This window comes from Aotus nancymaae, unplaced genomic scaffold (assembly GCF_030222135.1).
Source record: "Aotus nancymaae isolate 86718 unplaced genomic scaffold, 86718_ANA_hifiasm-v0.15.2.pri h1tg000003l, whole genome shotgun sequence".
Taxonomy (NCBI): Eukaryota; Metazoa; Chordata; class Mammalia; order Primates; family Aotidae; genus Aotus; species Aotus nancymaae.
The window spans coordinates 46,082,810-46,154,898 of record NW_026988414.1 but is presented as its reverse complement, the minus strand read 5'-3'; positions in this window follow the sequence as shown (position 1 = coordinate 46,154,898).

The window sequence follows — 72,089 nt, the reverse complement described above, 5'->3', positions numbered from 1 at the left end:
AGGCTACATTCAAACTGAACTATCAGTGGGAGTTCTGAAATTTCTGTATAGTTAGAACTTAACAATAACCATCTGTTTTGAGGAGGTGGATCACTGGAAGACAGTGTTGATAATTATATTCTACAAATTTCTACATTAATACTAAACAGCAGAACCTTATCAGTTTTCCATATCAAAAAAACAAGGAAAGAATTGGTTGAGATTGGAGAAAGCTCTTGTTATGGCTTGAATATGGTTGGTCCTCACCAAAACTCATGTTGAAGCTTGGTCCCCAATGTAATGGTGCTGAAAGGTGGTGTAAGTTTCAAGAAGCAATTGGGTCATGAGGAATCTACCTTCATTAAAGGATTAATGGAGTCTCTCAAGTTTTAACATTTGCTGGACTGGATTAGTTGCTATGACAGCAGCTTGTTATAAAGCGCGGTCACCTCTCATGTTCTGTTTCTTTCACACCTAGCCTGCTTTCCCTTCTGCTTCTCCATCATGTTATGGAACACCATGAGGCTCTCACAAGAAGCCAGTCAGATACAGTAGTGTAATCCTGGACTTCCCAGCCTTCAGAATTGTGATCCAAAATAAACCTCTTTTATTTATAAATTACCCAGTCTCAAGCATTCTCTTATAGCATGAGGAGATGGACTAAGGCAGCTTTCACATGACCCCAAACTCAATTTGATGCCATCACTGTGAAATACAATATTAAATATAAAAATATATTTCCAGGTAGTGTTTAAAGTAGCTAGCATGAGTCTTTTGGTTTTTATTAATCAACACCTGCAAGGTCTTATATCAGGAAAAAGCTAGTTAGTCTATTTTAGACTGGTCTTGAGTCAGGTAAGAGAGAGTTGCCAGATCAGTGGAAGTTTATAGAAAACTAAGTGTGTTTTTCTATATGTGTGTGTATAGACAACAGTTAACTTGTTGTGGTACAAAATTATATATATGATCATAATATAGTGTCCTCTGTGTATAAGATTTCCATAATTATAATGAGGCAAATACTGAATATTGATTGAGCTATAAATTGTGATACATTTGTTTTGGTATGATTGGCAAAAGGGATGCATGTAAATGTGTATAGGTGGCATGAAAAATCTAAATTCTGATCCTCTATAGTAAAAAGCTGAAAAACAATGGCTAAAATTGAAAATCAAGAAATAGTACTATTTAGCAACATGAATGGAACTGAAGGCTATTATCTTAAGTGAAATAACCAAGAAACAGAAAATCAAATACCATATGTTCTCATTTATAAGTGGGAGTTAAACAGTGAGTACACATGGACATACAGAGTGGAATAATAGACATTTGAGATTCTAAAAGGTGGAAGAGTGAGAAATAAAATAATCACCTATTTGGTACGATGTACACTGTTTGCCTGATGGGTACACCAAACACCCAGACTTCACCATTATGCAATATTTCATTTAACAAACCTGCACTGGTACTTCCTAAATTTACTATAGAAATTAAAAAATAAATTTAAAGAAATAGCCCTATCATGTTATTTAGTAATATGGGGGAATTTTTTTAAGTTGAAGGTAGATGCCATTGAAAATGGTATTCATTTTAATTATTTTTACTATAAACCTTGTAATATTATCTGATTTAAAAATACAGGTGGGCCGGACACGGTGGCTCATGCCTATAATTCAGGCACTTTGGGAGGCCAAGGTGGGTGGATTGCTTGAGCTCAGGAGTCTGAGACCAACCTGGGCAACATGGCAAAACCCCATCTCTACAGAAAACACAAAAATTAGCCAGGCATGGTGGCACACACCTGTAGTCCCAGCTTCTCAAGAAGCTGATGTGGGAGGATTGCTTGAGCCTGAGAGGCTGAGGTCACAGTGGGCCAAGATTATGTCACTGAGACCCTGTATACCCCCACCCCCCAAAAAAACAGAAAGAAAATAAAGTGTATGTGTATATTTCTTTGATAAAATGAAAATTTAATTCACATAAATATCATCCATTTTAGAGCTTTTTTCAGAATGTTTGAAATGATGAGGCCTGTAAGGTATATTGCCGAGTTAAAATGAGGAAACTGAGGCCAGTGAGAAAAAATGAGAATCCAATTTATTCAGCTCCCGGGCGAGGTTCTGTGGTCCAGGAAGGGGCCAGAGAAGTCGCAATGGGCTTCTCAGGGCGTGGGGTTTTATAAGAAGTGGAGGTAGTTGATTGGTCATTGGGAAACAAAGAGCAGACAATTTCATTGGTAAGGAGATTTGATTGATTGTTAGGGAAACAAAGAGCAGACAGTTTCATTGGTAGGCTGACTGGCTGGGGAGGTTAATGTTAAACTGCCATTGGACAAATCTTCCGTGGGCTTTTTAAATTTTGAAAGGGTTGAGTGAGGAATGCAGGAGTGGGCGTGTGGAGCCTGCATGGAGAAACCAGATAGGAGCAGGTGTGGGGAGCCAGCACAGAGAGATAAGTGTGTCCATTTGGCTCTTCAGCGAGGCAGCCGGCCTTACATTCCGACCTTTTTGATGATATAGGACGTCGCTTCTTTCTGGCTACTTCCTGCTGAACAGGGGCAGAGTTGGGGGGGTCAGTTGGCCGGTGCCTCAGTTGGGAGTTGGACGTAGGGGTGAAGTAGCATTTGATTTATCGCCGCCCTGGAAATTTCTTTCATGCGAGCTTGTAAAAACCTAAGAAAGAATGGGACCAGCATTAGTAGAAGACAAACCACGATTAGGGGAATGACAACAGGAGCTAGCCAGGTGAATATGGGAGATTGCCACCAGTTAAGAGGAAAGTTTGGCGCACTTGGCGTTCCTCGGAGGTCTTCCTTGAGGCGATAGAGAGTATTGACATTTTCTTCTACTTGGTCTGTTTCATTGATGTAATAGCAACACTGTTCCTGGAGAAACAGACAGGTACCTCCTTTCTCTGCCATTAGTAGGTCTAGAGCCCGTCGGTTTTGGAGAGTTACCTGGGCTAGTGATGTAATTTGTCGCTGAAGAGAGGCTAGAGAGGCAGCTGATGTTTCAATGGCCACATGGAGTTTGTTTTCTAGTTGAGCAGCTGAAGAGATACTGTAGCCTAAGGCGTCGCCTCCAATTCCAGCAGCTGCTAAAGAGGAGGCTAGGGAGAGGCCAACTACTATGGGGAGGAAGACAGCTCGTTTGTTTCAGCCCTGAAGGGAAGATGGAAGGAGGGATAGAAATTCAGCTTGCCCATACACCTCTAGTTGTGGGACTAGGGTGACGGGCACACGGGGGAATGGGGAGGAGGTTTTGATAATTTTGGTTAGGGTTCTATTACACCAAAAGTACCCCCCTTGAGGCGCATGAAAGGAAGAGTTTATATTTACTGTGGTGTTGCACTTAAGGCTGTGGTTGCCAGGTGTCCCATAACATAGAGAAAGAGAGTGGGAGTGTATTTTGAACAAGGGGATTCCCATTAAAGTGGTCTCAGGTCCTGTGGACTTTAGTGACAGGTTGAATTCAGTTTGGAGGGGAACTGCGGCTAAGGGGGGTTTGTTAAGAGAGGCACATAAAAAACAGTTGGTGAAATTTGTGGCTTTGGCTAAGTTTAACATATTAGCTTCGTGCTGCACTAACGTTAGCCAGGAGAAAGGTTGGGAAGTGTTACCTGAGGGTTTGAGCTGTTTAGTTAGGGTGGCTTTATTTTGCAGGATGGTGTTGCCTACTGAGTTGAGTCGGTCTATTTTTACTGGCACAACGCGGATGTAGGACCGAAGTATTAGCCACGTACCACTGGGGCGGCTGTCTGTAACCCAGGTGTAAACTTTACCTGCAGTTCCCTTTTCTCATCGCCCATCCTAAGGATCGTGGATAGTAAGGGATACCACACCCTGGCGATTGTTACCGGAGAGTAATACACTTTTTGGGGTATTAACGGGTTTGTAGGTTGTGTGTGTAACACATGAAGCATATGGGCATCCGCCATAGGTGGTGCTCCACCGGTGACAATAATCCTTGGTTTGATCATATAGAAAGCAGAGGGCAAAATTATTCCAGGAGTTTTTTATGATATGGGACTTGGATAAAGGGAAATTAAATCGTATAGCTGACTGGCAGCCTGAGGGCTGGCAGTCTGCTTGGGCAAGGTATTGAGTTTTAGTAGTGGGGCCATCTGTCCAGGACTCTTGGAGATAGAACCGCCAGACATAATGGGGACTGGAATTAAGGGGAAGGACTAGAAGGGCCACAATGAGAAAGGTTTGGAGAGTTAGAGGGCGGTAGGCAGGGGCCACGCATAAGGTGGAGCCGAGTGGGACCCAAGGATTTGGACCTCCACTGGCAACTTTCAGGGGCCAGCTTGAGGCGGGACACATGGTACCAAGAGGTGTGGCCTAAAAGTTTGGCAGCAGTTGGGGTGGTTAGGATAACAATGTGGGGTCTTGACCACCTGGGCTGCAGAGACCTTGGTTTGAGTTCCTGAAGGAGGACACTGTCCCCTTGCTGAAGAGGTACTGTTGGATGTAAGTCCTTTAATTCCGGGACTACAGGGAGAGTGCGATCCACGTGTTCCCTGAGTAAGTGGCGGAGGAGGGAGAGATATGGGAGATATGAGGCCAGAGGGGGTGGTTGTACTGGGAGGTTATGAGAAACCAGGAAAGGCCTGCCATACAGCAACTTAAAGGAGCTGAGACCCGTTGGCTCCCTTGGGGTGACTCGGACCCAGGCCAGGGCAAGAGGTAGAAGTGTGGGCCAGGAAAGTTTTACTTCTATGGCGAGTTTGGTTAGGTGGTCCTTGAGTATGCCGTGAGCCCGTTTAACCTTACCCGAAGACTGAGGGTGGTATGAGACGTGTAATTTCCATGAAATGTTGAGAGACTCAGCGACCAGCTGGACCACCTGAGCAGTGAAGGCCGGGCCGTTGTTGGACTGGATGGTCACTGGCAGGCCGAAGCGAGGGATGATTTCTTGCCCTGTGGGAGCGTGAGAGCTCGGGTTAAAGCAATGAGCTCCGCTTTTTGTGAGGTGGTTCTATTGGGAAGTTGGCAAGCCTCAAGGGTGGCTGAATCCATGACTACTGCATAAGCTGCCTTTCGCTGTTGCTCAGCCATTATTATAGAACTCCCATCTACATATAGAGTGAGGTCTGGATTAGGTAGAGGAAGGTCAGTTAGGCCTTCACGTGGTTTGGTTAATGTATCTATTAGTTTAGGACAGGAGTGGGCTGGAGAGGGAGAGTGAGACGGAAGAGGAAGCAAGGTAGCCGGGTTGAGTAGAGAGGTAGGATGGAGGCTGATTGAGGGATTTTTAATGAAGAGTAGGTGAAACTCCTGTAAACGGGAGGGTCCTAGGTGCACGAGAGACTTGTGAGAGAGTAGGTCAGTTAGCCGATGGGGAGAGAACACTGAGATGGGTTGGCCTAGGGTAAGTTTTAGGGATTCTTTGGTTAGTTCCATTGCCGCTCCTAGGGACTGCAGACAAGGCTGCCATCCTCTAACAGTAGGGTTAAGCTGTTTTGACAAATAGGCTATAGGCTGATAGGTGGGGCCCAGAGGTTGGGTTAAAACCCTTACTGCTATTCCTTGTTTTTTATCTGTGAATAAGTGGAATGGATGAGTGAGATCCGGTAATTGAAGAGGAGGTGCCTTGGACAGGGCAGCCTGCAGGGTTTTAAAGGCTTGTTTGACAACTCTTGGCTGGGAGAAGGGTCCCAGGGGGGTGTCTTTAGCTGCTGCATATAAGGGTTTGGCCAGAACAGCAAAGTTAGGAATTTAGTGATGGAAAAATTTTACAAATTTTAAAAGGGAGAGGATTTTATTGGCTGTTTCTGGGGGCTGCAGTGTAAGTAGTGCCTTTTTGTGGTTTACTGTTAAGCCCTTAGTTTTGGGAATAAGGTGGACACCTAAATAGATCACCGAGGTGGCTGACAGCTGTGCTTTGGAAGGGGAAACCCGGTAACCCCTAGACCTCAGGAAATTAAGGAGAGCGGCAGTATGCTGTTGTGACATGGAGAGGGAAGGGCTGCAAAGCAGCAGGTTGTCCACGTACTGTAAGAGGAGACTAGGCTGAGGGGGGGCAAGAGGTTAGGTTAGCTACTAATGCTTGTTTAAATATGTGAGGGCTGTCTCTAAAGCCCTGGGGCAGGACCGTTTAGGTTAACTGCTGTGAGAGGTTAGTGTCGGGTTGGTCTAAGTAAAGGCAAAGAGGAAATAGGACTTAGGGTGAAGAGGAATGGGAAAGAAGGCATTCTTGAGGTTAAGGACTGTAAAATGAGAAGTAGTGGAGGGAATGTTTGATAATAGTGTGTATGGATTGGGAACTACAGGGTGGAGGGGAATTACTGCCTCATTGATAAGGCACAGGTCCTGAACCAGGTGAAAGCCGCACGGCTTTTGGACTGGCAATATAGGAGTGTTGCAAGGGGAACTGGTAGGAATGAGTCCCTGTGCTAGGAGTTAAGTGATAATAGGCTTTAGGCCTTGGCAGTGGGTTTTTGAGATGGGAAACTGAGGACAGGAGGGAAAATGGGTAGGGTCCTTGAGGAATATTTTGACTGGCATGTGATGAGTGGCAATTATGGGCTTGGAAGTATCCCATACTGAGGGATTAACCATTTCAGGAGGAATAGGGGGTTGAAGCGAGGAATTGTGACTGGGTGCATTGTTATTTAAAGTTAATACCAGGAGATGGGTAGAAGATGGGGAGGACTGTGGAGAGCCAATGAGTTGGAGGGTAGCCCCTAAAGTCTGGAGGATATCTCGTCCCAGTAAGGGGACTGGGCACGAGGGTATGATTAAGAAGGAGTGGGTGAATGGATGTCCCTCCAGGTAACAAGTTAGAGGATGGGTCCGGTTGGGACAGGAGGGCTTCCCGTTAATTCCCACAACCAAGACCTGGGAAGGTGTACTAGGCTCTGAGTAGGAAGGCAATACAGAATAGGAAACCCCCATGTCCATTAAGAAGGAAATGGACTTACCCGCTCTTCGTAGCGCCCTGGGCTCAGCAAGGGTGATGGGGGTCTTCGAGTCCGGGTTGCGTTAATTATTCATGAGGCCAAGGAGTTCAAGTGAAGGGACTGCATCCTTTGGACTGGCCTGCCCCTCACATGGAGATGCAGGGGGTGAGCCTGTAGTCCAGAATGGGCAGTCTACCTTCTAGCGTCCAGTTTATTTGCAGATTGGACAGGGTCCGGGAGGTGGACGTGGACAGGGGCACTGCCGGGCCTAGTGTCCCTTTTGGCCACATTTGAAGCAGGGCCCGGGAGGGACCTTTGAAGTAGTCTGGGTGGGTTCTAGGGGACCTTTTTGGAGGAACTTTAAGGAGTTTTTCCCCACCAGATGCTGGGCGTGCTGCCGGCCTTAGGGCTGCTACGATAGCTTGGGTTTGGAGGCTTACCTGTTGCTGTAAATGGACCTGGCAGACAGCCTTAGCCTTTTCCTCCTGGCCATTAAAAAGTTTAAATGCCAAGTTTACCAGGTCTCGTATGGGAGTTTTTCATATTTTATACCAGAATGCTTGGATGTAGGGAACTTCGGCCTACTTGCCTTTCCTTTGGCAAAAATTGTTTAAATTAGTGAGGACATTAAAGTTAAGTGTGCCCTCTGGAGGCCACTTGGACTGGTTGTTTAGCGAATACTGTGGCCAGGCTACGGTGGAGAGGAAGAGTAGCCTTTTGTTTTTTATAGAGAGGCCCAGCTTGGGTAGGTTTAGAACTAGGCATTCCAGTGGTGACTTAGGGTTTGGGTGGGATTTTTGGTTACCCATGATTTTTTCTTTTCTTTTCTTTTCTTTTTTTTTTTCTTCTTTTTGTGAAACAGGAGGATTTTATTAAGGTGGCTACCGGCTTAGCAGATTAGCATTTTAATATTAAGCACTTAACAAAGACAGGGCTTGACTTTTTATACATGAAGTACACAGTGGCACTAAAACAAGTTTGCAGGCATAGAACAAAGGCAATTTATTAAGCAGTAATAGGTACTTAACTTAGGTTTACATGTGATAGTTGCTATGTGACCCAGATGTTTGCTATCTGTAGAGCTCAAGGATTTTAGCACAGGCCTTATCTATTTCTTTTTGATACAGTGTTTAGAAAGCTAGAGTCCTGCCTGCTTGGGCATTTTTATGACCTTCACTGTAGAAACTTACAGTTATTAGCAATAGAGAACAAGAATACAAGAATTTGTAAACTTATAAAACTTGTAAAGCAGGATACAATTTTACTGGAAGGGAAAAAAAACTCACTCACACACTCACTCGGGAACAGAAGGAGAAACAGAAAGAGAAATTGAGAATATAATTAAATGGGAGCTGATTTGCCAAAGGGCAGGTTTTGGGGTTAGGAGCCAAGGTTTAATTTAGGCCTTAAGGGCCTGGAGGAGTAAACAGGGCTTCTAGTCACTCAAGTCTCGCCCGCTGCCGCAGAGATGACCAGTAGGTGTCCCGGACGACACTACCGGACACCAGAGAGGGTTCAGGAAGAAGGGGACGTCTCCCTCAGGTTCCTGACCCTCCGCAGACCCCTTACGGGGGGAAGACAAGAGCGTAGGGATGTCTCCTCTACACTCAGGTCCTCGAGGCGGAGCTGGAGCCCTGGGCCCTCAGCTGAACAGAGCCGGGGCCCTGGGCCCACGGCAGAGAGGAGTCCCTGACGCGGCCGCGGTTACAGACAGGGAGTCCAGAGTCAAGCAGCGGGAGAGGCTATGGGTAACAGAAGTCTTACCTTGCGGCTCAGTGGCTCCCTGGTCTAGCTTCAGGTGGAGGAGTCGGTTTCCCCTTTAGGAGGGGGTCTCACAACCCCTCCTGGGTTTCGGCACCAGCTGTAAGGTATATTGCCGAGTTAAAATGAGGAAACTGAGGCCAGTGAGAAAAAATGAGAATCCAATTTATTCAGCTCCCGGGCGAGGTTCTGTGGTCCAGGAAGGGGCCAGAGAAGTCGCAATGGGCTTCTCAGGGCATGGGGTTTTATAAGAAGTGGAGGTAGTTGATTGGTCATTGGGAAACAAAGAGCAGACAATTTCATTGGTAAGGAGATTTGATTGATTGTTAGGGAAACAAAGAGCAGACAGTTTCATTGGTAGGCTGACTGGCTGGGGAGGTTAATGTTAAACTGCCATTGGACAAATCTTCCGTGGGCTTTTTAAATTTTGAAAGGGTTGAGTGAGGAATGCAGGAGTGGGCGTGTGGAGCCTGCATGGAGAAACCAGATAGGAGCAGGTGTGGGGAGCCAGCACAGAGAGATAAGTGTGTCCATTTAGCTCTTCAGCGAGGCAGCCAGCCTTACAAGGCCTATGTGTAAACCTTTGCTCATGTTGACTTTTCTTTCCAAATTGGCTTAGTAGCATAATTTTTGTTCACGCTCTTTCCTGTCTAAGCTCAGGAACCATAGATGTCAAACATTGGAATCCATACTGATGATGAAAACTAGATTTCAGAAGAGCATAGTCTAGAAGTAGAAAAAAAATTAGTTTTTTTTCTTACTTTTTCCTGAGTATTTTCCTAATATGTAACACTGTGTTTATTCAGTCATGTGATTCCTAAACATTGATTGTTCAACAATGTGACTTCCAAATCCATGATCTTTTATTGAATCCAGTGATTGTTTCAATAAGAATAAAGAACTTAATTATATTCCTTGAAAGTTAGAGGCTTAATTAGCAACAATAGGAAGTGTTATAATCCTTCTCTCTTCTGTCAGTTTCACTAAAACAATAAATAGGCAGGTAGAAGGACTAGGGGATAGGAAGGGGAAGGGAAGGGCTATTAATATGTATTCAGAGAGAAAGAGCCAAAGACAGAGAGAGAGGATTTAAAAAAACAAAACAACCTTACAATATCCTAGGATGCTGCAATTTTCTAAGCTGTGCCCGAGGTTGCTTACTGGAAATTAAGGGACCTGAGATTCTCATTGAAATATCTTTCTCTGAAGTCTAGATTTTCATCAGCTAGCCAAAACTAAGACCGGACAATTAGAAATCCATCCCATGTCTGGAATCTTGCATTTGGTCCCTGCTTCTATAGTTCTTAACTATAGCATAAATCTTTATGAAATCATTATACACAAGATTTAGACTCTGACACTCATCTTAATATACAATCTATATCTGTACATTTTTAGAGTACCTGAAGTAGAAATCTAAATACTTTTTGGATGCTTAAGCATCTCTGTTTCATTTTCTATATTATAGGATTAGCTCGCAGCTCTCTTCGAGAACATGGCATAATCGAAGTCCTATAGTAAAGAAAACTTGGAAATCATCAGGGTTGGGGGAGACACAGAAGTGGGGTGAACAATTTCTGCCAACATCATAAGAACTCTTTGAAAATCCTTGGCTATTAGCTAAAGAACAAGATTAGACTCATGTCAAACTTCAAAGTTCCTTTCTAACCACCTATTTTAAAAAGCTTTTCTCTAGAAATAAAATAGTTTCTCTTTTCTTCACAAAACAGTGAGAAATATATTTCTGTCCATTTATATATTTTTTCTGTAGGATAAAATTCTTTGAGTTTATATAAGAGGGTGAATTCTTGTCCTGCCCTTCCTTGTCAAGGATTTTTCAAGGTAATAAACAAAAAATGCATGTAAACATTTTCCCAATTTGTGAGGAGCAGTCAATAAACAGAAAATGTTAATCAGACTAATTTCTTCTCAAAAAGTGTTACATACATAATCTATTAACATACATGGACCATCAGGCTTAAGCTGTCCAAACATTGTTATTGATTTCTTCCATTTCCCCTATGCTCACTTCTTATTCAGCCAGTACTATATAACTCCTCTTTTCCATTATATTTTAAAACTTTTCTCCCTCGAGCATCTCAGTGAAGCTCTGCTCTTAAAACATTAATTAAAGGGAGGTGAAGTGTTTGACTAATCAGCATAGGAGTCTGTAAGGCTCCAGTGCTGAATGACAAATGTCAATATCTGCTTTAGGTTTGTTGGATCAACCAGCCAATATGGAGAAACTGATCCATCATCTTGTCACCAATTCCCATAGCATCCCAGAAGCCTGCCAATTACAAAAAAAGTTGTAATCACAATATATCACTCAGCTACTATTGCAGGAACATGATAAATAGGGACCTTTTTCTTCCTCTCTGTTGAGTAATTGATGTCTTTTTCAAAATTTATTCCATTTTTTAGGTTGATGTGATCTCAAATCCAACATGAAAAAGAGCACCTTAAGATATATATTCCTCTGTTCTTTTTCCTGAAGCATAAATTAACATTTTGTTGAATAGGTATAAATTCTTATGGACTTTTGAAAAGTGACAGAAATGGTTAAGTCAGTATCTTGTGTTACTGAGAACTGGCCAATTAAATACTTTTTCTCTGCAAAGGCAAAGTTTAGAATTTTCTTTGGTGAATATTCACTAAAAAGTAGAAGGTAATATAAACCCTTTAATATTCCTCAATCCTTAAATGGACAAAGGTACTCTACATGAATCTTGCCGGCTACATTTTCTGCCGCTTATGCTTAGACCCTTTTCTCTAGCTATTCTAATCTGCAGGCAATCCTCCCAATGTGACAACTATGTCTCTGGGCATGCTTTTTGGTTTACATCTGAAAGTTTATCCTGAACATTGGACTATTTAGTCAGCTTCTGCAAGCTGTTCCAGACTTCATTTAAATTCTACTTCCCCTTGCGTATACCCTTGAAACCCACTCAAAAACTGAGTTAAAGACCCTTTTCTGGGCTGCTTCTCTTAATTTTCACAACAGTTGGTCCATGCCTCTATTAAAACCTAGATGCTTTCATCCTTTTACAGTAAATGCAAGATTTTTTTATGTGTTTCCCTTTTAAGGGAGTGACCTTTGAAGGACAGAAAGCATTTTACCTTAGCCTTGTGTTACAACCACAAGCGTAGTGGCTGGTACCTAGTATGTACTCAGTTTTGATAATGCATGAAATTATTTTTAAAACTTACATGCTTAAACCTCTGAGCAGCTACCTTAGAATCAAACCTAGCTTCTTATCATGTTTGCTCCCTTGTCCTTCCAGAGGTAAGGAGCCCAGGTCCTCATCTCTAGCTTCCTGTTCATCCAACCTCACTATCCTTTATTCTGACTTATTTCTAATTTACCTTCATTTACTCCTATGTGACAAGTTTCTGCTTCTCTGGGGTCATTTGTACATGCTATTGCCTGGGCCTTAATATCCTTTATCAATAATACCAATATCAATAATATCAATATCCTGGCCAAACCTTTAAAAAAAAAAAAAGGTTCTTGCCATACTGCTTAGGCTTACCTTGAACTCCTTGACTCAAGCACTCCTCCTGCCTCGATCTGTCAAGTAGCTGGGACTACAGGTGCATACCATCTCACTCAGTTTTAATTTTCTCTGTGTGTGTTTTTTTTTTAATAGAGACCTTGTTAATGTTATCCAGGCTGGTCTCAGCCTCCTGGACTCAAGCTATCCTCTTGCCTCTGCTTTCTTTCCAAAGCACTAAGATTATAGATACGAACCAGCATACCTGGCCCTATCTTCATTTTTAAAAGCCATTAGTTTAGGAGATATTTTCCTGATACTTTTCTCTAAAACCAAAATTATATCTGAAATTACCAGATCCAATGACATCTTCATGGCTGTTATCTCACATATATCATTGGGGTATAGATTCAGTGCTTTCCAGACTATAAGCTCCATGAGAGGAGTCATGTTGCTTTTATTTACAGTTGAATCTGTGACATCTTACTTAGCAGAGGCATTCAGTAAATATTTCTAAACTGAGTAAATAAATCTTGAATGGATGAACAAAATTTTGACAGCACAAACTAGACTAAAGGCTGTACATGTGAATAGTATCCTTGTAAAATTAAACTTTTATAGTAAAATTTATGAAATATGCCTCTAAGGAAGCCATATTCTTTACTGTGCATTCTTTTTGCATTGAGCAACTCAACAAGCTTGAAACAAGAGTGTCGTTATTCTTTTATATATATAAATATTTTTTGTACTTTAGGTTCTTGGGTACTTGTGCAGATCATACAGGATTATTGCGTAGGTACATACATGGCAATGTGGTTTGCTGCCTCCATCCCCCTGTCACCTATATCTGGCATTTCTCCCCATATTATCCCTCCCCAACCTCCCTACCCCCCTGCTGTCCCTCCCCTATTCCCCCCAACAGACCCCAGTGTGTGATGCTCCCCTCCCTGTGTCCATGTGTTTTCATTGTTAACACCCTCCTATAAGTGAGAACATGTGATGTTTGATTTTCTGTTCTTGTGTCTGTTTGCTGAGAATGATGGTTTCCAGATTCATCCATGTCCCTACAAAGGACATGAACTCATCATTTTTTGTGGCTGCATAGTATTCCATGGTGTATATGTGCCCCATTTTCTTTGTCCAGTCTATCGTCGATGGGCATTTGGGCTGGTTCCAGGTCTTTGCTATTGTAAACAGTGCCGCAATGAACATATGTGTGCATGTGTCTTTATAATAGAATGATTTATAATCCTTTGGATGTATACCCAGTAATGGGATTGCTAGATCAAATGGAATTTATATGTCGTTACTCTTAAACCTCAGGTGCCTCAGCTTTTCTAACTCAGGCAATTGGCCAGGCAAGGATCCAGAAACCTGGGGATATTATTAAATTAGAATAAAAATGTGCATAGTTGTTTCTCCTTAATGCCCCTTCACCCCAATCACTGCTTGCACTTGTGATTTTCTGGACACATATTAGTGCCACACTCTTTTCCTCCACATTCAGCTGAGGAGTAACTGCAGTCACTTCACAAATTTTTTCACACTTTAGAGGCAAAACTTTCAGCACTTGTTGATCAAAGATTACATAAGTTTCCACATTCTGTGACCTACATTTTAATCTTAATATCCATTGTTTTGTTCCCCAAAGTAGAAAACAAAATAGAAGAGGAAAAGATAGAAATCAGCAGTACTGAATAAAATGTCTGAAAGGCCCAAGACAGTATCTTGCCATGGCAGTTTCTATAGAGGCTGCTCAATGACTTTCCCATTTGCTTCACTTATTACGTCCAAAGCCTTTGTTCAGTAAATAGGTGGTGCTTGTCTTGGACAAGGAAGAACGGGGGCTGGAGTCTTTAATACAATCATGTAAAACACTGATATTTCGGCTTAAAAATAAAGAATCCCCAGTGACATAGCCTGCTGAAATCAGTAGAGTTTACGAACTTGTTTATTTATTTGCCTTCTCTCTGAACAAGAATCTTACCATGGAATTAAAATTCAGCAGACAGAAACCCAAGTTGAGAACTACGCTCCAGGTATTGTTTTTAATCTTTTATCTGATTCACACTGATGAACAAGACAGCATTAAAGCTCCTCTAGTCATTTTCTCAAACATTGCAAAGCAACAACAGGGACAGCGATTGCTTTTAAAGTACATCCTCACTAAAATATTCACAGACCAAACAAAGAAAAATAAGCAAACAGAAGGCCAGGAAAATTAAATACTTCACCTTCTGAACTGTCAGGGTTGCTCTGTGTGCTAAAGTGGAAACCAGATTCAGAACAAGTTATTTAATGTCTAAATGACTCCTCAATGCTCTTTTTAGAACTTCTTACAGCTCATCTAAATTTGTTAAGAGGAAACGATAAAATTCCACCATCACTATAATTTCATGAACTGTATTTGTAGGATTTATGTAAATATCAAGCTTTTTTAAAAAATTTTTCATATTATGTCACATGGAAGTAGTCTTTATAGAAAGCTGCAAATGTAATAAAGATAGTCTCCACAATTAAAAAAAAAACTAATATATAGCATAGTGGTTTTAAGAGGATACTAAATGCATTTTTGAAATTAAGTGCATTTATGGAACTCCTTTTTCTGTTTACTCACCCAACCATACTCTACTTATTTCTATATATTCCCACCTGTATGTGATCCTTCCCTCATAATTGGGAAAGGATTGATCTGATTCATAGAATCCTTAAAAGTGTTTCTAGTTCACTTTTCTGATTTCTGCAGGATTTACACCATTTGTCTGTGGCTATAACTATAGGGTAACAACATTACTACTTGAATCATCAATCATTATCACTTGCTTAGAAGTATATAGGCAAAACACCCAATTCATTGATGTTGTTACTCTTTTTAGGGGCTCATATTAGTATCTTCTTGACTACATAGAATTAGGGCAGTCCCCATTACATTCTCATTCTTCTCCCTACTCAATACAAAATTCCATCTAATTAAAAGAGAAGGATTACTAATATCCATGAGGTTTTTATACTTCAATCTTTTAATTTAAAATAGACAAACTGAGGCAAAAAAAAAAAGGTATTGACTTTATATTCCATTAACTCATTCCAGTTTTTCACTTTGCTTTGTACGATGACAGGCACAATCATAGAAAATAATATTTTTTTATGGTGGGCTCTATTTGAGGCGTGAAAATGGGGTCAATTCTGGTTATTTCTGCATTGATAAATGAAGATAAGTAAAATTCCTGATTTTCCATTAAAAAAATCAATAGATTTGCTTTCTGCCAAGATGGGACTGAATTTAGGCTGCGGCAGCCAATTTTTATAGGGTCATATTTTCCTCACTTTTCTTCTGCTGAGAGGCCCCAGAAAAATAATGTATTATTCTTTCATTTTTTATACTTTTCAGAATGTATTTATTTATTTTTGTTTACTGTTTCCTTTTCATTTATGTATTTATTTTTAATTCCAATAGCTTTGGTGGTACAAGTGGTTTTTGGTTAAATGGATGAATTGTAAAATGGTGAAATCTGGGCTTTTACTGTACTCTTTCCCCATTAGGGTACATTATGCTCAAGAGGTAATAGTTCACTAACCTCCAACCTTCCTCCTTTCTGAGTCTCCACTGTTCATTATACCACTCTGTATGACTTTGTATTAGTCTGTTCTTATACTGCTATAAAAATATACCTGAGACTGGTTGTTCTGTGAAGAAAAGAGGTTTAATTGGCTCACAGGCTATACAGGAAGCATGGCTAGGAAGGCCTTCGGAAACTTACAATTATGGCAGAAGGTGAAGGGGATGCAAGCATAGATTCACATGGTTGGCAGGAGAGAGGGAAGGAGGAAGTACTACACACTTCAAATAACCAGATTTCATGAGAACTCTATCACAAGAGCAACGAGGAGGAAATCCACCCCTATAATTTAACCACCTCTCACAAGGCACTCCTCCCTCACTGGGTATTACAGTTTGACATGAGATTTCGGTGTGGATACAGAACAAAACCATGTCATTCTGCACTTGGCCCCTCCAAAATCTCATGTCCTAATATTTCAGAACACAATCATGCCTTCCCCATAGTCTCCCAAAGTCTTAACTCATTCCAGTATTAAATGTTCAAGTGTAAAGTGTCATCTAAGATAAGGCAAGTTTCTTCTGCCTATGATCATGTAAAATCAAAAACTAGTTAGTTACTTCCAAGATACAATAGACTTACAGGCATTGGGTAAACAGACCCACTCCAAGAGGGACAGATCAGCCAAAACAAAAGGGCTACTGGCCCCATGCAAGTCTGAATCCTAGGAGGACAGTCATTATATCTTAAAGCTCCAGAATAACCACCTTTGTTTCCATGTCTCATATCCATGCCAAACGGATACAAGAGATGGGCTCTGAAGGACTTGGACATCTCTGTACCTGTGGCTCTGCAGAGTACAGTGCCTGTGGCTGCTGTCACAGGCTGGCATTGAGTGTCTGTGGCTTTTTCAGGCACATGGTGCAAGTTTTTGGTGGATCTACCCTTCTGGGGTCTGGAGAACAGTGACTCTCATCTCACAGCTCCAGTAGGCAGTTCTCCAGTGGAAACTTTGTGTGGGAGCTCCAACCCCACATTTCCCCTTCACACTGCCCTAGTAGAGGTTCTCCATGAGGTCTCTAGCCCTGTAACAGATTTCTCTCTGGACATTCAGGCATTTCCATACATCCTCTGAAACCTAGGCAGAGGCTCCCAAACCTGTACTCTTGCCCTATGTCCATCCACAGGCTTAAAACCATACGGAAGCCACCAAGGCTTGGGCTTACGCCCTCTGAAGCAACAGCCAGAGCTGTACCTTGGCCTCCTTTAGCCATGGCTGGAGCTGGAGTGGCTGCAATGTAGGACACCATGTCCTGAGGCAGCACAGAGCAGCAGGGCCCTGAGCCTGGCTCAGAAAGCCATTTTCTCCTCCTCAACCTCTACACCTGTGATGGGAGAGGCTGCGTTAAAGGTCGCTGAAATGCCTTGGGGCATTTTCCCCATTGTCTTGACTATTAACATTTGGTTCCTCTTTTGCAAATTTCTGCAACTAGCTTAAATTCCAGCCCAGAAAATTTGTAATTTTCTTTTCTACCACATGGCCAAGCTGCAAGTTTTTGTTTCTATCTCATGGTCAAGCTGCAAATTTTTCAAACTTTTATGCTCTGTTTCCTATTTAAATATAAGTTCCAATTTCAGATAATCTCCTTGCTCATGAATATATTGTATTATGCTGTTAGAAGCAGCCAGGCCACTTGAACACTCTGATGTTTAGAAATTTCTTCCACCACATACCATAAATCATCTCTGTTAAGTTCAAAGTTCTACAGATCCCTAGAGCAGGAACACAATGCTGCCAGACTCTGCTAAAGCAAAGCAAGAATGACATTTACTCTAGTTCCCAATAAGTTCCTCATCTCTGTCTGAGACTGCCTCAGGCTGAACTTCATTTTCCATATCACTATCCACATTTTGGTCAAAACCGTTTAAGAATTATCTGTGGAATTCCAAGCTTTCCTACATCTTCCTGTCTTCTTCTGAGCCCTCCAAACTGTTCTAACCTTTGTCCATTATCCGATTCCAAAGTTGCTTCCACTTTTTCAGCTATCTTTATAGCAATGCCTACTTCTCTAATACCAATTTTCTGTATTAGTTTGTTCTCCCACTGCCTTAAAGACATACCTGAGACTGAGTAATTCATGAAGAAAATAGATTTAATTAACTCACAGTTCTGCAGGCTATACAGAAAGTATGGCTGGAGATGCTTTAGGAAACTTATAACCTAAGTTGAAAGAAAAAGGGAAACAGGTACATCTTCACATGGCCAGCAACAGAGAAAGAGTGAAGAGGGAAGTGCTACACACTTTCAATGAATCAGACAGCATAAGAACTCTGACATGAGAACAGCAAAAGGAAGTCTTCTTCCTTGAATCAATCATCTCCCACCAGTCTTCTCATCCAACACTGGGAATTACAATTTAACATAAAACGTGAGTGGAAACACAGAGTCAAACCATGTCATGTACCCATAACTTAGCTTCCACTTATAAATAAAAATGTGGTATTTGTGGTTTTGGTCCTGAGTTACATAGAATAATGGCCTTCAGTTCCATCCAAGTGGCTGCAAAAAAAACAAAAAAACAAAAACAAAAACAAAAACATTATTTTGTCCTATTTTATGGCTGTGTAATATTCCATTGGGTGTGTGTGTGTGTTTACATAAACATATACCATATTTTCTTTATCCATTTATTGGTTGACAGACATGTAGGTTGATTCCATAAATTTGCAATTAGAAATTGTGCTGTAATAGACATACACCTGCATGTATCTTTTTATACAATTTCTTTTCTTTTGGGTAAATAGCCAGTATTGGGATTGCTGGATCAAATGGCATATCTGCTTTTAGTTCCTTGAGAAACTGCCACACTGTTTTTCATAAAAGTTGGACTAATTTACATTTCCATCAGCAGTATATAAGCATTCTCTTTTCACTGCACCTGAACCAACACCTATTATTTTGTTGTCCTTTTTTTTTTTAACAGGTATATCAAACTTTATTCAGACCTGCCACTCTAATGCATGCCCAAGCCTCCATTTGCTACAACGTGACTAGATTTGCAACCCTTTGTGCCCTAACTGGTAATAAGAATGGGAGGGGTGGAGAAAAACCTACTTTTGATCCTGTCCTTAGCCTCTCTCTAGCTGTTCTGCCCTCTCTGTGTCTCAAAACCCTCCCAGTGCTCTCCCCTCCAGAGTCTTGAAATTTGGCTCATAAAATCACAGGATTTCAAAGGCCGTAAAAGTAAACAGAAATGATATCCATGGTTAAATATTCCCTTTACTAGTAACATCCAAAATTTCAAAACCTCTTCTTATTGCCGCCTCTCCCAATTCCCTTCTATTCCCTCTTTACTTTTTAAATTTTTTATTTTTGTCAAATATAGTAGGTGTGTATATTTACCTGAGATATTTTGATACAGGCATGCAATGTGTAATAATCAAATCATGAAAAATAGGATGTCCATTCCTTCAAGCATTTATCATTTGTGTTAGAGAAAATCTAATTATACCTTTTCAGTTATTTTAAAGTGTAAAATTAAATTATTGACTATAGTCACACTGTTGTGCTATCAAATACTACGTTTTATTCATTCTTTCTAAATATTTTTTATATCTATTAACCATCTCTGCCTCCCCCAGCCCTCCCATCCCCACTATCCTTCCCAGCTTCTGGTAACCATCCTTCTGCAGAGCTTATAGCTTGCAGTAAACACCAAGAAGGAAGTACTCAGACAGTTCCAGGTGAGCAGGGCTAGGGGTTAGCTCTTCTGAGAGAGTCTGCCCCAGTTTCCGTCCACGAAGTATTTATTGAAAGGACTTGTATTAACTACAAACATCCAGTAGATGGTCATTTGAGGTGGGTTGCTGAGGCACCTGTGACCTTGGACACACTCAAACCTCATTCTCAGGAGTAAGAGTTTAACCATTGAAAGCCTTCTTGTAATTGCTGAAGGGCACTTGTTTGTAACTGCTGGGACCACTCTTCAAATTGTTTCTTTAATTCACACTAGAGTGGAAATCTGAGAAGACAAAAGGTCATGATAAGCCCCTTGTAGATGTGCCTTCACTCTCTCTCAAGCATATTGGGAGCTATTGTATGGCAGGGGTGTGATACAAATAGAATTATATTGCCAATTACAATATAATTTTTGATGGGTAATGAATGCCTGCTGCTGACCCCCCAGCCATTCAACAGTGGCATCAAGAGGCTCCCAGCAAGACAGAATAGTTTTATCAATATTTACCTGTTCTTAAAATTCATGGGTTACATTATATACCGTGTGGTTCACAACCAAGGCTGTGTGAATAGATTCTCTCAGAGAAACAGCCAAAATAGCTGCAGTTGCTAATATAATAATAGTTGAGACTAAAAAGTAAATTATCTTTTTTTTAGCCAAAAATCTTTTTTTCTTTCGAGTATGAGACAGTGCTTTTCTAAATAGCTACAGAGTGGAATCTCCTTCACAGCTCTGGGTTAAATTTATAGGCAGCCACAATTCTGCACGCCATTTTAAAATCATAACATAGGTTACATTTAACTGTGTAACATTTTGATGAGATAAGCATGTAGCATACCAACTACTTCAAGAGACTTTAATACTACAAAAGGATTGATTCTATTCTATATTAGAAACAGCTTACCAAACAGAATTATAAGGGTGATTAGGACTGTATTAGTAACATTATTGTGCAAAAAGAGGGTATAGTTGCCACTACTAGTAAAGTACTCACCATGTGAAAGAACCCATTCAAAACAGGAAAACCTTGTCTCCAAATTTGGGTATGAACAGGGCTTAAAGCTTGTTTTCCTTTTAGTTGTAATATTGGTCCTGAAAGCCCATACTCTGACCAGGTGATAGAACTGTTGGAGGGACTCTCAAATCCAATAGTCTGATTTGCAGACATAAGATAACCATGAGGACCCCAATCAAGTAAGGTGCAATTATCAAACAGGCCCTTGACATGGCACAGGTTGTCTGCACGGAGACCAATGGATGGCCTGAAGCTTATATCACCAGTCCCTACTCGGATGGCATAAAGGAAGGTCAAGCACTTGTGTAGCTTCATTAGAGACCTCAGTAAGGTTAGTTGTAACAGCAGAAATAAAGGTCCAGTTTGCAAGCTTAGCATCCCTTTTGGGCTGATAGTAAAGATACTCCTGAGGAGTGAGAGTAACACACTTGTCATGTGCTATTGTGGAAAAACAAAGAGGAGGACTACTAGACAATAAAGTCAAGGAGTCACTAAGTTTAATCCATCTCAGATTTTCAGTTAAGGGGTAAGACAGGAATCTATGGACGGCCTGTCCAAGAAGCATCATTAGATGACACAGGCAGGTCAGCATCCTGCCATGTAACATTAAAAACAGCGCGACTCAGAACATGACTTCAATAAACATGTTCTTGAGCTGATCCTACTTGGCATAGGACAAGAATTATCAGCCACTCCAAAATCCATGCCTGTCTTACTTTCTCGGAAGTTTCCCCAATTACCACCAGATACATAAGAAATCCATTCTCTGCAGTTGCAGGGGCTTCCACTGCAGCAAACTGGATAGTTGCTTATTGATCCAGCTTCTTTAGCTGTCCTCAGGTAATGTCAGGCACCTTCCAAGCCATCACCGTCATTGCTGGTCGATTGTCCAACGACAAGTCCTGTTCTCCAGGAGAGAGCCCCATATTCTACCTTTTTTGTTTATTAAGATATACTTTAAGAGTTTGATGAGTTTATTCAATAATAGCCTATTTGAGTCATAGGGGATACCAGTTTTAGGTTGTATTTGTCAAAAGTTGCAATGCATATGTAAATTGAGCACTAAGACAGTAAGGTCCATTATGAGTTTTTATAGTTTGTGGAAGGCCTAAAATCATAATAGATTTAAACTAATGAGCAATTGCATCTTTAGTTTTTTCTCTGGTTTGGGGGGTAGCATGTATTAAGCTTGTGTAAGTGTCCATGATAACATGGAGAACTTTGAAACGTCCAAAGAGTGGCTACTGAATAACATCAGTTTGCCACACAGCATTAGACCCCAAACCTCATGGGTTGGCATTAAGCATTAAGGGAAAAGGAGAGAGAGAATGCCGTTGGCTATCAGGACAAGTTGTAATAATCATGCAAGCTTGAGCAAGTGTCAAATGAAACTGTTCTTTAAGACTCTGGAAATTCTGATGAAAAAAAGCATTATCAGCTTGAGCTTGCAAAAAAGCAGGAAAGTCTACAAACCACATTTTTGGTCATACTAGAGCATTGGCTTGAGTGTTCCCTTCTGATAAGGGAACAGGGAACCTAGAATGAGAGCGAGTGTGTGTAATGTAATGATAGTGACGACTGGTACAGAGGAGCTCTTGCGCTGCTAGAAACAAAACTAGTAGAGATTCATTAGTTATGCCCTTCACATGTGCAAGATTTAAATGAGTAATACAATACTATATACCACATAAGTAGAATCACTAACTACATTTATGTCTTGGTGAAGAAAGTTCATAAGGCCAATATTAGGGCACCTGACTCCACCTGTTAAAATGTTCCTGGATTTTGTGCTGCCAATTTTGCATGGCATCTTGCCACACTATAGCTATCCTTTTAGTTTTTCCTGAACCATCTGTAAAGGCAGTGGTGACATGAAGCAGGGACTAAGAAACAACAATAGACACAAATGTAACAGGCACAGTTTGTAAAAAAGTTTAAGAGCTTAATGGCTGGTAAATGAAAGCTGATATTACCAGCCATTGCTTTTTGCCAATCAAGATCACAAGCTAAGAAAGTATGAAATTGTTCCTTGCTTGACGATAGGAAAAGAATAGCAGGGTTATATCTTTATAATTGGACACAATGTCAGCTCCCCTTTATAAGAGGAGAAGCTATTAAATCTGTGGTCTTTTGTATGTGTTTAGAGGGGTTATGAGACAGGTACACAGCACAAAAATACAGAAATAGCAAAAGATAAAGTCTACTTGCTAAACTAAGGCATGGAAAGGACAGATATTTTAAGTTGTTTGTACCATATTCTTGTTTTTGAAAGTTATTAGAATGTGATTGCAAGATGCCAGGATGATAAACCTGCATTGAGTTAGCTTAAGTGTGTAAAAAAATAATAATAATAAAAGCTTTTTACATGTCTTTAGATGCTGGCCATTTTCTTGCCTTAGCCTTTAGCTAGAATGCTCTAGAAGTGAGCTTGGAAAAGTAGGGCTGTGGCTGGTTTCTTTTCACCTGCTCCAGGCTCTTTAAGCAGCCTCTCTTTTTAATAGCCTGCCACCTGTTTCTACTCTTGGCCTGAGAGGAAGGAAGACCACAAGTGGCGGCAAGAGGCTAGAGAATGACCAGGTGGTAAAGGGCGTGTATTTAAGCGCAGAGGCGGGAGGCAAGAGGGTAACAGGCTGGGAGAAGACCACTCCCCCGATCCTCCAGGCCACCTACGCCCAGAGCCAACCCTGTAAGGTAAGGTACTGAAAATATACTGGGCTTTTTATTATTTTTACCACCCCCAAGCAGAGAGGCTCAGGGGAGGAGCAGCCATGCAGCACAGGGTCTGCTTTGAAGTTTCCTGGCCAGAGTGTTTTTAAACATTTTATTAAAAAGCTAAACAAACATTCCTTACTGCTGCGTCTGTCTTCTGAAGACGACCGCAGCTGGCAAAGCTTGTCAACCTCAGCCTAGTTAGCATTTAACATATGGCTATGGGAGGGCACCCCTCATTAGTGGGCTTCCCCCCCAGAGCTCTGTACTGTAGGCTGCTCCACACTCCTCTGCCCACCTTAGGCTGGTAAGGTTGGGGTGCACATGGACTGTTTCTTAGCCCTTTCCTTAGAGGACCAGGGAAGACAAGGAATTACTTGTCAGCTGAGACACGCGAGGGGCGGCAGGGAAGGGCAGAAATACAAAAATCAGCAGCACAGCAGGCAGCAGCCACTTTCTGGGCACGGTTACTAACGCACAAGACCATGGTGAGCTGATTCTCAGGACCGGGCTGGAGCTGCCTGCAGCCACCTGGGGACTCAGTCTGTGTCTCTTGGCCTTCCTTCTGTCACCACAAACCCAGAAAGGGTAACTTGCCCAGACTGCCAGTGACCAAATGGGCACTCCATGGCTTTTTAGCAACTCCCCTACCCCAGGCCTCTGTGGGCAGCAAGAAATCCGCAGCTTTCTGGGATAAAACCCAGCAGGCAGCATGCAACTTTCCTTTATACTCCAGGGAAACAGTAAAAAGACAAGGCCAGAAAGGCCGATGCTGAAGTAGGAAGTGAGAACTTGCATATTTGGAAGACAATCATAATCAGCCACTTTCCTTCCCTCCTGGAGGCACCCCTCCAGCAGGGAAGTTTGTCAAGGAGACATGGCCACCTGATTATACAGATGTTCATTAACCGAGTGTATTATCCAAGAACCGCCTCTTGGGCAGCCTCCAATCTCCTCAAGGGGGATTGGAGGTGTTGTTGCCTGAATGGGGCCAACAAATGCAGGTCCTTTAAAGAGTGGAGGAAAATAGGGCAATGGCTTTTCTGTAGGAGGAAGAAAAGGCTCCAGTCTGTTCTTAACCTCACTAGAGAAAACTATCTTCCTTATTCCCCATAGAAGGGAATGAAGTGGGAAGAGAAATCTCCCCCTGTTGTTCTGGTTTGTTTTTTCTTCTCCTTTAAATTTCCTGAATTCCCTTCAGGTGGAGAAGATGGGTGGTTTGACTCACCACAATCTGGTAGATAAAGAGGATACAATGCAGAGCGTACCAGGTGGTCAAAATAGTAACACTAGTAAAATGACCTTGCTCATATCCTCTTCAGGCAGTGACCTACCTGCTCCTGTAACTATAGATCTAAGATTCCTTGATCAGGACGCCAAGGGCATTCCTGCTGAATTAAAAGCATAAGCTTGTGTAGAGCTCCAGGCTCTGCAGTGCACTAGATAGCCTTAAGTAGCCGTTGCACTGTTTTAAAAAGTACTTTCTGCTCTTTGGTCATTTTTTGACAATGATAGCCTAGCACCTGATACTTTACGCATGCATCCCATCCTTCTGATGGGAGTCAGGACTGTCCCTTACTGGAATTCCCCGAAAATTGATGAGCTCTCCTTCACGTGTAAATTCAAGGCAGTCACATCAGGTGCACCAGTTGCAGAGCTTATAGCTTGTAGTGAATGCCAAGAAGGAAGTACTAAGAGTTCCTGCTGAGCAGGGCTGGGGGTAGCTCTTCGGAGAGAGTCCTCCCCAGCATCCGTCCACCAAGTATTTATTGAAAGGGCTTGTATTAACTACAAACATCCACTAGATGGTCATTTGAGTTGGGTTGCTGAGGCACCTGTGACCTTGGACACACTCAAACTGCATTCTCAGGAGGCTGTTTTTGACATTCCTTATCACACCACACACTCCACTCCCTGTGCTGTTTTCAGGATCAAGGAGTTTCATTCCCATGTACAAATAACATACACAGTGCCTCAGTATTTTTCCATACCCTGACATCAAATGCCACATACAGAAGCTTTAATATGTTGCCATGCACCCCCTAAACCTACTGCTCTCCATCTCCATGAGTTCCATCCTTTTGATATTTAGATCCCACAGATAAGTGAGAATATGCAGTATTTGTCTTTCTGTGCCTGGCCTATTTCATTTAGCATAATGCCCTCCAGTTCCATCCACTTGTTACTGCGTATGATCTCATTCTTTTTTATGGTTAAATAAAACCCCACTGTGTATATGCATCACATTTTCCTTATCCATTCATCTGTTAGTGAACACTTAGATCACTTCCAAATCTTAACTATTGTAAGAAGTTCTGTAACAAACATGGGAATGCAGATATCTCTTTAATGTACTGATTTTCTTTTCTTTGGGGTATATATCAAGCAGTGGATTTGCTGGATCTTATGGTAGTTGTATTTTTAGTTTTCTGAAGAACCTCCAAACTGATCTCCATACTGGTTGTACTAATTTACATTCCTACCAACAGCGTACAAGTGTTCATTTTTCTCCACATCCTCGCCAGATTTATTGCTTGTCTTTTGGATATAAGCCATTTTAACTGGGGTGAGATAATATATCATTGTCATTTTGATTTGCATTTCTCTGATTTTCAATGATGTTGAGTACTTTTTCATATGCCTGTTTACCATTTGTATGTATTCTTTGAGAAATATCTATTCAAATCTTTTGCCCATTTTTAAATCAGATTTTTTTTATAGAGTTGTTTGAGCTCCTTGTGTATTCTGGTTATTAATCCCTTGTCAGATTGGTAGTTTATAAATATTTTCGTGCATTCTGTGGGTTGTCTCTACATTATTTACTGTTTTCTGTGCAGAGGATTTTTAACTTGTGTTATCCCATTTGTTCCTTTTTGCTTTGGTTGCCTGTGCTTGTGGGGTATTACTCAAAACGTTTTGCTGAGACTAATATCCCGAAGAGTTTCCACAGCATTTTCTTGTAGTAGTTTCATAGTTGGAGGTATAAGATTTAAGTTTTTAATCAATTTTAATGTTATGTTTGCATATGTAGAGAGAGAGCCGTCTTGTTTCATTCTTCTGCAAATGGATATCCAGTTTTCCCAGCATAAATCATTTATCTTATTTTATTTTTATTTTTTAATTTCATAGTTTTTGGTGTACAGGTGGTTTTTGTTTACATGGAGGAATTCTTTAGATTTTTGAGATTTTACGGCACCCATTACAAAAGCAGTGTGAACTGTATCCAATATGTAGTCTTTTATCCCTCATTCCCCTCCCGGTATTCCCCCTCATGCCTCCAAAGACCATTATCTCATTATTGTGCCTTTACATCCTCATGGCTTCGATCCTACTTATAAGTGAGAACATACATGGTTTTCCATTCCTGAGTTACTTCACTTAGAAAAATGGCCTCCAGTTCCATCCAAGTTGCTGCAAAAGACATTATTTCATTTCTTTTTATGTCTGAATGGTATTCTATGGTGTATATATACCACATTTTCTTTATCCACTCACTGATTTATGGGTACTTAGGTTGGTATCATATCTTTGCAATTGTTAGTATCCTAGCACCATTTATTGAAAAGACTGTCTTTTCCTCAGTGTATTTTCTTAGCACCATTCTCAAAGATGGGTTCACTATAGATGAATGGATTTGTTTCTGGGTTCTCTATTCTGTTTTATTGGTCTATGTGTCTGTTTTCATGCCAGTACCATGCTGATATCGTTACTATAGCTCTGTAGCATAATTTGAGGGCAGTTAATGTGATTGCTTCAGGGATTTTTTTTTTTTTTTTCTAAGAAAAGTTTTGGCTATTCTGGGTCTTTCGTGGTTTCATATAAATCTTAGGTTTTTTTTCTGTTTATGTAAAGAATGTCATGTTTTTTTTATAGGGACTGCATTGGATCTGTAGATTGTCTTTTATAGTATGAATATTTTGACAATATTGATTCTTTCAATCCATGAACATGGAACATATTTCCATTTCTTGGTGTCTCCTCTTTAATTCCTTTCATCAGTGTTTTGTAGTTTTTATTGTAGAAATATTTTGTTTCTTAGTTATTTCCTAGAAATTTAATTTTCTGTGTGGCTATCGCAAATGGGATTACTTTTTTCTTTCTTTTTCAGATTATCCACTGTTGGCATATAGAAATGCTACTGACTTTTGTATGTTGATTTTGTTTACTGAATTTATCAGTTCTAGTAATTTGTTTTGGTAGAGATTTTAGGTTTTTCCAAATATAAGATGATATTATCTGCAAACAAGGATAATTTGACTTATTCCTTTCTAATTTGGATGGCCTTTATTTTTTTCTCTTATCTGATTGCTCTAGCTAGAACTATAAATAATGTATCATTCTTTCTATATCTAGTATGAAATGACAATGGGTCTTTATCATTCTGTACATTTGTCTATCTATGAACATTAGACCAGGATCTCTCAGAGCCTATATTACTTACTGCTTATAGACTCATGTCTGCAAGGTACATACTCCATTATTAGGCAGGATACTATTATTTTGCTATTATACCAGGTAGAGCTATGCCATAATGAGGTGAAAGAGTTAATCCACATCATTTACAGCACTCTAGATGTTTATATCCTAAAAGATTATGACTTTACTTTAAAACAAATCACTTTAAAAACAAATTACACTTGTTTTTAAATGTGATTGCTTTTGTTAGGTATTCTCTATCTTTGGCTGTTTATTTCACAGGAAGCAAACCATACCAAGTAATTTTAGTAATGTTCTTATTTATTTAAATAAAATTAGTAATTTTATTAAAGTAATAACTGAAAGTTAGTGTCTACTCCATTAAGATTTTCTCTTCTTTAAATAATTACTACTTTATTTTTTTAATTCTTTAACATTTAATTTAATTGTTTATTTATTTTGTGAAACAGAGTCTCGCCCTGTCACCCAGGCTGGAGTGCAGTGGCATGATCTCAGCTCACTGCAACCTCCGTCTCCTGGGTTCAAGCAATTCTCCTGCCTCAGCCTTCAGAGGAGCCAGGATTACAGGCAGGCACCATCATGCCTGGCTAATTTTCTGTATCTTTAGTAGAGATGGGGTTTCACCATGTTGGCCAGGCTGGGCTTGAACTCCTGACCCCATGATCCGCCCCCCTCGGCCTCTCAAAGTGCTTGAATTATAGGCGTGAGCCACCATGCCCAGCCCTCTTTAAATTACTCCTATATTTTTTCTAGTTTAACTGAAATGTGACAATACCTTCACCAGATACTAGATTAAGTTTGGGTTCCTTTGAAATATGAGTTTACTTTGTTGCCTTTTACTTAGAAAAAATAACCATTGTCAATGACATCACATTTTTCACAGGCAGAAATAAGAAGTCATATGAATAAAGTACCTAGGAATTTCCAGACCCTGTTCCGGGCACCTGCCCTGTGTCATCTCCACTTATTCTTAAAACAAAACTATGAAGTTGGTATTACAGTCTTAAAATTACTTCATTTTACCAAGGCAAGGTTGATGTTTTGCCAAAATTAAAGGAGAAAGTGGTACAATAAATGGTGTAACTCAGATTACCCTTGCCTTTGTTTTTGGAGTAGAGATCTGGTAAACAAAACAAAAGGAAAAAACCTGGTAACTATTGTATTTTAAGATCTTCTATTAAGATCTTTTATGAGTCAAAGAGGATCTGTTGTTTTTTTCAAAATACATTTGGCCTGACAGTTTCTGTCAGGTTTCAGGGATGGTGAAAATTAAAATGTCCTAAATTAAAAACTGCTCAAAAAAATTGGTCCAGTAATGGAAGTAGCAGTACAGCTAAAATATATATTGACAATGCTAGGTCATGCTATGGTGTTTGTTACTGGTGCAGAGATTGGAACTGACTGGAACATTTTGAAACATTTCAATTCTACACACTCAGAAATTTTTCCCCCATTTATTTTATTTGTAAGATGAGGGCTGTGTTTTGGAAACTCTGAAGATAGAAATACATGCTTTGAAACAATGTGTGGGATTTAATTAGGTAATATATTTCCCTTGTCTTCTAGAAGCCAGACACCATTATGTTTCTCTGCATTCGCAACTACATTGAATGAGAATTGCATATATTTGATTTTTATGAGAAAGGGGAACATTTTTGAATACTTCTGTTGTCTTCTGTGTAGATGCATGGCTGGTAGGCTGTAAACTCATTAGCATGGGCAGGAGATAGCAAAGAATAGTTTGTCCCAGAAGCTGATAAGACACTATAGAAGCTCAGAAATAACACCAAGTGATCTCTCTGTCCCCTGCTCAAAAGGGATAATGCTAATACCAGTTTATTAAAATTTGTAATCTAATATGCTCTGCTAATTTCCTCTTGGGGATAGTTCTTATATTAAAAGAGTTGCTTATTTTACATATATTCAAAACCAGATGCAATGAATGCTTGCAAGCTAAGTTTTAAGATTTTCTGTTATCTTTACTATCAGATCTGATCAGTTTTGAGGAAGGAAATTTGAGCATGTAAAACCATCATATTTTCAAATTGATTGTTTTCAAGCCTTTAATTAAATCATTATGCTCTTTGTAGTGTTCTGAGCTCAAACTACTGCAAAAATAGCAGAACTACTCATCAGCCGAGCAGGATTACAAATAGCCCTACCAGTTAAAACAGAATTAAATAAAGCAGTAAGGAGCGTCATTTCTCTCTTAATTTAAATCAACAGCAACACAAAACTACAGTTGCATTTATAGAGCAAGCATTGAATATGGAGAATCCAAAGTGAGCATGATACAGAAGAGAGATCAAAGTTTTAGAGCAAAAGAACATAGGATTTGAATGCTGGCTTTGATACATACTGAGTAACATTGGTCAAACAATTTCTCTGAGTGGCACTTTATTGTAAAACAAAGATAATTAGGCCTAATTCAAAATTGTCATGTGCCTCTACCTCATAAAATGTACTCAATAAATATTAGCATTTTCCTCTCTTATCAAAGGCCTTAAAATTTTCTCTACAAAGAAATGTAAAATAAAGAAGTGAATAAGTAATACACCAACCCGAAGCATGTGCATGTTTAAAATCATTTGTCTGAGGCTGGGCACAGTGGCTCACGCCTGTAATCCCAGCACTTTGGGAGGCCGAGGGGAGTTGATCACCCGAGTTCAGGAGTTCAAAACCAGCCTAGCAAGCCTGACCAACATGGTGAAACTTCATATCTACTAAAAATACAAAAAATTAGCTGGGCATGGTGACAGACACCTGTAATCCCAGCTACTCAGGAGGCTGAGGCAGGAGAATCGCTTGCACTTGGGAGGCGGAGGTTTCAGTGAGCCGAGATTGCCCCACTGTGCTCCAGCCCGGGCAACAAGAGCAAAACTGTCTCTAAAAAGAAAAAGGAAAAAACATACTGGTCCGTTTTATCTTCACTGTCTCGATAGATAGTTGAAAGATAACTTCACTGGATATAAAATCTTAAACTCACGTTCTCGCCTTGACTTAGAAAAAAAATAAATGTTGCTTCAGTGTTTGGCTCTGTATGTGGCTGCAGAGAAATCTGAAATGATAAAATTTTCTTTATGTTGTAATGGGTTTAGTTTTTTTGGCTAGAAGTCCTGAAGATTTTTTTATGATCTTTAATGTCTAATCGCTTAGCTAGGATATATATTGGAGTTTTCAACTCTATGTCAGTTTTTTCTTATGTGTGGTATTTGTAAATTTAAATATCTAGATTCCACTCTTAATTCTAGAGAATTTCCTTGGATGTTGCTTTATATTGTTTGCATTCTGATACTCTCTATTTCTATAGGACTATGAGTTTATACCTGCTTTCTTCTCTCCTTATACTTCCACACCTTCAAAAGATACCTCCTCCTTTCCAGTTGCTGTTAGGTGATATGTATTGAAGTATTTAGGACCTAAAGGTTATGATAGCTGCAATGTACTTTTAAATGTTTCAGAAAAAGACTTATGTATGAATAGATACACACATGTACACACCAAGAATAAGATAAAACAAATGTGGCAAAATAATATTTCTTTTTCTTTTTTTTTTCTTTTGAAACGGAGTCTTATTCTGTCACCAGGCTGGAGTGCAGTGTCACAGTCTCGGCTCACTGCAACCTCTGCCTTCCAGGTTCAAGCAATTCCCCTCCCTCAGCCTCCCGAGTAGCTGGGACTATAGGCAAGCACCACCATGCCCGGCTAATTTTTGTAGTTTTAGTGGAGATGGGGTTTCACCATATCGACCAGGCTGGTCCCAATCTCCTGACTTCATGATCTGCCTGCAACAGCCTTCCAAAGTGCAGGGATTAAAGGCATGAGCCACCATGCCCGTCTTACTTTTCTTTAAAATAGAAAGTTTGTAGGGTAGTGTAGGGGTAGAAATAAGCCCCATTTAAAAAAAGATTCAACTACTGCAGTTTTATTATGATAGGCTGATCTAGAATTTAATACTGGAGGAATTTCAGGAATTATTTGATCAACAGCTTTACTCTATAAAGAGTAAAATATAACACAAGAAGTTTCGTGATTTGCCCCAAATCACACAGCTTATAAGTGTTAAAGCTAAGAATCAAAGCTTCCTTTTTCAAACTCAATTTTAGTGGGGTTTTTAGTTTAGTTTTTGTTTGTTTGTTTTCATGTCCACAGACCAGCAAACTATTTCTGCGTAGGGTTTGATGGTAAAAGATTTAGGCCTAGCTGGATGCATAGCTTTCTGTCACATATTCTTTGTTTTCCTTTAAGCCTTTCAAAAATGTAAAGCCCCTCTTAGATCTAGGGCTATACTAAAAGAGACTATAAGGTGCATTTGGCTGGGTGGGGGGATGCAGGGATGCAGGGATGCAGGTAGGGCATGGTTTTCCTACTTCTACCCTACACTATTTGTTGTCCTTGATCCACTAAATCTCTTCATTGTGAAGCCAAAGTTTAAAACAATGTAAGAAAACTACATATTTCAGTTGACTATGCCACAAATTACTCATGGCCTAGTTAGGGTTGCTGTATTTAGCACATAAAAATTAAAAATACAGGGCAAAACTTGCAGCCAGGACAAGATAGTGTAGACTCATTTATCTTTTCTCCTTCCTTTTGAGAACAACTATGAACCCTGGACATAGAACAAGAGACAACCGAAAGAGAACTATTAGAGGTAGTAAGAAAAGGCCAAACTGTTCTGACCCCAGCTGAAAGAATAACACAGCAGCACAGTATATTAAGTTCCCAACCCAACATAAAAAGGTGACCTAGATCTAGAAATCTTTCCTGGCCTCTAATCCAGCAGGAGAGGACATCCCAGTTAGCCTTATTCCTCCCCTGGATGGAATGGGAGCTCCTCTGACATCAGGTTAGCCTGCCACCACTGGTAAAGGGGATGAACGTGGAGCCCAGTCATTGATAAATGGTTAAAGCCTGAAACATCCCATCCTTCTAGAGATATGGAGGCTGGCAGGCAAAACCAGGAAGAGGAACCCAGCCGCAACAGGTAACCAGGCCCAGAAAGCTACATGTCCCCACAGGCCTGAGATTCCCCTTTGTCACAGAAAGACATTTGTGGCCCTTCCTGGGGAAATCACTTTTGTCACCTCAGGCTGTATCAGTAGGGACCAGTGAACGTTCCTGTGGCACCGGAGAAACCAACCAGATCAAAATAATAATACAAATTCTCAAAAAATTAAAATTATGTGGAACCATAGCCTATGGACGTAGGCTAGAACCTGCTTGCTAAAACTAAATAGAATAAGTGGGCTGGACACAGTAACTCACACCTGTAATCTCAGCACTTTGGGAGGGTGAGGTAGGTGGATCACCTGATGTCAGGAGTTCGAGACCAGCCTGGCCAACATGGTGAAACCCTATTTCGACTAAAAATACAAAAATTAGCTGGGTGTAGTGGTGTATGCCTGTAGCCCCAGCTACTTGGGAGGCTTAGGCAGGGGAATCACTTGAACCTGGGAGATGGAGGTTGCAGTGAGCCAAGATTGTGCCATTGCACTCCAGCCTGAGCTAGAGTTCCATCTCAAAAAAAGAAATTCCTGCTAAAATAAAAGATTTAAATACATCTCAAAATCTCCTAACATAATAGACAGAATATCTAGGCTACAATAGAAAATCACCTGTCATACAAAGAACCAAGAAAATCACAACTTACATTATAAAAAGACAGTCGATTGATACCAACACTGAGATTCACCTGATGTTCTAATTATCTGACAAGGATTTTAAAGAAGCTGTCATAGAAATGCTTCAACAATCAATTACAAATTCTCATACAAAGAACAAAATGGAAAACTTTCAGTAAAAAAATAGAAGTTATTAAAAAACCAAATCGATAATTGAAATAGAGAAATAAAAAATTCCTTCATAGACTCAATAGTAGAGGGAAGATGGAAGAGGACAGATTGGTTAACTTGAGAAAAGTAAATAGAATTGATACAATCTAAACAATGGAAACAAAATTGAAACAAAATGAATTATCAGAGTCTCAGTTATCTGTGTGATAGTAACAGTCTCTAATATCTGTGTGACAGTGACAGATCCAACAGTCATTATTTTAATCTCAGAAGGATAGAAGAAAGAATAGAGGGAAATGATAATCAAAAAATTAATGGTTTTAATCAAAAAATTAATCTGTAGGTCTGTTGAAAGGCACAAACCTACAGAATCAAGAAGCTCATCAACCTCAAAACAAGATTAGCCCCCTGCCTCACCCCAAATCTACAGCAAGACACATTATAATTAAATTTCTGAAAAATAAAGATAGGAGAAAACATGGATAACATTCAGAGAGAAACAGTACATTATCTTTAAGGAACACCAAATAATAGATTTCTCATCTGAAATCATGGAGGTCTGAAAGAAGTGTTACAATGTTTTCCAAGACTGGTCAGGTGTATTGGCTCACACCTATAATCCCAACACTTTGAAAGGCCAAGGTTGGTGGACTGCATGAGCTCAGGAGTTTTTTAAGACCAGTCTGGGTAATATGGTGAAAACCCATCTCCACCAAAAATACAAAAAATTAGCCAGGCATGGTGGTTTGCGCCTGTTGTCCCAACTGCTGAGGTGGGAATATTGCTTAAGCCTGGAAAGCAGCAGCTGCAGTGAGTGGAGATTGTCCCATGGCACTCCAGCCTGGGTCACAGAATGAGATTCCCATCTCAAAATAATAATAATAATTTGTGAGTGCTAACAGGAAAAAAACTGTTAAAGGTAAATTTTTTATTTGGCAAAACTATCCTCTAGGAAGTAATAACAAATATTTTCAGATGAAAAGAATCTAACAAAATTGGTGGCTGGCAGATCTTTTCTTAAAAATTGGCTGAAATAATTTTGTGAAACAAAGAAAATGATATAAAGAAACTTGCAGTATCAGGAAAAATAAAAAACAGAAAGAACTGTGGCTACATACAATTGACTGTTGTTTCTTCATGAGTTTAAGCAGTAAAATACTGAAGACAAAGGTACTTGCAAGCGAGTAAGGTGGATAATAGTAAATTAAAGTAAGTTTTCTACACTTCACACAAATTAGTAAAATGTTGATACTGGTAGACTATACAAGTCATATATACGTGCCCATAGCCACCACAACCAAAACTACACAAAGCAATTCATGATACAAATGCCCTCAGAATGAAATATTAAAAAAAAAAATTCAAGTAACCCACAAGACATCCTTTTTTTTTTTTTTTTTTTCCTGTGAAGGCCCTATCTTCTGCTTTTAGCCACCAAGATCCAAAGCTCTAAATATGCTTAAAGTGAAAGTTAAATATTCCACTTTTTTTTCATAGAAGGCTTATGATATTTGTCAGAGATCTATTTTGGCCAAGTTAGCATACTCATCTCTGGACTTTAATGGAAATATCTGAACAATTTTGTCCATGAAGAAATGGAAAAACTATAAAAATAGCATTTTTTAATGTCAGATACTATAACAGGCATCGTTTATTTTACTCTTCAGTGTAGTCTTTGAGGTAAGCATTATTCCCTCCAATTATTATATATTTATAAACAAGACCTAGTCAACACCATTTACAAGACATTTTTTACCGGCTATTACATGTCAGGCACTGTGCATGGCATTAAAGATATACTGAAAACCAAATAGGTGTTGACTCTCTCTAGAATTATAAATTATAATTATTGTCTATACCAAGGAAGGTAGGTCATTAAAGGAATAATTACTGAAAATGTTAATAAGTGTCTATATTAATAAGTACCACATGCAATGACAATTCTAAATAAGATAGCCTAACCATTTTTTTTTCTGAGACCGAGTCTTATACTGTTACCAGGCTGGAATGTTGTGATGTGATCTTGGCTCACTACAACCTGTGCCTTCCAAGTTCAAGTGATTCTCCTACCTTAACCTACCAAGTAGCTGGGACTGTGGGTGTGCACCACCATGTCCAGCTAATTTTTTATATTTTTAGTAGGGACAGGTTTCTACCATGTTGGCCAGGATGGTCTCAATCTCTTGACCTCGTGATTCAACTGCCTCAGCCACCACCCAAAGTGGTGGGATTACAGTTGTGAGCCACCGCACCCAGCCTACATAACCAGTTTTAAAAAATTTATTTTATTGTATAAAGTATACAGGATGTTTTTATATATGTGTGTGTGTGTGTGTGTGTGTGTGTGTGTATGTGTGTATATATATATATAAAATCATTACTATAGTCAAACAAATTTCCATATCCATCACCTTCTATAGTTACCTTTGTGTGTTTGTGTGTTGAGAGTACCTAAAATGTTTGTTTGAAAATTCTCAGTGTACAATAAAATATTATTAGCTATAGTCCTTATGCTTGCTGTAAGGTAGATGTCTAGTCTGATTCATCCTATCTAACTGCAAAGTTGCAAGCTTTAACTTATTTCTCCCCATTTCCTCACCCTCCCTATCCCTATTAGCCACCATTCTACTCTATCTATTAGACATTGTTTTTTAGATTCTGCATATAACTTAGATCCTACAGTATTTTTCTTTGTTTCTGTCCTATTTCACTTAGCATAATGTTCATGTATTGATTAGCAATATCTCATTTTTGAAGGGTTAATATCCCATTACATATGTGTGTGTGTGTGTGTGTGTACTTACATATATGTATATATGGCTATACATATGTATCTCACAATTTTTTTATCCATTCATCTGTCATTGGACACTAAGATTGTTTTTATATTTTTAGCTGTTATAAATAATACTGCAATTAACATGGGAGTGTAGATACCTCTATGAAGTGCTGATTTTATTTCCTTTGGGTATGCACATAATCAACATAGGGATTATTGAGTCATATGGTAGTTCTACTTTTAATTTTTTGAGGAACCTCCATACTACTTTCCTAACGGTTGAACTATTTTACATTCTCATCAGCAGTATACAATGGTCCCCTTTTCTCCATGCCCTGCCAACACTTATCACATGTTTTTTTGACAATAGCCATTCTAACAGGTATGAAGTGACATCTCATTGTGGTGTTAATTTGTATTTCCTGATGATTAATGATGTTGAGCATTTCTTAATATAGCTGTTGGATATTTTTACATAGTCTTTAGAAAAATGTCTATTCATGTCTTTTGCTTATTTTAAAAAATCAAGTTATTTGGTTTTCTGCTGTTGAACTATATATGTTTATTTGGATACTATCCATTTTTAGTTTCTGTTTTAGTCCTTCATGCAAAGTGACAGAAAAGAGGGGCATACGATTTCAGAAAAGGACACGCTAAAGTACTAACAAAGTGAATAATGCACACCTCTGAAGAATATGTAGAAATTAGCTTGCCACAAAAATAGGCATTTGAACCAGATGATCTGATCATTTGAAAATGAGAGAAAGCAACATATCTTCAATAACTGAGATGTTATACACTAAAATGATGCATTAGGAAGCGGTTTTGGGCAGGTCACACAGGGTTCATCACAAAAGTGTCCTAAGGCATATTACAAGGATTTCCAATATCCTAAGGAATTGTGTAGCTGTTAGAGGATGTTGAAGAGGAATGGCAGGGAGAGGTTTGTATTTTAGGAAAGAAGGAAAATAAATTACTGTAAAATCAAACTGGGTGTTAGCAAAACTGCGTTCTTGTCTTCATACCCCATCCTCAATGTTTCATACAGTATTTTAGGAGAAGAATGTATCTCATTTTCTGGCTTGAGCTTCAACATCTTTTAAAAATGGATACTTCTTTGTCTGCATCATACAGCATTATGTAATATAATTCTTTTAATATGACTTTGAACTTTAAAAAAAATTCAAATACAGTAACAAAAATTCAAAGCCATATAGTGTCTTTCCTAACTGGGAAAATAGAGGAAAACTTGCTATGATTAATTGGTACCTAAAAATAAAGGAAACATGTAATTCTTTATTTCTTAAGAAGTTTTAACTTCAAGAGAACAGTCAGTAACACATTTCTTAAAAATATTAAAAGTACAAATGTCTATATGTCTATTTAAATGCAACTGTGTTATTTTTAAAGCTATACATTTGGTAACCATTGCACTAGACAGAGAATTTAGATTTAATGGAGCTTAACAAATGTACTGTCATGTAGTATAATTGCAAAGAGTTTAAGAGTATTAACTATTGAAATGAAAACATGAACCCTGAAAAGTAATTTGGTCAGCTCTACAAAGAATTAACTGATTTAAATCACAAAGTTTTTGTAAAACAAATTGCATGTGATAGTGGTGATATTAATAACAATCCTCATGGTATCACTGATTAATATAAGTTAGCTAAAAGTGTTCATTCCTCAAATAAAGCCTGTATACTAATTAACTGTTTAATTTGATGGAAAAAAAGGAAAAAGAAAATCAATATCTTGAATGGTTTGTGCACACTTGCCTTTTTCTCTCTTTGGGTGTCTAGAATTTGCTCAGAAGACATTTATACTAAATGATTATTCCAGAGTTTTTAATCAGTAAAATATGGTCCCCTTTATTAAGAAAAACAACTTATTATAAAGAAAACATTATAGTTTTGCTCTTGTTCAGACTTTTACAGCTACTTTAAAAATCAGACTCAGTCTTAATATAAAAGGAGAGATCGAATGAGGAATTTTCTTAGTAGCATTGCCATTAATATTAGGCAACTCGATTTGATTCCAATGGATAAATAATTTTTTAATACCCACATTTTTTACAGTCAGTTTGGCTGAAATCAGCTTTTGTTCTATCCTGTTTTTCTAGCTAAATTGGGATTTCTATAATTATTAACTGAACTACTCCCCTGGCAGTTATCTCACCTCTATAATTAAACAGAGGAATTGGCTCAGCAAAATGCCAGGTTTTAATCTGACCCAAAAAAATAACGTCAACTTCCAAATCATCATGAAAGTGGCTGAGCTCACACTGATGAGTTTCTCCTAGAATGCGCCTCTCAATCACTTTGTTTCCAAAGTGGAGCCTTAAAAAGAACAAGAATAATAATGAAGCTCTGCTGGCCTTCCTTTTGGGAATTAAGCCAAAAACCCTTGCCAATCTTAGAATGATACTGATACCAAATTAAGAATTAGGTTAGTGGAAGTTTTTAGTTACTTCACTGGCACAAATAAAGGGAAACTGTTGAGGGTGTTTAAAAATGTATTTGATCTATTAGAGGAAGATACTCTTGAAGACTTTTAGTAGCTGGCAAAAAACAAAATAAAAAATAAAGAACTCAAGAAAAAGTGATTAATGCCAGACAAAGTTTGTATTTAAATAATTATAATTTTATAGCAATCTCTTTTCAAAATGAGCTAGAAAAAACTTTTAGCCAATCTCCAACTATTCCTATTAGAATTTAGTTGTCAAATAGAATGTGGGCTCCAGACTGTCCTCACTGCTCTCAGTTTAATTGCTTAAGACTAGCTCAGTACCTAAAAAACAAGACAATATTCAGTGAATACCATTGGATGAATGAATATTCCATTAGCTCTTAACAAAATCCTCTAAACGCTTCTGTGTCAATCTCCTCTCCATCCAATTGAGACAAAGTTTTAAAAAAAGACTAAATTGTTTCACCAAATGGAATGTTCCCATTGCCTAAGCACCATAACTTTTGATTATAAAGTGACTGTTATGAAAAAGTTTTTCCAAAAGAGAAACAGTCCTTAAGATGGATAAAGTAGGTTCGTTTTGTCCTGAGGACGTTAAGGTCATTTTTTAAGAAGTTCATTAGAGCACTATAAATAATTTAGAGTGAAGTTATATATCTTTAACTATAGGTAACTTTCTTGAATTTAAGAGCAGGAAACATGAAATCACACAATTTTGGAAAATAATTTTTTAGTTCTCAGAATATCTGCAATTGAATGTACACAGTACATTCAGAGAAGCAGATGTAGAGTGGTTACAAGTATGAAAAAAAAGGAAAAAATCCGTATCTTAAATAGTTTTGTGCACACTTACCTATTCTTCTCTTTGGACATCCAGAATTTTCTCAGAAGAGGTTTAGAGTAAATTATTATTTCTGGTTTTTTAATTCAGTAAAATCTTTCATTGAAGTATAAGTATAGGCCCTAAAATCCGACTTGTACAAGCTAAAATTTCAGCTAAACTATATACTGGACAATTTACTTACTCTTTTAAAGCATCAGTTTTCTATCTATAAGACTGGAATAATATTAAAGGTATATAACATATATGTGTATTCCAGCATGAAAAGGTGTCCACAATTTACTACTAAATAAAAAGGCACATCATAGAACATTTTATATTCATTTGAAAACTCATAGCTATGCATTAACAAAAGGACCTGGAAGCACTCATAGACCAAAGTGTTAGTTTTAATTATATCAGGAAAATCAAAGAACAGAAATGAAGGAAGAGGTAATCACACTTCATATGTTTTTGTAGTTTTCCTCTTTTCAGACAGGGTCTCACTTTGTTACCCAGGCTGGAGTTCAGTGGTACATTCATGGCTCACAGCAGTCTCAACCTCCTGGGTTCAAGTGATCCTCTGACCTCAACCTCCCAAGTAACTGGAACCACAGGCTCACACCACTATGCCCAGCTAAGTTTTAATTTTTTTATAGAGATGAGGTCTCACTATGTTGCTTACCCTGGTCTTAAATTCCTGGGCTTAAGCAATCCTCTCACCTCAGTTTCCCAAAGTGATGGGATTACAAGCATGGGCCACTGCACCTGGCCTGTATTTTTCTTTTTTGCAAAGTGTTCTTGGTAAAAGAAAGAAAATATATATGTACATAGATAAATAAAATATATATATAACAGACATAAAATATGTCTGTTTTAAGATGCTGGCGAGGTTGTGGAGAAAAAAAAATGCTTATATACTGTTGTGGAAGACAATGTGTCATTTCCTCAAAGACCTAAAGATAGAAATACTGTTCAACCTAACAATCCCATTACTGGGTATATACCCAAAGGAATATAAATTATTCTATTATAAAGACACATGCACACGTATGTTCATTACAACACTATTCACAATAGCAAAGACATGGAATCAACCTAAATGCCCATCAATGACAGGCTGGATAAAGAAAATGTGGTCTATATACACCATGGAATACTAAACAGCCATAGAAAAGAATAAGATCATGTCCTTTGCAGGGACATGGATGGTGCTGGAGGGCATTATCTTTAGCAAACTAACACAGGAACAGAACCCCAAATATCACATGTTCTCATTTATAAGTGGAGCTAAATGATGAGAACACATGGACATGTAGAGGGAAACAACACACACTGGGGCCTTTCAGAAGGTGGAGGGTGGGAGGAGAGACAGGATCAGGAAAAACAACTAATGAGTACTAGGCTTTATACTTGGGTGATGAAATAATCTGTACAGTAACCCCCATGGCACAAGTTTATCTGTATAACAAACCTGCACTTGTACTCCTGAACTTAAAAGTTTAAAAAAAAATTTTTTTTTAAAGAAAAAGTTTGTTTTATGGGATTATTTTGGGGATTAAATGACAACAAGCTTTAAACTAGCACATCAGTAAGAAACAAATACTAAATGAGATAATGACAACAAGCTTTAAACTAGTACATCAGTAAGAAACAAATACTAAATATTATAATTAACATTTGTTTGTTGATTCAGTTTGTTTTGTTATTCCATATTCACATAATCACATATGTCACAAGTTAATGAAAATTGCCATATAATGACAACATATACAATTAAGCCGCTATGAAGTGGCAATGTTTTGGCAGAACTTCCTATTGTATCTACAGGAAGCAATGTTATGGATGAATTAAGAGATATGTAATAGGGAGTAAATTGGGATATATTTGTCTCTCAGAAAACTCTCATCTTCTTCCACCACATTAGTATCCACTTGAGCACATTAGGCCAAGTTATAATGGGTCTAATTTTGTTCAAATGTATGAAGAACTTGAAACTATGATTTTAAAAAAAATGATGAGAAATGAGAAAATGCTGCATATTGAAATAAAATATATATATTTCAAATTTAAAAAAGAAAAATTTGTATTTATAGAGGACTTTTTTTAAAGTTACTATTTGCAAAGTAAATGCTATTAGTAACAAGTATCATAATATTTTTAACAGCATCACTTTCACAGGGCACTGGGTGGTACTCTGGGACATAAGTGAGTTAATTTGCTTTCTATGCATGTGGAACTACAGGGAAATAATTCAGCAAGTTGGAGATATCTGGTATAGAAAGCATTTCTTTATTTTTTTTTTTGCCTTTCCTTTTACCTCTCTTAATTCCTTTGCTAATCAGAGTGTCTAAGAATATGTGGCCTTATTGAGAAAGGTATCTTTTGGCCTATGAGCTGCTGAACTCATTTTTGTATCAAAAACTATCTTTTACAGCTTATCAGAAATACTGACATGCACCCTTCCTCAGATCTTATTCGAATTGTCAGTTCTGACATAATTTTAATGCACACACATAGGTATATGTATAGCTAATACAAACGTCTTTGTCATAAATAATATTCATCATTGAATTTTCTTCTATGATGCTTTTACGACCAACAGCCCTTCCACTAGGCAGATCATCACAAATTGGGATTTTCAATGAATCATCTGGTAATAAAGAAGTATGTGCTTTGCAGATTGAACCCTCTTTCATATGACATGAACAGCTTCAATATAAATTACCCATAAAAGGTTTATCTGTCATGAACTGCAGCCAAAATACCATGATGGTTAAGCTACCTCCTGCATCTTAAACTCCCCATCAAAAAATGTTTTTATGGTTTTTGAGTTAAAGCTTTTCCTTCAACAGCTATTTTTCTTGAGCATCAGTTATGAGTTTTACTGAAATTGAATGGTTAGTGAGGATTAGCAAAGCCAGGTTTCTCAATTGTGGCTTATTTGGCAGCTGGTAACAGTATAAGAAGAAAATATGAAGATAAAAATGAATATGTAAAATATAGTAGTCTTGTAATTTATTTAATGCTCACACCTCTTTCAGAGAGGGATTTTATTATGGTCCCACTTCACAATTTCACAAATAGAAAACCTAAACTTAGAGATATCACTTAAGATGTCCAACACCCCACAGCCAATGAGTGAGGGAACCAGTAGTAAACCCCAGCCTCCCCAGCACTATGCTTTTAAGCAACGTGTTTTTCAATTCCATATACAAATTTTATATATGAATTTGTGCAAGGCATTTTGGGTGCTGTAGGGGTGAAGATGGACAAGGCACAGGATTTGCCCTCATGTTGCTCAAAGTACAACAGAGAAAAAAGACATTTACATACCTATAGTCAGGGTTAGAACACCACAATTTCTAAGACAAGGAGTAGACAGTGTGCATTGGGAGGACATGTATACAATTAATAGATTCTGACTCGGGATGTAAGAAGGCCTCATACAAAATGTAACAAGAGCATTTCGTGTAGACATACTCAATTTTTACAAAATCAGAGGGATAACCGGAGCCCAGAAAGTATTTGTGGACTGTCCAGATGTTGCATGTGGTTGATAATGAGATAAATTAATTTCTTAATCCTGTTAGGTAATTACTGATGTTATATCATTCTTACATATAAAAAATACATCAATGATTTACCTCAGAGCTTAAAACTAGGAAGTGCCAGGGCTGGGGTTGAACACAGGTGGTCTGACTCCAAAGCCAATGTGTTCTCCTCTACCTCACGAGTTGCAAACAGCCCAAAAGATTCTAAGAGTACAAGAAGATACTGAGTGAAGCATGTTGCATGTAAGACAATCAGGAATATTGAATCCGGTGGCAAACTATTGAGTGCATGCCTTATTCAAAACATTCAAATACATATTATGTAAGAAAAAAATATGCGAGCCGAATTCAGTCCATAGTTTTTCATATCACAGCATTTGCATACTATGGTTTTTCTTTAGGGCTTCAAATCATGTTAAGTCAGTGACTGAATTATTATTTTGGGAAATTTAAAGAAAAACAATTCTTAGATTAAAAAGCATTCTAAAAACTGCTGGTGTTAAAAGATTAGAATCAGACTCTTAAAGTGTAATGTGCTTCAAAAAGATTATGCTTTTTATAGACAAGTAAATAAATGCAGAAGAATGAAAAGACTATGTGGGTGAAAATACATGAAACTCTCCTCCACAGTACAATTTGAGATGTCATTCATTCATTCCTTCCACTCATATTCCAGGTGCTGTGATAGAGGTTAGGAAACACACTGAGAAGCAGAAATAGACACACTGCTTTTATGTAGTTTGCAGTGTAATGGTACATGAGGGAGAGGATGGAGAATGACTAGCAAGGTATTTTGGAGTCAAGTCATGGAAGTTTCATACTAAATAGTTTTAAATTGAAATATCATAAACAACTTTAATAGCCTAGACATGTGTGGTGTCAGACAACTTCCTGATAAACAAGAAGCTCCCGCCCCTCCAGACTCACACCTGAACTCAAATAAGGCTGCTCCAGGAGCCTTATTTACTGCAGTCCCTGAAGGAAGCTTCAATCAGCAGGGCCTGGCTGGTAACCAACAGGGAAGCCCAGCTGCCTGGCCCATAGCAATCCACATCAGGCAGCAATCCACTCTCCATGAGTGAACGCTTGAGACCATCTGTGAATTTAGAAGAGGCGAAAACAGCATCAGCTCAGCCAAAAGCAAGAGCATCCAAAAATGAAAGTGCGACCAATCTGTGCAAAAGAATGTTACCAAGGATGCAGCATTTCAGTTCCAGGCTGACCTGTAGGTCAGTTCAGTTTAAATAAACAAGTATTTGTTGAATTGCTTCATGTGCCAGGGACCATAGGAGGGGGCTGAAAATTTGGAGATGATAAGATAGATTTCTTGCCCTCCAGCAGCCCACAGTTGAGTGGTCAAAACAGATTTGTACAGAGTGTTCTTAGAGTGCAAAGAACCAATCTTTGTCCAGATGTAGAGATCTGGTAACTTTTCCCAAAGCAGTGCTTGTTAGACAGATTTGTGCATAGAGATCACCTGAGAATCTTGTCAGTAGGAACATTCTTATTCTGTACATCTCAAATTGGACCTGAGATCCCACATTTCTAACAAGTCCTCATGTGAAACGGAAGCTGCTGGCCTGAGGAGAACATCCTGAATGTCAAAGTGAGAAGAAATCACCATACTTGACTTTGTTGTGAGGAGTCAGGCAAAGAAGCTGGGAAAGGCCACGTTAATATGAAAGTGCTGAAGAAAGGCAAGCACCTGTGAGCCACTAGGATCATGAAAGGGCTGAAAGCAGCACACTTTTACAAGGGCAGTTAAGTAGACAAGAACCAGATGTAAAATCTCAATTTCTATTCTGTAGGTAGATCAGTGGTTCCTAAGATTGGGGTGTAAAATATCACCTTGAGATCTTGTTTGATGATTCAGATCCTGAATTCTCACCAACTAGATTCTGATTGTGAGACCTGTGCTTCAGTCTTCTGCATTTTTTGAACCATCCCCTCAGCCCCCAGGCTATTATTAAGCAGGTGGTTGGAAGACCACACTGTGACAAATATGGTGCAATGGTGGGCAAGGTTGAAGGGGTTTATCCAGAGACATGAGATTTGCTTTTCAGAAAGTCACTGTGGAGCTGTTGATGTAAAGTGGAAAAGTCAAGAAATGTGGAACTAGTTAAGAGCCTGTTTATGTAATCAGGTGATGAGACAAGTCTGAACTAGACCATTAGGATAGCACAGACTTGCGAAACATGTAGGGGATGGACATGTCAGGATTTTCTAACTGATTAAGTATAAGGAGTAGGGAGTAGGAGGAACCTATGTGACACCCAGCTTTCTCTCCAAGGTGATTGACAAGACAGTGAGACCACAAACTGAGATAAGGAAAAGCAATCATGAGGTGCCTTAAGTGGCAATGACGATACATTTCAGTTTGGGATAGCTGGTTTTTAGGTTTCAGAGAGCCCAAGCAGCGTAAATGAGCAGTAGGCAATTGGCTGTTGTATGAGTCCATTTTCACACTGCTGATAAAGGCATTCCCAAGACTGGGCGATTTACAAACAAAAGAGGTTTAATTGGACTCAAAATTCCACATGGCTGGGGAGGCCTATCAATCATGGGGAAAGGTAAGTCAAGGCAGGAGGGCCTGCCTATGAGCCTGTAAAATCAAAAGCAAGTTAGTTACTTCCTAGATACAAAGGGGATATAGCACTGGGTAAAGACAGCCTTTCCAAATGGGAGAAATTGGCCAAAACAAAGGAGCTACAGGCCCCATGCAAGTCTGAAAACCAGCACAGCACTCAAACCTTAAAGCTCCAGAATGATCTTCTTTGACTCCATGTCTCACATCCAGTTCACACTGATGCAAGAGATGGGATCCCATGATCTTGGGCAGCTGTGCCCCTGTGGCTTTGCAGGTACAGCCTCCCTCCCAGCTGCATTCACAGGCTGACATTGAGTTTTGGTGGCTCTTCCAGGTGCACGGTGCAAGCTATCAGTGGATCTACCATTTTGGGGTCTGAAGAACAGTGACCTTCTTCTCACAACTCCACTAGGCAGTGCCCCAGTAAGGACTCTGTGTGGGGCTCCAACTCTATATTTCCCTTCCCACTGCCCTAGAGAGGTTCTTCACGAGGGCCCACCCCTGCAGCAAATTTCTGCCTGGCCTTCCAGGCATTTCCGTACATATTCTGAAACCTAGCTAAAGGTTCTCAATCCTCATTTCTTCCATGCACTCACAGGCTCAACACCACACAGGAAATAACAAAGCTTGGGGCTTGTACCCAAGGCTGGAGCAGTTGGGTCACAGGCATCAAGTTCCTAGAATGCATACAGCAGAGGAACCCTAGACTTGGCCCACCAAAAGTTTTTTCTCCTACACCTTCTGGCCTGTGATGGGAGGGGTTGCCCTGAAGGCCTCTGACATGCCCTGGAGACATTCTTCCCCATTGACGTGGGGATTAACATTGAGCTCCTTGTCAGTTACGCAAATTCTGCAGTGGCTTGAATTTCTCCGAAAGTGGGTTTTTTTCTATCACATTATTAGGCTGCAAATTTTCCAAACTTTTATGCTCTGTTTCCTTTATAAAACTGAATGCCTTTAGCAGCGCCCAAGTCACATCTTGCATACTTTGCTGTTGGGAAATTTCTTCTGCCTAATATTTCTCAAGTTATCTTTTTCAATTTCAAAGTTCTGCAAATCTCTAGGGCAGGGGCATAAGGTCACCAGTCTCTTTGCTAAAACATAACAAGTCACCTTTGTTCCAGTTCCCAAAAAGTTACTCATTTTCATCTGAGACTACCTCAGCCTGGACTTTATTGTCCATGTTGCTATCAGCATTTTCGGCAAAGCCATTAAACAAGTCTCTAGGTAAAGTTCCAAACTTTCTCACATTTTTTCTTTCTTCTTCTGAGCCCTCCAAACTGTTCCAAACTCTGCCTGTCACCCAGTTCCAAAGTCATTTCTACATTTTCAGGTATCTTTTCAGCAGTGCCCCACTATACTGGTACCAATTTACTGTATTAGTCCATTTTTACACTGCTGATAAAGACAGACCCAAGACTGGGCACTTTAAAAAAAAGAGAGGTTTAATTGGACTCACAGTTCCACATGGCTGGTGAAGTCTCACAATAGTGGTGAAAAGCAAGAAGAAGCAACTGGTATCTTACAGGGATGGCAGCAAAGAGAGCTTCTGTAGAAAAATTCCCATTTTTAAAACTATCAGATCTTGTGAGAATCATTCAATATCACAAGAACAGCCCAGGAAAGACTCATTCTCATAATTCTGTCACCTCCCGTGGGGTTCCTCCCATGACACATGGGAATTGTGGGAGTTACAACTCAATGAGATTTGGGTGGGGACACAGCCAAACAATATCAGTTGTATAAGACAGGTAACCAGGATTAAAAATTAGGGATGGAGATCTCGGAAAAAGGAAGAAATACAATTTGTCTAAGGTTACCTGCCTCCCACATCCCCATCTGCAGGCTATGTCACTGGTAGCATTTGAAACTCTCAGTATGATACTTAGTCCCTTTGGAAAGGAAACTCTTCTATGATTATCATACACAAATTGCCTAAAGTAAAAATTTTAATAGAAAACATTGAAGAGAGGCCTCTCGGAACTCATGATAAAAATGATGCTACATTGGCTGGGCGCAGTGCCTCATACCTGTAAGCCCAACACTTTGGGAGGCCGAGGCTGGCAGATCAGCTGAGGTCAGGAGTTTGAGACCAGCCTGGCAAATATGGTGTAACCCTGTCTCTACCTAAAAATTAGCTGGGTGTGGTGGCAGGCACCTGTAATCCCAGTTACTTGGGAGACTGAGACAGGAGAATTGCTTGAACCCTGGAAGCTGAGGTTGCAGTAAGCTGAGATGGCACCACTGCACTCCAGCCTGGGCTACAAGAGCAAAACTCCATCTCAAAAAATAAAAGATGCTATATCACAAAGGAATCACCAATCCCCATTGAAGGCATTATCTTCTTACACAAAGGTTAAACAACTATTAATGAGTGCAGACCCCTAGATAGTGTGTGGCTCATCATAAAAAATTTTTTTCAAAACTGAAGGTTTTGGGGAGAGATGCCAGTATGTGTAATCCCATGATCATCTGGCAGAAATGTATCAATACCAGCCCACCCATTTATTTAATTAAGCTATTCTAGAGTAACTAATTCAAACACTGCCCACGACCATAAATCAATCATGGCTTTTGGTTGAGAAGATAATATTGCTAAAATGAGTTGTATTCTTCTTCTAAAAGTTAAATCCAGAATTTTAAATAGTAGAAAGCATGTACCTATTATAATACATTTTTTGGTCTGCCTAAAGATATACTTTTACATTAACATTTTTGGATGAAGTCATCTCAAAGAATATTCCACTTTGCTGAATAAAAGGAAAAAAAAGTTTTAAGTTGATTTCTCACTTGCCTTCTTTAGTCTCTGCTGTATGCAAATTTGAACCCTATGAGTAGTTCATCAGTACCAACTTCATATCCTCTGTCCAACACTGGGGCAGAATTTGCATAAACCAAGCTACTCCCATATGGTGAAATAGTATGCTGATGTTAAACATAATGCTCAATAACATGGGAAAATATATACAGCATTGTTTTCAGTTTATATATATATATATATATATGTAAAAGAGAAATCTCTGCATTGCATTTAAAAGTAACGCAGGATCTGAACAGAATGCTAAAATATTATCAAAGTTGATTTCTTGGTGATGGAGATACAGGATTGGGTGTTTTTCCCCTCATTTCCTTCAGTTTTCTGTGTGTATTTTTCTCAAATAAGCAAATGTTAATTTTGTAATACTAAAATGTAAAACACCACAAACCAAAAACCTCAGTCCTTCTGTTCATATTTATTTTCTTCATGATTCTGTTCTGTTCTGGGTAGTTCTCAGAAGGGCTAGACAATCGAGGGTCAAATAGGTAAGCAGCAGAAGAGGGTCACAGCAAACAACCAGATAGTTTCTGGGCCAAGGAGCAGGAAGGCACAAGCAGAGGGAGCAAGACCTAGGTTGTTTCTATCCTCCTCATTGAGCCCTTCAAATGGCTTTCTCTGAGCCTTTATATAATAACCACTAAGAGACTACAGGTCATTGTGATGGCTCAAACCAGCTTTTTGTTACTATATTTATTGGGATAAAAATCAACACACAAAAAACATTTATGTTTAAACTACGTTTCATAAAATGTGGTATGTTACGCTGAGTTCTAATTGGAGAGAAGCCTGTTTACATTTAAGGTATAGCAGCTAAACCCTTTCCAGATATTGATACTTTAAACCTTTCCATTGGAATAGATATAATTTTTCTACTCCATCAACTTGAGAATGATGAGCTTTGTAAATCTGGAAAGTAGAGCTTTATTTCTCATAAAAGGCTGCAGCCTGTATCCTAATAGGCTGAGAAGGATACCTTTCCTGCCAGAAGCAAGAAACAGATACTCGAAGACAGGAGCAAAGAGAACAGGAATTTCTGCTGAGTAAGATGGCTGAATATACATATTCAATAAGCTACAGGAGGAGTTACAAATATTGATGCAAGGAGAAACATACACATGTACGATTAAGCTTCATGCTTCTCCATGGGATCCATGTTCAAAAAATGGCGGTGTTAGCATGCTGATGGTGGAGTTTTAGGCCCTCTGACCTCAAAAGGTAAAGCAGAGGATGCAAAAAGCCTTACTGAACCTTCTCCATAGACTGACAGAATCACTTTGTGATAGGTGGTATCTTATCAGGCAAAAGAGGTGCAGGTGCTTCCACCTGTTGGTTAATCACAGCAGTGGAGTCTTTTGAAAGGGCTAGTTTCTGTTTATCTCTTAGAGAAGAAAGCCTAATGATGGTTGGCAAGGAATGAGGTGTAAGGAATTATATCTGTTCTCCCATTCTCTACATGGCCTAGAACTCAGTTTTCAAGGCTACTCTGGGGACTCATTGGCCAAGAGAGGATCAATTCAGTTGTTTAGGAAATTAGAATTTCATTTTAATTTCTCACCTCTTTATGTCAAAATGTGTCACTTCCAAGGAGAATATGTGCAAATTATCTAAATATGAAAGATAGGTTTAAACCACTTTTACCATTGAACAGTGATAAGCTGCTTAGGAATTTATGAAACAGTGATCCTTGTAAGAATTTCAGAACCAATTTTTTTCTATCTTTAAGAACAATTCTATTTGGTATAGTTCTTGACAATTTTATTTGCATACTATATTCGTGAAGCTCAATTACATTAGCATAATTATAGTACTGGGCTTTAAAATATGTAATTTCACTCTGTCCTATTTAGATTTTCAGGGACTTTGTGTCACTTTTGAAAAACTTCCAAAGATAAAAACAGAAATAGTAAGCCAAGAGTCCTTTTTGAAGATTCTGATTGAATTGTAATTTCACAAAGAAAAGCAGAAAGTTTATAATACTTGACCTGGACCATCTTTTTCAGGAGGCAACCCAAATAATGCTTCAAATTTTTCTAATAACAAAATGAGGCAACTCAGGATTCCTGCTGCTTTCTCCTTCTCTTCTCCACCTTCATCAAGCAACATAGCTTTATACGTGAATATTAGAGCATCTGTTTTGGGTACAGAGAAGGAAAAAGGTGAAAGGAAGTTCACATTGAAAAAAGAAAGCATAAAAAGAGAAAATTATTTAAAATAGAAAAAATAAGACTAAAATGTGAAATTTATAAATACCTCTGCATGATAGAAATTAAGATAAAAATACAGTAACAAATGGACCTAATTTTTTTCCTATCTACCATGTGTTTATACATATAAATATTTAATTTGAAAGGATCTAGGCTAATCTTTTTACTTTAAAATATTTTCAGAACTATGACTTTAAAAATTGCTTCTCACAGTGTATGACAAATAATGAGATACAGGCTTGTATATGCTGAAAATTCAGTAATTTTATAGCTACATGAAATTTAGAAATTAATGTAGAAATTAAATCCCCTTTTCAGTCTATTCTCGCACTGCTATAAAGAAATAACTACAACTGCGCAATTTATAAAGAAAATATGTTTAATTGGCTCAGTTCCTCAGGCATGTAGGTAGCATGATGTTGGAACCTGCCAGCTTCTGAGAAAGCCTTCGGAAACTTACAATCATGGCAGAAGGTGAAAGAGGAACTGGCACTTCAAATGGCCAGAGCAGAAAGAAGAGAGAGTGGAGGTTGCCACACTTTTAAAAAATGAGATCTCATGAGAACTCACTGACTGTTGTGAGGACAGTATCAAGGGGATGGTGCTAAACCATTATGAGGACCCACCCCCATGATCTAATCCCCTTCTACCAAGACCCACCTCCAACACTGGGGATTGCAATCGAACATGAAATTTGGGTGGGGACACAAATCCAAACCATATCACCTCTCTATTAAATGTGAGCACATTGAGGTTTGGGTACTCTCTTACTCAAGACCATCCAGGCAGAGGGCAGAGACTCAGTGATCCTAAATATTTTTATAAGAATGAACAGTTTTATTTTGCTAGCAGTTGAACTCAGAAATTTGGTAGATGCAACTCAAATTACCATCATTAAACTAAAGTTTCCAAAGTGACTGTTTATTTGGATTCTTTTCATTGCAACCTAGCAACACCACTGGGTCAGAACCTGCTTTCTAAGTCGTAACACTCCTATAATCTTTCATGGGTCTGTGAAAGAACATAGGAAACTTGATAGTAATAACTAATAATAACTAATATATTCTGAATGCTTCTTATGTATCAGACACATTTCTAAGCACACACACATACTATTTTATTTAATCCTCACAAATCTACGGAGTAGGCACTCTTATTAGCTCCCATTGTTAAATGAGGCAGTTGAGGCACAGAAAGTTTGTGTAATCTCTCCAAAGTCACAAAGCTTGAGAATTGTGGATTATTTAAAGTATTTGGTTTGGTTTTCATAATTATAGTAGCTTATTAACATTATTACTTTTATTTTATGGACAAAATAGAGGACCAAAGGATCAAAATGTTGCTTGAAGATGGATTAAAGAGTTGGCAGTGAAGCCAGGAATTGAACGAATCTCTGTTCAAATGTTCTTTTATGTGTGCTACCTCTGGTAGTCTTTCTTAAAAGAAATTACTTTCTTTGGATATAATTTCAACTTTTATTGTAGATACAGAGGGTGTTGGTGCAGTTTTGTTACATAGATACATTGCGTGATTTCACAATTTGGGGTATGAATCTCATCACCCAGGTAGTCAGCATAGTATCCAATAGATAGTTTTTCAGTCCATGCCCTTCTCCCTCTATCTTCACTCATAGTTCACCATGTCTATTGTTCCCATCTTTATGTCTATGAATATTCAATGTTTAGCTCCCACTTACAAGTGAGAACATGTGGTATTTGCTTTTTTGTTCCTGCATCAATTCTCTAAGAATTATGGCTTATAGCTGCATCCATGTTGCTGCAAACAGCATGATTTCTCTCTCTTTATGGTTGCATAGTATTTTGTGGTATATATATAAAACACATTTTCTTTATCTAATTCACCAGTAATGGGCACCTAGGTTGATTTCATGTCTTTGCTACTGTGAATAGCATGGCATTGAACATGTGAGTGCACATGTCTTTTTGGTAGAACAATTTATTTTCTCTTGGGTATTTATACAGTAATAGGATTGCTGAGTTGAATTGTAGCTCTGTTTTAAGCTCTTTTAGAAATCTCCAAACTACTTTCCACAGTGGCTGAACTAACTTACATTCCCACCAAAAATGTCTAAATATTGCCTCACCAGCATCTGTTATTATTTGACTTTTAATGATAGCTGTTCTGACTGGTGTGAGATGGTATCTAGGAATATAGCTAATCAAAGAGATGAAACAAAGAGAATGACAAAATACTGCTAAAAGAAACCAGAGATGAAAAACATAGCATGCTTCTGGACTGGAAGAATCAATATTGTTAAAATGGTCATTCTATCTGAAGCAATTTACGGTTTTAACATTATTCCTATTAAACTACCAATATAATTTCTCACAGAATTAGAAAAAAACTATTCCAAAATTTATATGGAACAATAAAATAGTCAAAATAGAGAAGTCCTAAAAAAAAAAAAGTAACAGAGCTGGAGGCATCATACTACCTGACTTCAAACTGTACTGTAGAGCTGCAGTAACCAAGACCAGCATGGCACTAGTACCAAAACAAATACATAGACTAAGGGAACAGAAAGAAAACCCAGAAATAAAGCCACATGCCTACAGCCATCTGATCTTTGACGAAGCCAACAAAAACAAGCAGTGGGAAAAGGACTCCTATTAAATGAGTGACACTGGGATAACTGGCTAGCCATATGCAGAGGAATGAAACTAGACCCCTAATTTGCCATATATATTTAAAAAAAAAACCAAGATGGATTAAAGATTTAAATGTAACACTTCTAACTATAAAACTCCTAGAAGCAAACCCAGGAAATACTCTTCTCATCATCAGCTTTGGCAAAAAACTTTGGCTAAGTCTCCAAAAGCAATTGCAGTAAAAAAACGAATTGACAAGGGGGACCTAATTAAACTTAAGAGCTTCTGCAGCAAAATAAACTAACAACAGAATAAACATACAACTTATAGAATGGGAGAAAATACTTGCAAACTATGCACCTGACAAAAGTCTAATATCCAGAATTGAAAAGGAACTTAACAAGCACAAAACAACCCATTAAAAAATTCACAAAGAACAGATAATTCTCAAAAAAAAGACAAAAGAAGACAAAAGCAGCCAACAAACATATGAAGAAATGCTCGTCAGCACTAATTATCAGATACGTTTCTTCTATAGGTCATTTCTGAATGTTGCTTTGATGCGTTGTCTCTTAAGTATCTTCTGCTTAGTAAGCATCAACACATCATGGGGTGAGGCGTGCAAAAACATACTTATTAAGGCACTTCTCTACCAGTGATACTGTCATAGAGATTATGCATGCGACTTTATGACATTCAGTACAACGTGAGTGCCTTATCACAACAATGACCGGGACAGATACAACCTGGATCCTAGTCCTGAACCATAGCCCAAGTTAACTCTGGTGGTAGATTTGCCTGGCAAACTCTCGTAGACATACAGTTATTGCCATGGGCCATGTCTCCAGGTAATGAGTGAAGTTTCAGAATCTCTCAACAAATGGGCTAACCTTATCTGCAAAGAATTCAGAGTAATCTTCAGATATCTAGAAATACAGGCAACTATTTCTGTCATAATGATGACCATCAGTAAGGAGCAAACTCCGGCCACTGGATTGAGTTTTCGGCTTCTAGACTGGTGAAAGGGGCTACAAGAGGAAGAAAGAATTCAGCCTTTCCAGTAGGGAATGGGCTTCTGAGCAGTAAATCATTGGACATATGGGGGTGCACATTCAGACAAGTGTCAGTAATCATAATTAATATAATGGATAAGGATGGAGTGGATAGTAGGGTAACTTGATGTGGAGCTCCATAAAGTGTGGGCTAGAGGCAACAAAATATTTCTTAAGTCAGGTTTGATCCTGAAAATAGGAGAATTTGCACAGTGTGAAGGAAAAGACATGAGGCTGGGAATATTGTGAGCTTAATCTCAGTTATTAGAAACAAATTCTGCTGCCTAGGGACTCTCAAGTACAGACAAATAATCACTCATAGGTTCACAAGAGTATACGAAGGCATTCTTAGATACAATATCAATCATGTCTTTGAGATAAAGATGCTGAAACTGAAAACAAAATTGATCAAGAGCATATCCAAAGTTCTAGGTTATAGAGTAATAATAGCTAAAATGAAACAAGTTCTTGCTCTACATGACTTAAATCATTAGATCAGTTAGCCACTAATACTCTTTGAAGAAGCAACTATAATAACTTCCATTTTACAGGTGAGATAACTGAGTCATGAAAGGTTACAAGGCTTGTCTATGATATAAGATTTTTAGGTAGCAGAACTGGAAAAGATTAATTTGAAACAGGGTTAGGTCTGCAAGATTTTCCTGTGACACTTGCTCTAATTTCATTTCATAGCAATCTAACAGCCTTTGGCCTCAGCCTGGTTCTTAACTTCATAGCATCATACAGTGATCTTCTGTGGATAAGAACAGCTAACATGGATTGGTTCCTCAGTCTGCAGCCAGAATTGTTCTAAGTGCTTTGCATCCTGAGGCAGAGCCCATGATGCTCAGCAAGCATTCATTTTTCTCTCTTCATTATGGAGTTTTTTCAGTTAGCAGAGGCTAGGATAGTGGTGTGTGTCATTTCTGGGCTGTGGCAGGGAAAAGCCCATGCCAATCCTCCTGACTCTTTCCCTGCTGCAGCAAAGTAAAGGTCTTTTGTCCAGATGGCTGAGCCACAGGTTTCAAGCAGTCTGGATTGCCGAACAGCTGCATGGAGGTCAGTTGCTGAGGAGTTCTTTCCCAACCCACAGATGACTTTGTGTAAATGAGAAATCAACCATTGTTGTGCTAAGCCATAGAGATGTTGGATTGTTTCTCATCATTCTCTAATGTATCCTGACTGGTAACATACACTAACTATACTGTTGTTCCCAACAGTCTCATGTCAGATGAGGAGGTAGAAGTCCAGAGAAGTTAACGGTCACAGAGCTGAGTCATGGTAGGGTCAGATATAAGTTCAGTCAGGATCACTACAGAGATCGTGCTCCTTTCCAGCACACTCTCCCTGAAGTTTATAGTCACCAAGAAGGTATATTCTGAAGTGCTGCATTAAAGTTATTAACTGTACATTTCAAATCACTTTTTTACTTTCTACTATGACAAAAGTTTATTGAAAAATTAGAATTTCAGGCCGGGCGCGGTGGCTCAAGCCTGTAATCCCAGCACTTTGGGAGGCCGAGGCGGGTGGATCACGAGGTCAAGAGATCGAGACCATCCTGGTCAACATTGTGAAACCCCGTCTCTACTAATACAAAAAAATTAGCTGGGCATGGTGGCGCGTGCCTGTAATCCCAGCTACTCAGGAGGCTGAGGCAAGAGAATTGCCTGAACCCAGGAGGCGGAGGTTGCGGTGAGCCGAGATCGCGCCATTGCACTCCAGCCTGGGTAACAAGAGCGAAACTCCGTCTCAAAAAAAAAAAAAAAAAAAAAAGAAAAATTAGAATTTCATTGAGACATACCTATTAAGGCCAGAAACAGGACACTACCTTTTTCTATCTTTCATCAAAAATTTCTAACATGATACACTTACAAAATGATTGGAAAAACAATAGTAGAAAAAGGCTAGTTTCAAAATTAGAAAAATTCTAACTTCAGCATGATGCAGTCACAAATAAAACACATTGCTCAATTGGCAAATGGGAATAAGAACAATTCTAATGTTTCTGGGAATATTCCACAGAATAAAATAGGCAGGTAAAAGCAAACCAGTGAAAGGATTGGCTTCATTAGTAGAAAGCTACTAACAGTAAATAATGGTCTCTAGAGGAGTTAAAATTTTGTTTTTTAATGAGAAAATGATTTATTTGATGATGATTAAATGGTAAGCAATAGAAAAATGTATCTAGAGAGAAAAAGAGGGCAAAGGCTGAGAGAGAGAGATTAGTTGCTTTTTGCCAAGCAGTTCATAATGAGGATGATTAGAGGAGACTATAATTGATTACTAGTATCTCTACCCTGGACATAAGAGGAATTATGGAGAATTAATCTTTGGAGTTATAGTAAAATTGATGATGATAAATACCTTATGTAACTGTCAATGTGGAACAAAACAATAGATGAGAAAGAGAAAGTTATCTAGTGATTGCTTGATTTAGTACTAAGAACTCCATTGGGGCACTACACACAGCTTTTAGAAATGCATCAAAAGAAAAGTCACATTGTTTCCAGTGTTCAGAGTGTTTTCTGTGTACTAAGCATTATTTGAAGTGTTTTTCATGAATTAACTTATTTAATTCTCACAATCCATGTGATATTTTTATTTTCCCATTTTCTAAACAAGAAAGCTGAAACACATAACCTTTAAAAAGTTCCCAGTGTCGCAAAGGTAGAAAGTAGTAGAGGCAGGATTTAAGTCCAATGTGTGGCTCCAGAGGCTGTTGTTACCCACTGTGCTTGCTATCTCTCTCCCAAGTCACTGCCTGATAGTAATAATGCCTTGCTCCTGTAGTCATGGAAGGAGCAAGAGGCATGAAATGGGAAGAGCTGGATTTGATTCCCCAACCACCTCCACCACTACCAAGGGTGAGAACAAGAACAAGTATAATGCTTTTTCTACTAAGACATCTGTGATTCGTGTTCCACATATACTGCAGTTGTTGTCATGATTAAATATGCTAGGAAAAGATGTGGAAAGTGCTTTGAAAACTTCTAAGTGCTCTGTATGTGAGGGAATACATCCACAGCTTAGCAAAGTACCCAGATGAGCATTGGCAGCACCCCATGTAGTGTCCTGGGTGGATTAGCTTATGCTGATATAACAAAATACCATAGACTGGGTGGCTTCAATAACAAATTTATTTATTCACAGTTCTGGAGGCTAGAAGTATGAGAAGCTAGGGTGCCAGCATGGTTGGGTTCTGGTAAAGGACTTCTTCCTGGCTTGGAGATGGCCACCCTCTTGCTGTGTCCTCACACGCCAGAAAGAGAAAGAAGGAGGGGTAAGTTCTCTGGTGTCTCTTCTTATGAGGGCACTAATCCCAGCATGAGAGTTCCAGCCTTTTGACCTGATCTAAACTAGTTATCTCCCAAAGTCCCCATCTCTAAATACCAGCACATTGTAGATTATGGCTTTAACATGTGAATTGAGGGGAGAGTCGGGACAATTCAGTTCCACAGTATTAAGAAAATAAAGCATTTGTTTTGTATGTTTATGCTGGAAAGGGAATCTGGTAGACAGGTTAAATACCTGAAGAAAGGGTATTCTTCTGAAAATAGTACCAAGTATTTGTTGAATCCATGCTGTCACAAGAGAAAAAATAGTATGATGAGTTGGGTAAGCATATGTGTTCAATATGAATGAAAATGCTGGCCAGGCACGGTGGCTCAGCCTGTAATACAGCACTTTTGGAGACCCAGGTGATGGATCACCTGAGATCAGGAGTTTGAGACCAGCCTGGCCAAGATGGTGAAACCCTGTCTCAACTAAAAATTAGCCAGGCATGGTGGTGCACACCTGTAATTCCAGCTACTTGGGAGGCTAAGGCAGGAGAATTGCTTGAACCCAAGAGGTGGAGTTTGCAGTGAGCCAAGATCAAACCATGGCACTCCAGCTTGGGCAATAGAGAGAGACTCAGTTTCAAAAAAAAAAGAAAGGAAATGCTTCATAAAACAGTGTCTTTCACTGGAGAAAGATTAAAACAGCAAAATTTCATGAGGCATTTAAGTGTGGTGGGTAAGAACTGGCCAACAAGCTCTTCAGATCTCAGCTTACTCTTGACTTGCCATTCTGTGTGACATTAGTCTCCTGATCTGCAAATCTCACTTACCTCATTTGTAGTGTGAACAGTTTAATTGCATTTGTGTTTGAGATTGCAGTGAGGATTAAGTATAACTGTCTTACGTTACTAGAATGCCTAGCTTTTATTATGTCATCGATAATTACTAAATATTATTATTGAGAAGTAATTTGGCTCTCCTTCTTCCCATTTTAGTTCATTCATTTACCAAATGTCATTGAGTACCTACAGTATGGCACACGTTTTTATATTTCATAAATTCTAGAAAAAAATTAAGTGTAATCTAAATATTATTTATTTTTAATTCACTAATTCAATAATTCTGTGAATGCCAATGAAATATATTTTTGTAATATCCTTCTTTTCTGTTGCTAGGATACCCTGCTCAGCGACCTCCCACTGTTTGAGATGTACATATGTTCTAGAAAACTATACATTCTTCATTCCAGAGACAGGCTTTGTCTTGAATATCTGCTACTTTGGCCTCTTGATGCTGAATTTTTAACATTCATATATCCCATTTCTGACTCAATATTGCACCTGGAAGGCTCTTAGTACTTTCTCAGCCTATGTACAGTGAATTCTTGGTATTCAGTCTCAGCTTACTTATTCTTCAGGAAGAGTTTCAGCAACTTGATTTTTCTAGTTAGTCAAGCGAAAACTTCTGAGTCATTCTTGACTCCTCTCTTCTGTCACACCTCATATCCTTGTAGCCTCGCCTTCAGAATCTACTTAGAATCCAACTGCTTCTCATCATTTTGACTACCTCGATTCTCTTTTGAGCTACCAACATCTTCCTTGTGGATTATTGCTAAACATCCTTCTTTCAGTTTTTGTTGTTTTCATCCTTGCTTTCCTGCAGTATGCTCACTATATCAGAAAAATTACCTTAAAGGCCTGCATCAATGCAAGTGTTTCAGTTTATTTCTATTGGCATACTTTCATATGGGCTAATAAGTTGAATAACTAAATTAAAACCTGTCTGTGACTCTTTTCAAGAAAAGCCTTATGATAATTTATAAATATCTATGTTCTGAAAAAGTAGTGGGAAAAAATGTGCATATATTATGTGTAAATGTATGTATATATACACACACATAAATTATGCATACATAAACACTGATAATATAGATGAAAGAAGGAAAAAGAAAAAAGAAAAGGAAGAAAGGAGAGAGAGAAAGAGAGAAGAGAGAGAGAGAGAGGGAGAGAGACTATTAAATGCCAGACAAGTTCCTAGAGATCTTGGTGAATTGAGAAGACAAAGTTGGGGTGGTTCATGTAATCTATTTATTTATTAAAAGACTAGAAGTCAAGTTTGTGTTTTCAGTTCCACACTGCTGTTGTGAAAGTCATGTGCTAAGGGTCTTCAGACTCCTGTTGGGGTCAGAGGCTCAGGCATGATATTCTGAGGGAGGAGAGAGAAACTGCATAATCTGAACTGAGGCTGAGAGCTCTCAGCGGAACACACAGAACTTCTATTACAGATCCCGGACCAGCAGAGACAGAGGAGTCAGATCCCTAAAGCCAGTTCCCAATTGACAAGCAAGTGATGCTCTAGGAGTTTATTTGAAAATTGATTGTGTGGAACTCACAAGATTTTCTCCCATAAAAAGTGTTACAAATGGCGGTGGTAGGAGGGAAGGGGAGTGTCCCATGGCCAACACATAAAAGCTTATTGAGCCCATAATGGAGCTGAAACTCAGCACATTTGCTGAAGAAAAATAATTCTCTTGCAACTAGTAATGAAACAAAAGAGAAGAACCTATAAACTTGAATTTTAAAAATATTAGCTTATTTCTCTTGAGTGCTACTGCTTATAAAGGTACAGTTTTAATCAAAAGAGGATGAGGAAGTAGAGGAAGGTGGTGATGGAAAGTCTAAAGGGGACTGCTAAGAATTGGCAAGGGTTTTAAACATTAGTAGCTTTGGCTGTTGTCTTACTTCATTTTGAAACACAGGGCATTGCTTTTCCTTGACATAGCTGTATCCATTTGTAACATTACTTTTGTGTTTGTATGCCATGATGTGCATCCGTTTTTTAATTCTCAAAGAATGGAAGACAAAGCAGGAAGTGATAATTTGTTCATAAAGTAACCTCAAGAAAGTTTAGAAAAGAAAGATGAGTGAAAGATTGGATGGGTATATATGTGAAAAAAAATAGTGGTCTTATGTAGAATTAACTGAGAGGTAAAGGTTATATTGTGTTTGCCTTCTGTACCTAGAAAAGTATAAAAGAAGACAGTGGATAAGTAATCTTGGATTGCATAATTTTAGCAAGAGGTGACTCTGGAACAAAATCTTGCAGCTTCCAGAACAAGACAAGGAAGAAAAAATGTGCTCAATCAAACACTATATATGTAGAGATGTGTTTGTTGCTAACTGGGTGTCTATCATCTAGGAATCCCCTTTCTTTTTTATCTTTATGATTATATGCTAAAATAATCTGATTTGCTGATAAAACCTTTGAACTGAGAAGAAAAACAATTATTTGATTTTAATTATCTTTACATTTTCCTTAGCTTTCCTGGTATGTGTTATCCTAGCTATGACTAAAGATGCCAAAAGCTCAGCTTTCAGACCTTACCACAAGAGAACACAAAATCATTAGAATTGTGCAGTTATTTTAGAAGTGCTAAATGAAGACTGAAAAATATTTCAATTTTTTGGTTGAATAATCTCACATTTAAAAATTAATGCTGTCACATTTTACTATTAATATAATTTTAACAGGGCACAATGCAGCTAAGAGTGCTATCAGCTTTCCATTTGGAGAGACAGGACAAGGACATACCACAGGAGCCTCAATAGCAATGCAAGTCCTATAGCCAACCTGCCTCGGTTTTATTGAGATATCTTCCACTTAACCCTTAATCTTTATGTGCCTCATCTTTCTCATTCACAAAAGGTTATGATGAGTATTACATGAGTTAATGCATTCACAGAACTTACATAACTAGTTGGCACATAGTGAGTGCTCATTTAACATTGCCATTATAATTCCTATTACACCTTATGCTGAACAGTTCTAATATTTGCCAGAAATTAGATTTCAGTTTCTAGAATATTGAAATACATTTAATTACATTAAATATGGCAAGCATGTATTGATTTTTCTTGTATATTTTAGAAGTCATCAAGGTTACTATACAATTTTAAGGTCATTTTTACTGACCAACAGATGTCCATACTTCCTGCATTTTTCAAGAATGCCTGTTGTGGTATCATAAAACTTGTGAGAAGGTTAAAGTTCAAGTGTTGCATTTTAATTTGCAAAATTACTGCTAAGAGATGTTCTGTACATCACTCATGATCATGCTCTCTGAAAAGCCTTCCATAACCACCAGCCATCACAGATTCTATGAGTGCCATAGTATTGACAATACTCTCTCTTCATCTGCATTTCTAGGTCTATGAAAACAAATACAAATTGGATTTGTATAATTCATATAATTGGACTTGTTATGCACAGATTTGTGTAACTGCACTTGTTTTGCACTGATCCCTCAATTTCAACATGTCTAAAACCTGTGCATCCCCCACTCAAACCCTCTCATCCTCCTTATTCCCTATTGAAAGTACTCCCTAGTGAATAAGGACATTTGTCTCTCAAAGCTATCCCATTTGTTGTTATGCTGCCTTTAATTTTTTTGAACAAGAAATCCAGTGAGTCTTCTAACCAGCATTTCTCTCATATTGTCTCTTGGATTTTTTTACTACTGTCATACTAGTACTCTGTACTTTATTAAAAATGACTACTACTTAGGTTGACATCATCTCCCCTAAATTAATAAGGCATTACCCTCTTCTACCTAATGCATGTTCCTCATGGCGGTTACTAGACTTTCTAAAACACAAATCTGGTAATGCTTAAAAGTTTGACAATGATTTCCCACTTTCAAAGATTGAAATGCAAGCTCATAACAGGATACAAGGTTATGCATGACCTGTTACCTCCTTTTACCTCCAGCCTCACCTTACATCTGTGTTCTCATCTGTGCAATGTGATATTTGTGATCATTATATGAATTAACTTGCAGGTACTTAAATCACTGCATGGCACATGGCATACTTTAAGTTCTAGTTATTATAACTTACCTCCCAGAAGATCTACTTTCCTGCCAGACTGTGTCACAGACAGGCCATAGTTTCTCCCACCCTGGGACTCAAACGTGTCTTCAGTTCAGTTCTCACCACAATTATGTTTATATCCTAATAAAATATCCTTGCTTTCTCAGCATTCTTTATTGGTAGTACATAAGTTTCTATGGGTAAGGACTGGGTTTGCCTCCTTAACTACTCTTTACCTAACTTCAGGCACAGCACACAAAAAATATAGGTACCCAATGACAATGGGTTAATCAGATTAAATAAATTACTTTATCAAAGGCATGTAACTATGAAGTTATATAAGGGTTTTGTTATTCATCCTTCATTAAATAAAATAATGGATATAACAAAGTTAGTGACAAAACTAGTATCAGAACTCCTGTCTTTTGGTTTCCAATTCAGCATTCATTCATTCATTTATTCATTCATTTACTTACAAACACATTATATGCCAGATATTTTCTATGTTTTTACACTCTGTAAGGAGACAGATATATTAAAAAAATAATTGCAGCACAGTTTAGTGAGCCTAGTGAGGAAATCTGATGGAGTCACAAAAGCTTTATTGATGGAACTGATACTTGAAGTGGCTCCTAAAGACAAGTCATAAATAGCTTAGCAGGCAAAGAAAGAAGACATATTCTAGGCATAGGAAAATACATGTACCCTAGAGATATTTCATAACATAAGATAGCACAAGGTGTTGTAGAAGAAGCAATACAATATTAGAAAGAGAAGCAACCAAATCAAGGTTATTGATGGCCTCTCTTTAAGGATCATTATCATTTCCTTCTTCCTGAATTGTGTTAGGCACATAAAATAGCAAGTCCTACTTTCTAGGAGGTATTGGGGAATACCTTTTATTTTAGCTAACCCTCTTTATAACTACTTCTCATGTAATCCTTTATTTGATTGGTGAGCAAGAGCAAGTTTGGCATCCCCTGTCCTGTATTCCTCTTTGGATCAGAATTAATGCTTTGAGTATTCCAAAGGGGCTGTTCTTTTCTCGTCCTCAACCTATCTAGGTTGCTTACTTCTTGTGTTCTGCTTTCTGACCTTGAAGTAATAGGTAGGGTTCAGAGATTGGGAACAGACTTTCTCTGCTCAGCAATTAGATGATTCGGGGTGGAAATAACAGAAAGACAAGTCTGATCAGAAATCTAAGCCATTTTCTTTAATACAAATTTTCTAGCACTCCCCTTTCCCCTACCCAAAAAGGCTGATATTTACTACTGAGTTCAGAACCCATAGGGAAAAGTGTGACTAGTTCTCAAAGGGTCTTCAACAGCTTTATTAGTCATATTGAGCAGCTTTGGATAGGTAGACAGCAATAGTAGGAAGTTCTATAGAAGACATTGTCTTAAAATTTACAATAAAAAAATTCAGCAGGCAACAGTTATTGACACATCTCTTTCCTGGGAAAACCCCATAAACTTTAAAAGAACTATGTATAATTGCCTGACTTCATATGGATCACCGGAGGGCAAATGGAGCTATAAAGAAAGGTAAAATTATACTTAGAATTTACCTACAGTAAAAATGTTTCAAAGTACACTTGGGAAGTTGGGTATACTGCATTACAAGTACAATTTTGCCAGAAGAAACAGGAATGGACCAGTTAATTTCTCTGATGGGACTCTGAAATCCTTTTACAATAGTCTATACTAGGATTCATTGTAAAGGGACTTGAAAGATATAAAGATAACCTGGTTATGATTTTGTCACACTGGAAGACAGAAAATGAGAATCTAAACACAAGGCATCTTGGTTTTGGGTGAAAGGCATTACATGATCTATTAGTAGTATTAATATTATTAATGGAATATGCATTTAAAGGGACATTTTTCCTGTGAAAGAAACTTACAGATCTTATACTCAGCTAGAGAAAGGATGTAAGTGTGCAGTTTAAAGATCATAATTGAAAAAGAAAATATGCTAGTCTCCTTTAGAGAAGTAAAAGGATTACACTATTTAATCTTCTATGAGTTCAATATATGTAGTTCAATCCAGAGGGACTCCTGTGGGGATTTAATTAACGATATTTTGTGGCTCCAATTAGAATGAGATTCTTAACCTTTCTAATGCACTGACCTACCTTTACAGGGAAGAAAAATTATACCACTGGCATACCAAGTAATTAAATTTACATTAATGCAACCAAGGAATGTGAGCAACTTTTTCTTATTGAGAGACACTCCAAAAGGTCAGTAGGTCTGACAAACTTTCCATCTTTAAACATAGTAAACAATTTCTTGACATGACAAACAAATCCAGAATGTCTTGTTCTAGTAATATTAACATTCAGATACTGCCCTTGGAGTGTGAGTCATTACTGTGCTGCAAGCCAGGCAGGAATCAGATGTTGATCATAAACTCCAATAAAGACGTTGCGGTTATAGTCCCTACTTAACTCACCTGATAGGAAGCTCCAAGAATGGCTAAGAAGTTCTGCTGATCAAAATGATGAAATACTCTTCAGTTAGTGCAAATTACCTAATGTGTATATAGTCTGTGTTTACAAGAGAGTGTTTTATTAAGTGAAACAAGCCAGATACAAAAGAACAAATATTATATAGCTGTACTTCTGAAGTACTTAAAATATTCAAATTCATAGGGCAGCGGATTATCAGAGCTGGCAGGAGGGGACAATGGGGGGTCATTTAATGGGTATACTTTTAATTTAGCATGATGTAAAAGTTCCAGATGGATAGTGGTAATGGTTGGGGAATAGTGTGAATAAACTTCATGCCACTGAACTGTATACTTAGAAATGGCTAAAATGATAAATTTTATATTACGTATATTTTACCAAATAACAAAGACTACTAAGTCTCTAATTTGGAAGGTGAGATACTATCTACTCAAGCCATCTAAAGATCACTTTTCAAAAGGCCTTACTAACACTAAATCACCAAAGTCAGAATACAGCAGATTCAACAGTCTGTCTTATTCAAACTTCACTCTAAACTTATTTTCGTATTTGTTTTTCATTTTTTTCTAAATTTTTATTTATTTCCTTGCAAACAATTTACTGAGTGCCTATCATGTGCTAGGCATTGCTGTGGCTTCTGTATGCAGTAGTGAACTGAATAATTTAAAAAATTACTTTTCTTATTAATCTGTATTTAAATACCCTGAGCATTCACGTTGTAAGACAAAACCTCAGTCAAGTAACAATGGAGCTAGAAGGGTACGTGCTACTGAGTAACCTGTTCTTATAGAAATGTTTTTGAATTTACTGAACTGACGAAAAAATTTTTTTTAACTATTATACTTTAAGTTCTGGGGTACATGTGCAGAACATGCAGGTTTGTTACATAGGTATACACGTGCCATGGTGGTTTGCTGCAGCCATCATCTGTCATCTACATTACGTATTTCTCCTAATGCTATTCCTCCCCTAGCCCCCCAACCCCTAAAAGGCCCTGGTGTGTGATGTTCCATTCCCTGTATCCATGTGTTCTCAATGTTCAATACCCATTTATGAGTAACAACATGTGGTGTTTGGTTTTCTGTTCTTGTGTCAGTTTGCTGAGAATGATGGTTTCCAGCTTCATCCATGTCCCTGCGAAGGACTAGAACTCATCCTTTTTTATGGCTGCATAGTATTCCATAGTGTGTATGTGCCACATTTTCTTTGTCCAGTCTATCATTGATGGGCATTTGGGTTGACTTCAAGTCTTTCCTATTATGAACAGTGCCACAGTCAACATACATGTGCATGTGTCTTTATAATAGAATAATTAATAATCCTTTGGGTATATACCCAGTAATGAGTTTGCTGGGTCAAATGGTATTTCTATTTCTTGGTCCTTGAGGAATCGCCACCCTGTCTTCCACAATGGTGGAACTAATTTATAGTCCCACCAACAGTATAAAAGCATTCCTGTTTCTTCACATCCTCTCCAGCATCTGTGGTCTCCTGATTTTTTAATGATTGCCATTGTAACTGGCATGAAATGGTATCTCAATGTGGTTTTCATTTACATTTCTCTAATGACCAGTGATAATGTTTGTTGGCTGCATAAATGTCTTCTTTTGAGAAGTGTCTGTTAATATCCTTAGCCAACTTTTTGATGGGGTTGTTTGTTGTTGTTGTTGTTGTTGTTTTCTTGTAAATTTAAGTTCTTTGTAGATTCTGGATATTAGCCCTTTGTCAGATGGGTAGATTGCCAAAAGTTTTTCCAATTCTGTTGGTTCCCAGTTCACTCTAATGATAGTTTCTTTTGCTGTGCAGAGGCTCTAAAGTTTAATTAGATACCATTTGTCAATTTTGGCTTTTGTTGCCATTGCTTTTGGTGTTTTAGTCATAAAGTCTTTGCCCATGCCTATGACTTGAATGGTATTGCCTAGGTTTTCTTCTAGGGTTTTTATGGTGTTAGGTCTCAGATTTAAATCTTTAATCCATCTTCAGTTAATTTTTGTATAAGGTGTAAGGAAGGGATCAAGTTTCAGCTTTCTGCATATAGCTAGCCAGTTTTCCCAACACCATTTATTAAACAGGGAATCCTTTCCCCATTGCTTTTTTTTATCAGGTTTGTCAAAGATCAGATGGTTGTAGATGTGTGGCATTATTTCTGAGGCCTCTGTTCTGTTCCATTGGTCTATATGTCTGTTTTGGTACCAGTACCATGCTGTTTTGATTACTGTAGCCTTGTAGTATAGTTTGAAGTCAGGTAGTATGATGTCTCCAGCTTTTTTTTTTTTTTTTTTTTTTCCCCTTAGGATTCTTGTGGCTATGTGGACTCTTTTCTGGTTCCATATGAAATTTAAGGTGGTTTTTCCAATTCTGTGAAGAAAGTCAATGGTCACTTGATGGTGATAGCATTGAATCTATAAATTATTTTTCAGAATATTGATTCTTCCTAACCATGAGCATGGAATATTTTTCCATCTGTTTGAGTCCTATCATTTTCTTGAGCAGTGGTTTGTAGTTCTTCTTGAAGAGGTCCTTCACATCCCTTGTTAGTTGTATTCCTAGGTATTTTATTCTCTTTGCAGCAATTGTGAATGGGAGTTCACTCATGATTTGACCCTGTTTGTCTGTTATTGGTGTATAGGAATGCTTGTGATTTTTGCACATTGATTTTGTGTCATGATACTTTGGTAAAGTTGCTTAGCAGCTTAAGGAGATTTTGGCTGAGACAATGGGGTCTTCTCAATACGCAATCATGTTGTCTGCAAATAGAGATAATTTGACTTCCTCTTTTCCTAATTGAATACCCTTTATTTCTTTTTCTTGCCTGATTGCCCTGGTTAGAACTTCCAATACTATGATGAATAGGAGTGGTGAGAGAGGGCACCCTTGTCTTGTAACAGTTTTCAAAGGGAATACTTCTAGTTTTTGGCCATTTAGTATGATATTGGCTGTGGGTTTGTCAAAAAATAGCTCTTAGTACTTTGAGATATGTTCCATCAATACCTAGTTTATTGACAGTTTTTAGCATAAAGTGCTGCTGAATTTTGTCAAAGGCCCTCTCTGCATCTATTGAGATAATCATGTGGTTTTTGTCTTTGGTTCTGTTTATGTGATGGATTACATTTATAGACTTGCATATGTTGAACCAGCCTTGCATCCCAGGGATGAAGCCAAATTGTTCTTGATGGATAAGCTTTTTGATGTGCTGTTGGATTTGGTTTGCCATGAATTGACCAAAATGCTTGGCACTAAGCAGTCTATTTCTTTAAAATACTGTTAGTATTAGTTGATAATTGTCAACTATTTTTAGAACAAGTGCCTTTTTTCAACCATGAGGTACTAAATTTGATAGCCTATTATGTAACTATAGTTGTTTCTATAATTATTATTGTAATTCTATAACAATTCCATAATTTAATAAGGTTTTATTATTCTGGAAAGTCTAAAATAGTTACAATATCAAACATAAATCTTATCAAATCTAAATGGTTGCATTGGCCTTAAAACAGTAAAGCTGTGTAAATCTATGAAAATTAAAACTGATTTGTCTTTATTACATGAATTTCAGAAAGAGATATATCAAAATAACTAAATAAAATATTTGATAATCAAAGAGATGTAGAAAATTGTCTATGTGGGTATGCACTGGGAATGTGGCATTCTTCAAATGTCCCAGGACAATGTATGCTGTCAGAATTTTGACAGAGACTACAGAGTGCTAGTTTGGAAAACCTTTTTCATTCCTCTAAGATAGAGGTAAAGACATTATTTCTTCTTCTTTTTTTTTTTTTTTTTTTCCATTTATTTTTATTTATTTATTTTTTAATTAATTTTTTTTTTTAATTGCATTTTAGGTTTTGGGGTACATGTGAAAAACATGCAAGGTTGTTGCATAGGTGCATACGTGGCAGTGTGATTTGCTGCCTTCCTCCCCTTCACCCATATCTGGCATTTCTCCCCATGTTGTCCCTCCCCAATTCCCCACCCCCCCGCTGTCCCCCCCACTCCCCCACAACAGACCCCAGTGTATAGTGCTCCCCTCACTGTGTCCATGTGTTCTCCTTGTTCAACACCTGCCTATGAGTGAGAACATGTGGTGTTTGATTTTGTGTTCTTGTGTCAATTTGCTGAGAATGATGGTTTCCAGGTTCATCCATGTCCCTACAAAGGACACGAACTCCTCGTTTTTAATGGCTGCATAATATTCCATGGTGTATATGTGCCACATTTTTCCTGGCCAGTCTATCATCGATGGGCATTTGGGTTGGTTCCAGGTCTTTGCTATTGTAAACTGTGCTGCTATGAACATTCGTGTGCATGTGTCCTTATAGTAGAAAGATTTATAATCCTTTGGATATATGCCCAGTAATGGGATTGCTGGGTCAAATGGAATTTCTATTTCTAGGTCCTTGAGGAATCGCCACACTGTTTTCCACAATGGTTGAACTAATTTACACTCCCACCAACAGTGTAAAAGTGTTCCTATTTCTTCACATCCTCTCCAGCATCTGTTGTCTCCAGATTTTTTAATGATCGCCATCCTAACTGGTGTGAGATGGTATCTCAATGTAGTTTTGATTTGCATTTCTCTAATGGCCAGTGATGATGAGCATTTTTTCATATGCTTGTTGGCCTCATGTATGTCTTCTTTTGTAAAGTATCTGTTCATATCTTTCGCCCACTTTTGAATGGGCTTGTTTGTTTTTTTCTTGTAAATCTTTTTTAGCTCGTTGTAAATTCTGGATATCTGCCCTTTGTCAGATGGGTAGGCTGCAAAAATTTTTTCCCATTCTGTTGGTTGCCGATTCACTCTAGTGACTGTTTCTTTTGCTGTGCAGAAGCTGTGGAGTTTGATTAACTGAATAAATTTTGTGTTTTTTAAAGACAAAGGAATACAAAGCATTAAAAAGTGACTTTTTAATAAGTTACAGTGGGATAGTATATGATTTGAGAATGAACACCTGGTTTCTAGATTTTACTAAGCACAGAACAAGCAAGAAATACTCTTTGAGTGAAATTCATAATTGATATAAATAGATTATCAAAATATATTAAATATATATTTGTATTAAATAGGATATTAATATTTAATAGAAACTTTTGGGAGACATCATGTGGGGGAAACCGATGAAGGCTAAAATATCTTTTCCTGTAGCTTATCTCCAATACAATTCATGGTCTTCAGTATATTTTGCAGAGCTGTGCCAGGATAAATTGGAATTTAGGGTTAACCCTCTAAAGCAGGCCCAATTGTGAATCAGTGTACTTTTGTGATGAGTTGACTATCTTCCCTATAGTCTCTGCCTCCTTCCCATAGATTAGATGACTTACTTTTAAAGTTTTTGATATATATATATATGAATAAAATAAACACGCACTCTTCTTTTCCTATATCAATATTTTATCTTTCACCCCTTCCTACCCAGGTTGAGTATAAAGACCAAGGGAAAACATTCCTTTCACTATAAAAGATTGCTAAAAATTAACTAATAAAAGATTGATAGGAGAAAAGTCATACAAGTTGATTAATGTACACAGGGGAGAATCAGAGAGTGATACCTGACCATGAAATGGGATACAAATGGTTTTATACCCTCCTCCTTAAGGGAAAGGGACATGGGGAAGTATGGATGATGGCAGGTGGTGGGGGGGCGGGGCATTGTAAATGGTTTTTAGAAGAATTCAGTGAGCTTGAGGAACATACAGTGGTCCAGGATACAGCCCATTGGGCTAGCAGAGCAGACAATGGTTTGTGACAAAAGTCTCTCCAGTATGTTAAAGACCAGTCTTTCCTCCTTTCATTGTATTACTTCAGATAATGAAAACTCAGAGAAAGGACTAGAAGTAATTTTTCCTTTCTTTACCAAGTACAGACTTCCAGCAAGTAAAGGAACTTCGGAGAACAACATCTTCTCCTTTGGGAGGGACAGAGGATTGAGAGATAGGAGGTGGGGAGTAAGATCAGAGACCTGAGACTTCTTCGGTTCAGCATATCAAAGTGCTGTATTTGGGGATGTTGGTTTCTGAGCCACAGTGTATGCAACAGTCTACCACATCTTTTTTTCCTACTTTTCTTTATACTTATATAATCCTACAGAGAGATATGATAAATAAGCAGCATTTAATCATAGTTTTTTTAATCATTATTTATTTTTAAAAATTGGATCATGGTTTAAATACATATATGTCTTGCATAAATCTCCTCCAGTCATCTTGTAGAACTCTAGTTTATTCTTTCTAAAGGATATGTAGCATTCCGTAGTGAGAACATACCACCATTATTAAAACATTCCCTACTATAAGTACATTTTCTTTTATTGTACATTTAAAAAATAAAAATAATGCTATAAGTATCCTTGTAATATCTTTACTAATTGGTACTTATATTTCTATAGAATAAATTCCCAACAGTGAATTTGATGAGTCAAAGACTTAGTTCATATATATTTTTATTATTTTAGTAGTTGCTGTTAGATTGCCTTCCAAAGAGACTTAGCACTTTACATTTATTTCAGCAATGCATGAAAATAGCTATATAAGTCTAAGTAGACATAGATATGCTGTGAAAATAATGCCAAAATTTCAGAAGCTAACATAACAAATGCATATTTTTCATTCAAGCAAAGTCAGATGTGAATTTAGGCAATTCTCTAGGCCAATTGTTATTTTTCTATTTTTAATTTTATTTTTGGTGAGTACACAATAGGTATATATATTTATGGGGTACATAAATTGTTTTGATACAGGCATGGATTGCATAATAAACACATCATGTAAAATGAGGTATCCATCCCCTTAAGTATTTATCCTTTGTGTTACAAACAATACAATTATATTCTTTTAGTTATTTTAAAATGTACTGTATGAAGTAACTAAGTTTTTGTTTTTTTTTTTAATTTCAGGTTGCCATCCCAACAATCATCTGGAAGCCTCCATCATGTGAAGTCTCATCCACCATCATGGTGACAGGTGAAAAGAGGAGACAGGCGAATGGCAATAACAGTTAAGTGCTTTGACTTGAAATTCATGCATATTCATGTTGCCCATTCATTGGTTAGAACTAGTGACACTGCCATCTCTAATTGCAAAGGGGTGACGGAGTGCAATCTGATGTACGTAGTAAGAGAAAAGACCAGATATGTGTACACTATTATTACAGCATCTCTAACTGCATGTCTTCTCCATGGTAGGTACTTCAGA